Source organism: Pseudophryne corroboree, unplaced genomic scaffold (assembly GCF_028390025.1).
Source record: "Pseudophryne corroboree isolate aPseCor3 unplaced genomic scaffold, aPseCor3.hap2 scaffold_1154, whole genome shotgun sequence".
Lineage (NCBI taxonomy): Eukaryota > Metazoa > Chordata > Amphibia > Anura > Myobatrachidae > Pseudophryne > Pseudophryne corroboree.
Genome location: NW_026967779.1, coordinates 55,081 through 117,500, shown reverse-complemented (window position 1 = coordinate 117,500; position 62,420 = coordinate 55,081). Strand labels below are relative to the sequence as shown.

Here is a 62,420-nt window from a genome sequence, read left to right as displayed (position 1 = left end):
GTGAGTCAAGTGCCGCATCTCCGTCCGCCGGCTATGACATGATCACCCCTGCACCATCCGTTGCCTAGCGACAGGGTACAGCCGGGGACGCCGCAGTCTGACTAATCTCCCATAGAGTGCTTGAAACCCAGAAAGTGTGTATTTACTTTTTATACCACAGTGGGAGTCTCAACACTGGCCTAATACACACTTTCTGGGTTTCAAGCACTCTATGGGAAATGGAGTAGTCAGACCGCGGCGTCCCCGGCTGTACCCCGTCGCTAGGCAACGGACGGCGTGGAGGTGATCATGTCATAGCCGGCGGACGGAGACGCGGCACTTGACTCACCGTGCACTGGTGGCGGGAATTCCTGCTTACTTAAGGTAAGCTTCTCAATATAGTCGCTTCCCTCCTCTGATGTATAAGAACCAGGCGGCACTCAGTGGACTTGGTGAAAAAATAGTGCTTTAGTCTGACAAAAATACAATTAGGGCATAGCTTGCCAACGTTTCAGCGCCCGCGCAGGGCGCTTTTTTCAAGGCTCTATGCCATAGAACAAACATCATAGAGCCTTGAAAAAAGCACCCTGCATGGACCCCACATGCTCCAGTCCGGCGTGGAGTGTTGTCTTGACAACACGCGCACTGGGGGGAGGGACGACATCGGCTGGGAACTCAGGAAGCGGTCCCGGAACTTTCCTGGAGCAGATGCCGCAGGGAGGATGCCTTTTCACTGGCGGGCTTCTCACCTTTATAGGTAGGCACCTTTTTCTTAATTTTGTTCACATCACGCCCATTTACGCAGACCACTCCCCCACACCACTGGTCATGCCCCCACATCATTAGTCACACCCCCAGCAGCAGCGCATAATAGGCCCTTTTGAAATTTCAGCTCCAGGCACATTTGGACCTCAATCTGGCACTGGGCATGCCCCTGTGGCGGAGAACGATCCGACCCCTCTGGAGCTCAGTGTCCAGTCAGCGGAGACAGTGGCTCAAACCCCGCAGGGCGGACACTGCTCCCCCCCTTAGTCCCTCGCTGCAGGCAGGCTGTTGCCAACAGCCTCCTGTAAAAAAATAAACTCTAAAAATAAACTTTACTAGAAAAGTTCTGTAGAGCTCCCCTAGCTGTGACCGGCTCCTCCGGGCACATTTTCTAAACAGAGTCTGGTAGGAGGGGTATAGAGGGAGGAGCCAGCCCACACTCTCAAACTCTTAAAGTGCCAATGGCTCCTGGTGGACCCGTCTATACCCCATGGTACTAATGTGGTCCCCAGCATTCTCTAGGACGTAAGAGAAAAAACATTTGTCTATCTTTTTTATGTTGACCATTTTCATGTCGACCTTTTGTACTGTCTACCTTTTTCATGTCGACCTTTTGACCATGTCGATCTTTTGACCCTGTCGACCTAATGTCTGTGTAACATATGGTGTCTATCTATTGACTGTCTAACTAGACACGGTCTATCTATCAACCGGATACCGTTATGCGCATAGGACAATCCACACACATAAGATGGCAAAGCTAATCATCAGAATTCACACCAAGGCGCCCCCTAGTGCAGTAACACGTGAAAACACCAATTGTGCTAAGTATATAAAAATAAACCCGTTACGAAAATATGAGAAAATAGAGCTTCACTGATATCCAATAGGACTTCATAAGTAGTCCCAATAGCGAGAAGGGGGCCCTAATTTGTACACCATAATTAGGTAATGAGGTGCTACTCTGCTTGAGACTTAGGGGGTCATTCCCAGCTGATCGCTAGCTAAAAATGTTCGCTGCGCTGCGGATGTGGCGCAATGCGCACGCGCAACGTAGTTTCACAACAGCCAAAGTAGTTTCACACAAGGTCTAGCGAAGCTTTTCAGTCGCAGATCTGGCCGCAGAGTGATTGACAGTAAGTGGGCGTTTCTGGGTGTCAACTGACCATTTTCATGGAGTGATTGAAAAAATGCAGGCGTGTCCGGAAAAACGCAGGCGTGGCTGGGCTAACGCAGGGCGTGTTTGTGACGTCAAATCCGGAACTAAACAGTCTGAAGTGATCGCAAGCTAGGAGTAGGTCTGGAGCTACTCAGAAACTGCACAATTTTTTTTTGTAGTCGCTCTGCGATCCTTTCGTTTGCACTTCTGCTAAGCTAAGATACACTCCCAGAGGGCGGCGGCTTAGCATTTGCACGGCTGCTAAAAACAGCTAGCGAGCGAACAACTCGGAATGGCCCCCTTAATACAATGTACAGAGGGAAAAAGTAGCAGGTGCATTATCTCACACTAGCTCACCCTGTAATAACCAGAGGCATTTAGCATATTCCTGGCCAGAGATATGAGCTTATCCACCGCACCTAGGTAGCCTCTCATTGGGTAAGTCCCTAACACTAACTACAGGGGTTCAGGTGCGGTGGGTAAGCTCATAGCCCTGGCCAGGAGTATGCTAAATGCCTCTGGTTATTACAGGGTGAGATAGTGCACCTGCTACTTTTTCCCTAAGTAGTCCCAATACCAGGAATTTCTGCCTTTTTAGTTAAGGCTCCATATCATAAATGGAATTAAATATAAACAAGAACACACAGTGTATTCCTGCTTACAAATATATCACTAAAAACATACAATATTGCACATACACTGAATAAAAGTTATATACCTTATCTGAATTGGACAGCTAACCAGCAGATAACATCCAATGTGTTTCACCATGACGGAGCTATGGTGGTCATTCCGAGTTGTTCGCTCGTTATTTTTTTCTCGCAACGGAGCGATTAGCCGCTAATGCGCATGCGCCAAGTAAATTTGCTATGCAGTTAGGTATTTTACTCACGGCATTACGAGGTTTTTTCTTCGTTCTGGTGATCGGAGTGTGATTGACAGGAAGTCGGTGTTTCTGGGCAGAAACAGGCCGTTTTATGGGTGTGTGCGAAAAAACGCTACCGTTTCTGGGAAAAACGCGGGAGTGGCTGGAGAAACGGAGGAGTGTCTGGACGAATGCTGGGTGTGTTTGTGACGTCAAACCAGGAACGACAAGCACTGAACTGATCGCAGATGCCGAGTAAGTGTGGAGCTACTCAGAAACTGCTAAGAACTGTCTATTCGCAATTTTGAGAATCTTTCGTTCGCAATTTTACTATGCTAAGATTCACTCCCAGTAGGCGGCGGCTTAGCGTGTGCAAAGCTGCTAAAAGCAGCTAGCGAGCGAACAACTCGGAATGAGGGCCTATGTCCTGACTGTCACCCAGACACATTTTGTTAGAATCTGGTAGAAGCGCAGTTCCGCAGCTCCTGCTGAGGATAGTTCTAGCGGCTGTAATCAGTCTCCTGGCCATGGCCACAGGATTGATAAGTGATTTGGAATTGAGAAGAATTTACCATGAGACATACCAGCCCACTGTCACTATTACACCCAAACAGTCCCAATCTGTGACCGAACAGGGGGTTGTGCTTATGGGGTAGTGAGTGGGGTTTTATTGGAAAGTTTGAAGAAATATTGTGTAAACTAGTCAGCAGCAAAATTCATGATAATACAGATACTCAGTAGCTGGTTTTCTCCATGCCAGTAAGAAATATGGCCGCCTGACTGCTGGTCGGCCATTTGTCTATGGACAGGTATAAGAGCCCAGTGCACAGCAGCATCAGTGGCAGTTGACAGTTGAAGCTCTGGTGGCTGATACTATAGTCTTGCCTTGGAAGAGCGAGCTAGTGTGCTTTGCAGCTAGTGTTATACTTCCAGCGATTATCTTGTTGTTCAGAACACAATAAAATCTGTGCTTTTCCTGAACATTTTTTTTATTTTATTTTTTTCTATTTGGTGGATTTATTTAACATCTGGAGATGAGCCGGAGAGAGCTGAGACGGCTCCTGGAGGACCAGCGAACATGGAGCCGTCAAGGAGATCATGGTAAGTGAGATATTTTGGGGCAGTGATTTCAATCTAAGGGGCAGATTTATCAAAGATTGTACCAACCAATCAGCTACTAACTGTCATTTTACAGTCCAGGGGGGGGGGGGGGGGGAGATATACGAAGCCTTAGACTTAAAGTGATATAGTGGATAGAGATAAAGTACCAGCCAATCAACCATGTTACAGGCTGGATTTGAATGATGACTGTTAGAAGCTGATTGTCTGCTACTTTATCTCTCTCCAAGCACTGATAAATATCCCCCCATGCTGTGTTACCCTGTGTACCATGCGGGGGCAGTTGGAGATGTGGCCTCCATGCATCAGTAATAAATTAGGGCAATTTGGCATTTTGCAGCTCATTGTGTAAACAAAATCTACAATATATAGGGATCACAAATTCTGAGCAGTGATTGGTAAATCAGGTTTTTGTACATGTTGAATTTCAGATTAATTAAAGCTGTAGATCGCTAGTGTATGGTAACAATCAGCAGATTTGCAGACCGTTACTAGTAACATGATGAGCCTTTCCAGATTCAGCAGATCTGTATTTGCTGAAAATGATCTGCAATCACTAAACAATATCTGTAATGTATGGGGGCAGATTGGTGGATTGGGGAATCTTTAACCACTTAACTAATTATTTTTCCCTTTAAAATCATTCATAACATTATTTTTCTTACTTTTTTTTTAGTAATATAGTTTCAAAAGTATATTTTGAAATATGATATTATGCTCATCTCCAGACCCGGATATCCTTGTCACCAACTGGGGGACACAGTGGGGGGTGAGATTGGGGAAGGGGGGGGGGGGGGTTTGGGTCACATGTGATCTGACCATGCCAGTTAAGTGATTACATGGGGGGAATCATTGAATCTGTGAATTTTTTTTTTTTAGTTTTGTGATAGCTGAAGTACTGTACACATTGGGGGTCATTCCGAGTTGTTCGCTCGTTATTTTTTTCTCGCAACGGAGCGATTAGTCGCTAATGCGCATGCGCAATGTCCGCACTGCGACTGCGCCAAGTAAATTTGCTATGCAGTTAGGTATTTTACTCACGGTTTTTTCATCGTTCTGGTGATCGTAATGTGATTGACAGGAAGTGGGTGTTTCTGGGCGGAAACTGGCCATTTTATAGGTGTGTGCGAAAAAACGCTACCGTTTCCGGGAAAAACGCGGGAGTGGCTGGAGAAACGGAGGAGTGTCTGGGCGAATGCTGGGTGTGTTTGTGACGTCAAACCAGGAACTAAACGGACTGAACTGATCGCAGATGCCGAGTAAGTCTGGAGCTACTCAGAAACTGCTAAGAAGTGTCTAATCGCATTTTTGAGAATCGTTCGTTCGCAATTTTGATATGCTAAGATTCACTCCCAGTAGGCGGTGGCTTAGCGTGTGCAATGCTGCTAAAAGCAGCTTGCGAGCGAACAACTCGGAATGAGGGCCATTATCTCTATGCCCTGCCTCACACTCTCTTATTCTCATATATATATATATATATATATACACACAAACCATCCGACACTTATAGGTACTGCTCATAATAACGCACTGGTGCTGAGGATCTGGGATCACACATAAAACAAGGCTAATGTCGGATCTATTGAGCTGACATCTCTCTTCAGTTGCTGGACCAATAGGGGGAGGTGACGCAGTCTGATGACAATGCAAAGTGTTCTGAGTGTCAAAATGAACTGGCAATGGGGTGTGAGGGATTAAATAGATCATGGACGGGTGTGAGTGGTGCAGGATTAAACCCTATGGAGGCCCCTAGGCAGCTGAAATCTCGGAGCTCCCCTCGCAAATTATCTCAATACATTTTTCATTTTACCAACCAATTTTATCAAGCAACAGTCTATGATCTGGAAACTGTAATGTGAATCTGAGGTCTATGGTTTATGTACTATACAGAGTATGGGAGATATGTGGGTCAGGTTGGAGGGATTACATGCATGAGCTGGATGGAAAGTTTTGGGGTGGAAAGAGGAGTGTGAGCAGATAGTGGGAAGTGTACGGGGTCCAGGGCTGGGTGAGATGTCACCAGCAGCCATGAGAAGGTACAGGGTGAGATAGACATGCCCAGATGAATTGTGGGTGTGAGGTGATTCTGCTTATGTAGGCCTGAGAGTGCGCTGGCGCAGGGAACAAAGCAGGTCATGGTGCAGACTAGCGAGGAGGGATGCAGTGATGGGGAACTAATGCAGAGGGAGAAATAGGAGCTGACAGCTGAGCTCTGGGTCCAGCAGCTGAACAGAGATGGACACAGCCAGCTTGGCCCAAAGTAACATGGTGTCTCAGAGGTCACAAAATCACCAAGTCATTGTATGATGTAAGGGGTTTCTCATACTCAGCCCTCAGGACCGCTGACAGGTCACGTGCTGCAGACCCCCTAGCTGGGGCACAGGTGGGCTCATCACTCGCTGCATCTGTCACATTACAAAAGTTGCAGCGCATTCATTGCTGACTGACACAGTCTTGGTAGACCATAGGAGGTCTGGAAAACATGACCTGTTACGGGTGCTGAGGATCAAGTATAAGAAACACAGACCTGAACCATTAAAGCTCAGTCCTCATCATGTTTTCATTTAAAGACTAGTTCAGTTTTTTAGATGTTTTTTTTTTAAAGTGTTTTTCCTTTTCCACTACCCACTTATATAGTTCCTTACAGGCTATTATTATTATCATTATTATTATTTTTTATTTATAAGCCGCCACAAGTGTTTTGCAGCGCTGTACTAAGGACAGTACAGGGAGACAAAATGTAACATTACAGTAAATAAATAACAAACATAGAGTACAGGCAACAAAGAGCACCACAATTCTCATACATAATACAGCTCAGATGTAAGTAGTGAGTGAGTGATCAGCGCACTACTAGGAGCTGGTGGCCATAGATAGAGATGAGCCTTTACCAGCAGGAGAAAAAGCCAGTAAAGATGGTTGCTGAGTAGGAGAGGGTTTTGACAACAAGAGGAAAGAGGGCCCTGCTCTGAGGAGCTTACAATCTAGTAGGAAGGGGCGACAGACAGATGACATGAGGTGCAAGCAAGCAGGAGGTAGACCAGACTCTCCCACAGCCCTGACACCCTTATTCCCATCTCTTTATTACCCTCCCACCTATTCTACCCCAAATAATGCACCCTCACATCTAGCCCAATCTCCACTCTGAGCTGCACTCATTCCTCTGGTGCCATTCATTTATTTTCCCTCCAACCACTCATAGATGTTATAGGAGCTCCTTGGGATACTTATGGTGGTTCTGTCTGAGAATCACAGGGTTCTGGTCAGCGACTGACTGTCTGAATGTTACAGTCACTGGTATTACCATACCCTACTCCGCAGCAGACACACACAGCAGTACTCACTCATGCAGCTAAATGCAGCTAATTGTACTGTTACTGCTCATTAGAATCATCCAGCGCTGCCTCCCTTCTCTGCTCTACTCATCCTTATTTGGAAAATCTACACCTGGAATACATTTCTAGCGTCCTGCCTGAGCACCCCAACCAGTTTGCATATATTTGGGCACCTCGGGTTTGTCAAAACGAAGCCTCCTCCACTATATCCCCTGCTGGGTGTAGTATGGTATGCCGGTGCTCGGGCTCCCGGCGACCAGCATAACGGCGCCGGGAGCCCGACCGCCGGCATACCGACAGCGTGGCGAGCGCAAAGGAGCCCCTTGCGGACTCGCTGCGGGCACGGTGGCGCGCTACGCGTGCCACACTATTTTATTCTCCCTCCAGGGGGGTCGTGGACCCCCACGAGGGAGAATAGTTGTCGGTATGCTGGGTGTCAGGATTCCGGCGCCGGTATACTGTGCACCAGGATCCCGACAATCGGCATACAGAAGTCCACCCCCCTTGCTTAGGTCTGATATTTGATCACTTTCTTAATGATTTGTCATGCCAGCTTCCTTCTCCCTTCCCACCTGTACCACTACCAACACTCTCTTCTAACTACAATAAATGAAACGACTCTTATTCTGACAGCCTCTTACAGTGTAACACTACCAATGATATACCAAAATAATATTATATTTGTATTATTATTGATGTAACTCAAATTATTGATCAACAATTGATTGGTCCATGTTATCTATAGGTAATTATTATGGCTACAATATAAAGGTATATCTTTTCAGATGAGTCATCGCAGACCGTGTTTGAGGAGAGGCTGCGGTCTGAGCGACGCAGAGGTGTAAGAAGAACTCGTCAGAACACCCGGGAACATCCATCAAGCGGAGAAACATCTCCTCGGCTACAGAGACCTCGGAGGGAGCACAGACATCGAAGCCGCTCTCCTCTTCCTACTCCTCCGGTAGCAACAACGGACAGACCAAGCCCAGATCCTCGCCCTGGTCCAAGCTCCCAGCAACCAGCTGAGAATGAGCAGAATCTTCCAGCCATGGTGATTGAGATCGACGGGCAGAATCTCTCCGCCATGATGATCGAGATTGACGAGCAGAATCTCCTGGCCATGATGATCGAGATTGACGAGCAGAATCTCCTGCCCATGATGATCGAGATTGACGAGCAGAATCTCCTGGCCATGATGATCGAGATTGACCAGCAGAATCTCCTGCCCATGATGATCGAGATTGACGAGCAGAATCTCCTGGCCATGATGATCGAGATTGACCAGCAGAATCTCCTGGCCATGGTGGAAGAGATCTACGGATTCCAAATGACCACCGTTGCAGAGGATGAAGCAGCACAATCGTGTGCTATCTGTCTGATGGAGTACGAAGAAGGGGAGCGAGTGATCGTCCTGTCCTGCAGCCACAGGTATCATCCAAGCTGCATCTTACGGTGGTTTGCAACAAATCTCAGCTGTCCTCTGTGCCGCAGAGAGTGCATCCTGAGGCCGGCCGTGTGCCTGATCCGCTGAGTACGGCGAGAAGAGGAACATCTAAATCCCCATCTTCTCTCCATTCCGTACCATCTCCTCCACTGTCCAGTTCCATCAGCCGACTACTATATCTCCTGTACTCCTACCACCCTCCTGTGGCCTAGGCTGGACATATCCACAGACTCCATCACCACACTGGGCCTGATTTAGGTCTCGACGCTGTAGCGGAACATGCAGTCAAGTACTGATGTTCGGTACCTTGCACATGTGCCGGACCCATGCATGTGCAGTACAGGTCTATGGCGTTGGTCATACTACGGTATTAGATTATCAGTGATTGACGGTCTGATGCTGCGTGAGGACGGGGAACGGGCGGTAACAGCCTCAGTTTCCCTAAATGGATTTGTGTCGCCGCCGTTGTTGGGGAGGGATGCGGTTAAGAGCTCCGTCTGAGGTTGGAGATATCCTGGCCCCTTCATAGTAGATAAGGTGGCTGACTTCCGTGACTCCTTGGGTCACTCGGCCTGCTTCCATGTAAGCAGTGCGATAGCTCCTCCATCCACATATGAATCAGGCCCACTGTGTCCCTATCAGCCAGTGGCCATCTTATGTGTGGCACTGGGGGAATCCTATGCATAGCCCACAGCCATCCTGCTTTGGACAGGATAGTCCCACTTTTCGGGAACTGTCTGGCTGTCCCACCCATGGGGCACACTGTTCCAGGGTGGGGAGTTAGGGGGAGCACTCTCACCCCTGCTCTGTATAGCATAGATGCCATGCGCCCAGAATCCACCAGGGCCTGATTCAGAGATGGATGCAGATCATACAGTAGCTGCGTCTATGAAGGCAGCTGCTGAATGAAAATATATAATGGCCAAGGAGGCGTCTTGTACAATCAGACATCAGCTGATGTCTTCTCTGATCCGCTGCTGTTCTAAGCATTGTACCATCTGCATGAGCATCGGTCATCCGAGTAACCCTCAGGCCTCTTTACACCAAAAAGATGGGTCCGACATCAGTGGCAGAACTTGAGAGTGGTGGGCCCATGTGCAAAAATATGCTCTGGGCCCCCCTCCTCCGCCCTACGGGAGATGCAGTGGGTGACAGCGGGGAGAGGCTGTGGGTGACGGATAGAGGTAGAGGGAGACATTGGAAATCAAAGGGTGATGGGGAAGGCAGAGGGTGATGGGGAGAAGCATAGGGTGACAAAGGAATGCAGAGGGAGACAAGGAGAGGTAGATGGTGATGGAGAGGCGGTGGGATGGTTATAGCAAAAGGCAGAGGGTGACAGAGAGAAATTGACATGGAGAGGGTGACAGGGAGGTAGTGGGTGAGAAGGAGACAGTTGGTAACAGGGAGATAGTAAGAGACAGGGAGAGGGTGACAGGGTGATAGTGACAGGGTGATAGTGAGTGGCAGGGAGAGGGTGACAGGGTGATGGTGAGTGGCAGGGAGAGGGTGACAGGGTGATGGTGAGTGGCAGGGAGAGGGTGACAGGGTGATAGTGAGTGGCAGGGAGAGGGTGACAGGGTGATGGTGAGTGGCAGGGAGAGGGTGACAGGGTGATGGTGAGTGGCAGGGAGAGATTGACAGGGTGATGGTGAGTGGCAGGGAGAGGGTGACAGGGTGATAGGGAGTGTCAGGGAGAGGGTGACAGGGTGATAGGGAGTGTCAGGGAGAGGGAGACAGGGTGATAGGGAGTGTCAGGGAAAGGGTGACAGGGTGATAGTGACAGGGAAAGGGTGGCATGTAGATAATTGGTGAAAGGGAGAGAGTGGCATGGAGATAATTGGTGACAGGGAGAGAGTGACAGTGACAGGGTGATAGTGAGTGGCAGGGAGAAGGTAGTATTAAGATAGTGGGTGACAGTGACAGGGTGACAGGGCGATAGTATCAGGGAGAGGGTGACAGTGACAGTGAGAAAGTGGCATGGAGATACTGGGTGACGGAGAGGGTGACAGTAACAGGGAGAGTATGACAGGATGAATGTGGGTGACAGGGTGATACTGAGTGGTAGGGAGAGGGTGGCATGGAGATAGTGGGTGCTTGGGGAGGCAATAGAGAAAAGCAATGAAGTGGCTGCAGGCAACGTCATTCAAAAGTTTACTTACAGTACTTCTGTGTCCAGGTCCTACAACACTTCTGTGTCCAGGTCCAGGTCAGATCAGCGCTGCTTGGCTGTGAGATGGGCTGGGCTGTCTCTACATGCAGTGGCAGGGCTGGCCTCCATCCACTCATCTTGGCCACGATGCAGGGGCAGATCTAGACTTTACTTTTAGGGGGCGGTAATTATTTCTCCTGACTCCTCCCCTTTTTCATGCCAACTCCTCCCCTTTACAATGTCTCTTACGGTGACCTGGGCCAAGTGCCCAGCATCACTCCTTATATGCGGCTCAGGCCTATGGGTCTGCCTACTTGTGGGCACTCAATCTAAATAGGGCCTAGTACGCCTTAACTGGCCACAGGCCTAAGGCCTGAGTTTTAGCCATGCGCCTAGTGCCTGCCTACCATGGGGCTGGTTGGGTGAACTGGGCCTAATGCCCAGAGTCACCTTATACACCTACAGGGGCCACACTTAACTGATAGGGCCTAGTGCCCTCTGACCACAGGCCTAAGCGTGAACTGAGCCACAGGCCTAGTGCGCGATATCTGCGCCCTGAACCAAAGGGCCCGCCTAGTGCGCCACAGGCCTAGTGTCTGATTTGACCCCAGGGGCCTAATGCCTGAAATCTGATGGTCTAGTGGTGAAGGGGTTGACTTGCGCGCCTCAGTGTTGGCCTACCTACCCTGTTGGAGAGGCGATGCCCGATCCTCAACTTCTGTCTTTGGCTGCCGCCCCTTCTCCATGGTCAGCTGGCGCTGGAGGTCTTCTTTCTTGATGGCAGCGCATTCAGGCCACTTCCACAGCCTCAGGAACTGCCAACTCCTCCCCTTTACAGTGTCTTTTCTGGTGACCTGGGCCAAGTGCCCAGCGTCACTCCTTATATGCGGTTCAGCCCTATGGGCCTGCCTACTTGTGGGCACGCAAACTAATAGGGCCTAGTACCCCTTAACTGGCCAAAGGTCTAAAGCCTGACTTTAGCCATGGGCCTAGTATCTGCCTACCATGGGGCAGTTTGGATGACCTAGGCCTAATGCCCAGAGTTACCATATACACCTATGGGGGCCACACTTAACTGATAGGGCCTAGTGCCCTCTGACATGCCCACAGGCCTAAGCCTGAACTGGTCAACAGGCCTAGTGCTCGACCTCTGCACCCTGGGCCAAAGGGCCCGCATAGTGCGTCACAGGACTAGTGTCTGATTTGACCCCAAGGGCCTAATGCCCAAAATCTGGTGGTATAGTGGGGAAGGGGGTGACTTGCGTGTCTCACTGAGGGCCTACCTACACTGTCTTTGGCCGCCGCCCCTTCTCTGCGTTCAGGCGGCGCTGATGAACTTCTTTCTTGATAGCAGCATATTCAGGCCTCTTCCGCGGCCTCAGGAACTGCTCCCGCAGCATCCTCTTCACTCTCCGGCCGCTGCGATCCCTTCTTCTTTCTTCCATGGCATCCGTCTTCTTTGGTCCCAGCAGGGGCAGCCCAGCATCTCCAGAAATGCTGGGCACCCCCCCAAAGTGTTGCGCCTTCCAAAGGTCCTGTCAATCCTACAGGGGGTTTCATAAAACAAACTGCTATCAGACATCGGTGCTTATAACACTGTTGTCATCTTGATAAAGACGCTGCACAGCGTAGAAATGTGTAGAAACAGTGTTTTATATTGGTCTGACAACCAAAATCCATATTTCTGAACCCACTGCGTATTGATACCCGGGTTACATCTTCCAGTGGATTGTATATAAAATCATTATGGTACAGTTGTCTTGTCCAATTTTATGTATTTATCATTTCTAATAAATACTTTTGGATTAGAATACGGTTCTTTCTGGTTCCATATATATGTTATTTGAGACATCAGTCTCTATCATTATCCAGCCATTGGGACTACAGAAGTCCAAAGAAACCTTTATGTGCGTTGCATCTATTTGTTACAAGTAAGCGTACATGTAAAAATCTGCTCAAGTTTGCATCTATCACCACTTTGGGTGTCGACGTAAAGGAATGAGAGATTTATAATTGGATTGGGACCTTCCACACACTCTTCCCTTCCTTGTATCACTGACTGGTGGAGCTGTGTTTATTTGCAGTATTACACTAATGTGTGATTTTCTTGTTTCTATGTGATTACCATCGGACATTACATCGTTTGACTCTATTGTGAAATCACCACATTGAGGATCAACAAAAGTTTGGGACATTTTAAGTGCAAGTGAGATTGTACCCTTTTTCTTTTCCATATGTTGTTATAGGTTGGTGAGCTATTTTGTACTATCTCATGCTGCTTCATTGTGCAGCGCCATAGGAGGAATTGTTTATTGTATTCTTCAGCTCCTGCCCGGCCTCTGATGTCAGACAGGGGCAGGGCCTATGACGCAACCTGAGCTGATTGGCTACAGCAGAGTATACTAGGGTGCCTGCTGTGGTTTCTCCTCCCTTTTTGCTCACCTCTGTGGCTTCAGCTTCGGGGGTGGCTTTAACTTTTTCAGAATTTAATGAAGAGCTGAGAGAAGATGAAGCTGTTTTCTCGACGGAGGCATCGGTGGCTGGTCCGCCTGAGACTACAGGTGAGGCACAGCCAGATTAAGGGAGGGCCCAGGGGATACGTTACCCCGGGCCCCATAGCCTCTCAGGGGCCCCTGTGTTGGACCAATTTGTTTTTCAGAGATGGAGACAACCTTGTCTCCATCTCTGCAGCGGTCGGGGCCGCCCCCATGCACAATCAGAGCGCCTGCCTGGCTGCTCCTCACAGAGAGCTCTGATCGGCAGAGCTCTCTGCATTGGATACATTGCACCCACACAGCTGAGGCCGGGAGCTACTGAGCATGTGCAGTAGCAGCTCAGCTCATATGGACTCCGGCAGTGACTCTCCTCTTACTTATTTGGTTAATTTTGTATTTTGCGTGTGTATGCGTGTGTGTGTATTTGTAGGTATGCGGTGTGTATGTATGTATGTATGTATGTATGTATGTATGGTGTGTGTGTGTGTGTGTGTGTGTAGGTATATGCTGTGTGTATATGTGTGTGTGCGTGCTATGTGTGTTTGTAGGTATGCTGTCTATGTATTTATGTATGTATGTATGTATGTATGTATGGTTGTGTGTGTGTATGTATGTATGTATGCATAATATATGTGTGTGTATGTATGCTGTATGAGTATGTATGCTGTGTGTATGTATGCTGTGTATGTGTAGGTATACTGTGTGTATGTATATATATATATATATATATATATGTATGTATGTATGTATGTATGTATGTATGCTGTGTGTGTTTGGATGCATACTGTGTGTGTGTGTGTGTGTGTGTGTGTGTGTGTGTGTATGCTATATGTGAGTGTATTCATGATATGTGTGTTTGTAGGTATGCTGTGCATGTATGTATGTTGTGTATATGCAAGTATGGTGTGTGTGTGTGTGTGTGTGTGTGTGTGTGTGTGTGTGTGTGTGTGTGCTGTGTGAATGCATGTATGTATGGTGTGTGTTTGTATATATGTATATGAACACATGCATATTATATATATATTGGGCCTATATCAGTTAGGATTGCAAAGTCTGCTAAGATGCAGAATTTGCAATCCTTGTGATCGCATGCTGACAGCTGCCCATCGCAGGGCAAGACCACCCGGCATGCTGACTGCCACCGCCACCCCCCTCCCCCCTTGAGCAAGCAGAATTTGCGATTGCACAGCAATTTCTGCTTGATTGCAAATAATGGGTAGCCTCCTGCCGGCGCAGGCCGCCAACACTTTTGTGATTGCAGCGGCTGTGTGTGACATCATGCAGCCATCCCGACCACGCCACTGCCGCACTCCATTCACGCCGCCGTGCACCCGCAATGCTCCGTTTCCAGCTAGGAATTGTAACGTTGCTGCCCAATGAACGTCCACCCTCCATGCCCACGAATGCCTCTGCCTGATTGACATGCAGAGGTGTTCTCATTTTCTGCTGGAGCGCGCAGGAAATGTGGGTGCATGCGCAGGAGAGGCCCTGCGGATTTGCCCACTTCCTTTTAGTAATTCTTGCAGTTGGATCGCAAATAGTCGACCATAGTCCTTAGGGCGCCCCCTTGACTTGAGTTCCCCAGACCCCCGTAGCCTTTATCTGGCTCTGAGATGAGGCACCGGGGGAATCAGACGATGACGATAGATCTTCCTCCTCTTCGCTGTCACCTTCTGCTACTAGCGCGGTCAGGGTATAGAAGCGTTCTGCTAAGTATGCTAGACAAGAGGCTGTTAGGCGCGGCTAAGCTCCGGCGGGTTTAGATAGTTTGCGCAGGGCTTAGCAGCGTTTAGGCGCATGCAGGACTTGTTGCGCTGTTTGTTGGTCTTGTACGTCTCCCCCTGTCCTCCCTACTCGGGGATTAGCTACTCGCCACTGTTGGCAGTGGGAGTCTAGAGGGATTTAACAATTTTTTACCTGGACTGACGGACTTAATTCGGCTTAATTATACTTGATTTGGCTAATTGGATTTTAATTATATGTCCCTCAGCAGGTTTTAAGTTTTACCTCTAGCCGAGTTTACTTGTGTGACCCCCCCCCCCATTTATTTGTTTTACCTCCTATCCTATTGTATCTATATGTTGCTTCGATTGGCCTGAAGCTCGTTTACATGGAATTTCCATGCTATTTTTTTTTTTCTTTTTGGCAGATCCTCATTTCATTATGTTTCCAACAGAACTGTTTCTATTTTACGTGTCAGTTTGATCATTTTCTCTGGTTCTTTCCATCCCTTATAGGTTTGCTGGGCGATAGGCGCAAGGATGGCATAGCTGCCCGCTCATGTCTTCTGCTCGGCTAGGTTTATGGCTTTAAGTTTACGCCTTTAAAGCTCATTTAAATAAATAGATAACAGTTTCTGCCAAATTCATGTCTCCGTGTCGTTAATTTATATAAGGTTTATGTTGGTTATCACTGATGCATACACAGGGCAATCCTCAGCCGTTAGGAGGGTAATTAGAACCCTTACTGCCCCCAATGCTGTAGCTGTGTGTATGTTATCAGGGGTAAGAGGGGATGTGTCTGAGGACTGGAAGCCAGTAGGCAGCTTACTTATACCCCTTTTCCACTAGCTCCTTAAAACATGGGTAAATGCGCGGGGGCACGCATTTACCCGTGTTTTTCCGTAATGGAAAAGGGTCCCCCTGCAAATTCCTGGATCAAGTGATCCGGGAATCCTACCCGGGTAGCTAGCCGGGCTGAACACGTGTTCAACCCGGCTAGCTGTCTAGTGTGAACGGGAGCCGTGTCGAGGCGACACGGCTCCCATTCACAGTGTATGGGAGGGCAGCGCTGGGAGATCATGTGATCTCCCAGCTCCGCCCCTGCCGTGTCACTAGCAGCGTCACCAACCCGGCAATATGCGGGGAGCACTGTCTGAAAGGGGGCTGCAGCACGGGTCGCAGCCATGTCAGGTGACGCGGCTGCGACCCGTGCTACTAGTGGAAAAGGGGTATTATATAGCATGCCAGAGCTGCACAGCAATGTCCATAGGGGTTATACATGTAACATGGTTACAGACTAGCACATCTCATTACTAATATACTAGATAATAGAAGGGGAGGAGAGAGCTCTACTACAGCAGCAACAGCTGACTTTCTGCAGGAGGAGAGGACACAAAGGGGGAGAAATCCTGAAGATGCCAGTGGCAAGAGCTGATCAGGGGAAGCAGAGGAGGGGTCATTGGCAGAGACAAGTGGGTGGGAGTGTAAGGTGAGCTGAGAAGGGATCTGTAGGGAGAAGAGTGGGTAAGGGCTTTGTAGGTGAGTATGAGGAGCTGCATTTTATCTGTGGGGTATAGGGAGCCCATGTAGTACCTGCCACAGGTGAGCAGCAGAGGCAGAACGACAAAGGGGAAAATGAGGTGGGCAGCACAGGTAAGGGTAGACTGAGTAGGCGAGATGGTTATTGGGATTACCAGAGAGGAATAGATTACAGTAATCCAGGTGAGAGAGGAGGGGAGGGTGAATGAGGGGTTATATTAGCTTCAGCTCCAGGTGAAAGAGGAGGGGATGGTGAATGAGGGGTTATATTAGCTTCAGCTCCAGGTGAGAGAGGGGGGGATGGTGAATGAGGGGTTATATTAGCTTCAGCTCCAGGTGAGAGAGGAGGGGATGCTGAATGAGGGGTTATATTAGCTTCAGCTCCAGGTGAGAGAGGAGGGGATGGTGAATGAGGGGTTATATTAGCTGCAGCTCCAGGTGAGAGAGAGGAGGGGATGGTGAATGAGGGGTTATATTAGCTTCAGCTCCAGGTGAGAGAGGGGGGGATGGTGAATGAGGGGTTATATTAGCTTCAGCTGATACTGGAGATAATATGGAGGTGGAAGCAGCAGGATTGGGTGAGGGACTAAATGTGAGGAGATAAGAGGGAATACAGATTATAGATTGCACCAATGGGCACCCTAAATGGCAGCATGAATGTATTCTAATAGCATGACTAATGGTACAATGGGACTGGTGCCAGTTACTCACTGTGCCTTCCGCTCTCTGCTCAGCTGCTGCTGATCCAGCCTCTTCCTTATCTCCCTGCTAAGCTCCTCCTCCTGCCGCTCCAATGTCTTAGCAGCACGTCCAGCCAGGAGCCTCTGCCCGTTCCACTCAGTGTTCCGCTGCTTCTCCTTTTCCTTCTTCCTCTGAAAAAGCAACATGTGATCATGAGAAAATAATACTTAGGAATATTTTATTGCCCGCCGCTAACCTCTGACATGGGGCCACAGAGTAGTCCATGGTGCATACCACATAATGCACAGCCGTCAGGCGATGCATGCATCAGTAGTGGGTGATGGAGAGGGATCCAGAGCGTCAGCTACTGGAGACAAGCTCTGGAATGCTTCACACGCTGGAACATGGTAAATCTGACAGTATAGCAGCCTCTGTAGAAACCTATTGGGGGTCCTTCATACTTGCCTACCTGACCCTCTCCATGAGGGAGAAAATGCTCTGTTCCTGGACTTTCCTGGTAATGTATGCTTGCCATCACCTGTGGTGAGCTAGTTAATTGATAAGAAAGGTGTTTCACCACAGGTGATGGCAATCATACATTACCAGGAAAGTCCAGGAACAGAGCATTTTCTCCCTCATGGAGAGGGTCAGGTAGGCAAGTATGGGGTCCTTTGAGGTTAGAAATGGAGTGGCTGTGGCAGATATTGGTGAAATCTGCTGCGTTCTATCCATGTTATATTCAAGGGATCCTTAATATTTGTGGGTAACATCAGAAAATGGGTGTTTTTGTGGGGGACATCCCACAAATAGTGTTTAATACATATGCCCCATAGTGGTATCAAACATGAGAGATCATCAGGGCCGGACTGGGACTAAAAATAGGCCCTGGCATTTTTGAAGCACACAGGCCCACCTCTGTCACTCCTCCCCTTACTATTCCTGACTCCTCCCACTTATTAGTCTATGCTCTTACAAATATAATTAATATTCTAACAACATACAAGCGTACATCATTCTCTATTAAAATACACACAACCAGTGGTTGAAGTGGAAATTTTGAAGTGGGGGTATGGAAATGTGAAGTTTGTAAATAAGTGTGCGCTCCGAAAAAGGAGGCGTGGCCACTCAAAAAGGGGCGTGGCCTTCAGTGTAGTTTACCACACCATACACCCCTTACGCATTATGCACCACAATAGTAGGACCCTTTATACTACAGGTTGAGTATCCCTTATCCAAAATGCTTGGGACCAGAGGTATTTTGGATATCGGATTTTTCCGTATTTTGGAATAATTAGATACCATAATGAGATGTCATGGTGATGGGACCTAAATCTAAGCACAGAATGCATTTATGTTACATATACACCTTATACACACAGCTTGAAGGTAATTTTAGCCAATATTTTTTATAACATTGTGCATTAAACAAAGTGTGTCTACATTCACACAATTCATTTATGTTTCATATACACCTTATATACACTGCCTGAAGGTCAATTAATACAATATTATTAATAACTTTGTGTATTAAATAAAGTTTGTGTACATTAAGCTATCAAAAAACAAAGGTTTCACTATCTCACTCTCACTCAAAAAAGTCCGTATTTCGGAATATTCCGTATTTCGGAATATTTGGATATGGGATACTCAACCTGTATCTAGTACTGGTGCCTCTTTCACATTATACCACACAGTATGAAGCAAAATTCACATTATAGCACCCGGTATGAGCCGAAATTTACATTATATGCCCGCAATAGTGCAGTGCCAGATCCACAATTGCCAACACAGTGCCAGGTATACAAATGCCCCCACAGTGCCAGGTATACAAATGCCCCACAGTGCCAGGTATACAAATGCCCCCACAGTGCCAGATCCACAAATGCCCCCACAGTGCCAGATCCACAAATGCCCCACAGTGCCAGGTATACAAATGCCCCCACAGTGCCAGATCCACAAATGCCCCCACAGTGCCAGGTATACAAATTTACCCACAGTGCCAGGTATACAAATGCCCCCACAGTGCCAGATCCACAATTGCCCCCACAGTGTCAGATCCACAATTGCCCCCACAGTGTCAGATCCACAAAAGCCCCCACAGTGCCAGGTATACAAATGCCCCACAGTGCCAGGTATACAAATGCCCCCACAGTGCAAGATCTACAAATGCCCCCACAGTGCCAGATCCACAAATGCCCCTCAGTGCCAGGCATACAAATGCCCCCACAGTGCCAGATCCACAAATGCCCCCACAGTGCCAGATCCACAATTGCCCCCACAGTGTCAGATCTACAATTTCCCCCACAGTGTCAGGTAATACCTGAAACTGTGGGGGCAATTGTGGATCTGACACTGTGGGGGCAATTGTATACCTGATAGGTATACAAATGCCCCCACAGTGCCAGGTAAACAATTGCCCCCACAGTGCCAGGTATACAAATGCCCCACAGTGCCAGCCAATTGCCCCCACAGTGCCAGGTATACAATTGCCCCCACAGCAGCCAGTGCTGCAGCTGCTTACCGCTGCTGCACTGCTGCTGCTGCTTCTCCTCCGGGCTCCGGCATTGAGGGACGGGTGAGTCAGGAGAGGTAGCGCCCGCCAGCGCGGCTGTGTCTGGCACGGCGGCGGCATATAGCGGACTTCGTGAGCCAATCAGAGCTCGAGGACCGGCGGCTTCTGATTGGCTGCCGGTCCGCGAGCTCTGATTGGCTCACGAACCGGCGGCTGGTTTGAAGTCCGCTATACGCCGCCGCGCCAGACACAGCCGCGCTGGCGGGCGCTCTCCTCTCCTGACAGCTGAGACGCTGCCGCCGGACTGAGCGGCAGCGTGTATCAGTGAGCGCTGGACCGGCCCACGTGGCCATCAGCCCTTCTGGCATTTGCCAGAAGTGCCAGATGGCCAGTCCGGCCCTGGAGATCATTATAGTACAGAAATAAATTTGGGCCCATTAGCGCTAGTAACACCGTCGCGTCACATGCACAGTGTGACTTAAAATAAGATTTTACTCACCGGTAAATCTATTTCTCGTAGTCCGTAGTGGATGCTGGGACTCCGTAAGGACCATGGGGAATAGCGGCTCCGCAGGAGACTGGGCACAACTAAAGAAAGCTTTAGGACTACCTGGTGTGCACTGGCTCCTCCCTCTATGACCCTCCTCCAGACCTCAGTTAGGATACTGTGCCCGGAAGAGCTGACACAATAAGGAAGGATTTTGAATCCCGGGTAAGACTCATACCAGCCACACCAATCACACCGTATAACTCGTGATACTATACCCAGTTAACAGTATGAAATATAACTGAGCCTCTCAACAGATGGCTCAACAATAACCCTTTAGTTAAACAATAACTATATACAAGTATTGCAGACAATCCGCACTTGGGATTGGCGCCCAGCATCCACTACGGACTACGAGAAATAGATTTACCGGTGAGTAAAATCTTATTTTCTCTGACGTCCTAAGTGGATGCTGGGACTCCGTAAGGACCATGGGGATTATACCAAAGCTCCCAAACGGGCGGGAGAGTGCGGATGACTCTGCAACACTGAATGAGCAAACACAAGGCCCTCCTAAGCCAGGGTATCAAACTTGTAAAATTTAGCAAATGTGTTTGACCCCGACCAAGTAGCTGCTCGGCAAAGTTGTAAAGCCGAGACCCCTCGGGCAGCCGCCCAAGAACAGCCCACCTTCCTCGTGGAATGGGCTTTTACTGATCTAGGATGCGGCAGTCCAGCCGCAGAATGTGCAAGCTGAATCGTACTACAGATCCAGCGAGCAATAGTCTGCTTTGAAGCAGGAGCACCCAGCTTATTGGGTGCATACAGGATAAATAGCGAGTCACTTTTCCTGACACTAGCTGTCCTGGAAACATAAATTTTCAGGGCCCTGACTACGTCCAACAACTTGGAATCCTCCAAGTCTTTAGTAGCCGCAGGCACTACAATAGGTTGGTTCAAATGAAAAGCTGATACCACCCTAGGGAGAAACTGGGGACGAGTCCTCAATTCTGCCCTATCCATATGGAAAATCAGATAAGGGCTTTTACATGACAAAGCCGCCAATTCTGACACACGCTTGGCCGAAGCCAAGACCAACAGCATGACCACTTTCCACGTGAGATATTTCAATTCCACGGTTTTAAGTGGCTCAAACCAATGTGACTTTAGGAAATCCAACACCACGTTGAGATCTCAAGGTGCCACTGGAGGCACAAAAGGGGGCTGAATATGCAGCACTCCCTTAACAAATGTCTGAACTTCAGGAAGTGAAGCCAGTTCTTTCTGAAAGAAAATCGACAGAGCCGAAATCTGGACCTTAATGGAACCCAATTTTAGGCCCATAGTCACCCCTGACTGTAGGAAGTGCAGAAAACGGCCCAGCTGAAATTCCTCCGTTGGGGCCTTCCTGGCCTCACACCACGCAACATATTTCCGCCATATGCGGTGATAATGGTTTGCGGTCACTTCTTTCCTAGCTTTAATCAGCGTAGGGATGACTTCCTCCGGAATGCCCTTTTCCTTCAGGATCCGGCGTTCAACCGCCATGCCGTCAAACGCAGCCGCGGTAAGTCTTGGAACAGACAGGGCCCCTGCTGGAGCAGGTCCTGTCTGAGCGGCAGAGGCCATGCGTCCTCTGAGATCAGTTCTTGAAGTTCCGGGTACCAAGCTCTTCTTGGCCAATCCGGAACAATGAGTATAGTTCTTACTCCTCTTTTCCTTATTATCCTCAGTACCTTGGGTATGAGAGGAAGAGGAGGGAACACATAAACCGACTGGTACACCCACGGTGTCACTAGAGCGTCCACAGCTATTGCCTGAGGGTCTCTCGACCTGGCGCAATATCTTTCTAGCTTTTTGTTTAGGCGGGACGCCATCATGTCCACCTGTGGCCGTTCCCAACGGTTTACAATCAGCTGGAAGACTTCTGGATGAAGTCCCCACTCTCCCAGGTGGAGGTCGTGCCTGCTGAGGAAGTCTGCTTCCCAGTTGTCCACTCCCGGAATGAACACTGCTGACAGTGCTAACACGTGATTTTCCGCCCATCAGAGAATCCTTGTGGCTTCTGCCATCGCCATCCTGCTTCTTGTGCCGCCCTGTCGGTTTACATGGGCGACTGCCGTGATGTTGTCTGACTGGATCAGTACCGGATGGTTTTGAAGCAGGGGTCTTGCCTGACTTAGGGCATTGTAAATGGCCCTCAGTTCCAGAATATTTATGTGTAGGGCAGTCTCCTGGCTTGACCATAGTCCCTGGAAGTTTCTTCACTGTGTGACTGCCCCCCAGCCTCGGCCCCCCAGTCCTGTATGCCAAATCTGCGGCCCTCTTGAAGATGAGCACTCTGCAGCCACCACAGCAGAGACACCCTGGTCCTTGGAGACAGGGTTATCAGCTGATGCATCTGAAGATGCGATCCGGACCACTTGTCCAACAGGTCCCACTGAAAGGTCCTTGCATGGAACCTGCCGAATGGAATTGCTTCGTAGGAAGCTACCATTTTTCCCAGGACTCGCGTGCGGTGATGCACCGACACCTGTTTTGGTTTCAGGAGGCCTCTGACTAGAGATGACAGCTCCTTAACTTTCTCCTCCGGGAGAAACACTTTTTTCTGTTCTGTGTCCAGAACCATCCCCAGGAACAGTAGACGTGTCGTAGGGACCAGCTGTGACTTTAGAATATTTAGAATCCAACCGTGCTGTTGTAGCACCTCCCGAGATAGTGCTACCCCGACCAACAACTGCTCCCTGGAGATCGTCCAAGTACGGGATAATTAAAACTCCCTTTTTTCGAAGGAGTATCATCATTTCGGCCATTACCTTGGTAAATACCCTCGGTGCCGTGGACAGACCAAACGGCAACATCTGGAATTGGTAATGACAATCCTGTACCACAAATCTGAGGTACTCCTGGTGAGGATGGTAAATGGGGACATGCAGGTAAGCATCCTTGATGTCCAGTGATACCATGTAATCCCCCTCGTCCAGGCTTGAAATAACCGCCCTGAGCGATTCCATCTTGAACTTGAATTTTTTTATATAAGTGTTCAAGGATTTCAAATTTAAAATGGGTCTCACCAAACCGTCCGGTTTCGGTACCACAAACATTGTGGAATAGTAACCCCGTCCTTGTTGAAGGAGGGGCACCTTGACTATCACCTGCTGGGAATACAGCTTGTGAATTGCCTCTAGCACTGCCTCCCTGTCTGAGGGAGTTGTTGGCAAGGCAGATTTGAGGAAACGGCGAGGGGGAGACGTCTCGAATTCCAGCTTGTACCCCTGAGATACCACTTGAAGAATCCAGGGATCCACCCGTGAGCGAGCCCACTGATTGCTGAAGTTCTTGAGATGGGCCCCCACCATACCTGGCTCCGCCTGTGGAGCCCCAGCGTCATGCGGTGGACTTAGAGGAAGCGGGGGAGGACATTTGTTCCTGGGAACTGGCTGTATGCTGCAGCTTTTTCCCTCTACCTCTGCCTCTGGGCAGAAAGGACGCGCCTTTAACCCGCTTGCCTTTTTGGGGTCGAAAGGACTGTACCTGATAATACGGTGCTTTCTTTGGCTGTGAGGGAACATGGGGTAAAAATGTTGGTATAGTGCGATGGATCGATACCATATGTGTGCAGCGGGGAGCCTTAGATAAAGTATTACCTCAGGAGTTACCTTGTATACAGACAGAACGAGACTTGAGATGTATATCTTGTTTATATAGTACTGAAATAGCAGGATCAATACAACAGGTTTCAGTATCATCAGCTTATCTCCTTCTCCCTCAGAGACTCTTCTAGAATAACCACATGTGAGGTAAAAACAAACAAGTACATAACATATGCAACAGACAAACACTACATCTCTGAAAGTATACAGCGCCATCTGCTGCCCCTGTACGGTAACTACATGCATATAAACAAAACCATAGTCTGTTGTCCATATTTCAACACCCCTTCTCAACAGACTGGGTTTCTTCAGTTAGACCCATCTTTGACGTAAGTCTCCAATGTCTCTCTCTGGTAAGAGGCTTAGTCATGATATCAGCTGTCATATCTTCTGTTGGGCAATAGTTCAACTCTATAAGACCTTGTTCCTGTAGATCCCTCAGGAAGTGATGCTTGACATCAATGTGCTTGGTTCTTGGGTTCACTCTTTCTGTTTGCGCTAATGCAAGGCATCCTTGATTATCCTCATATATCTTGATAGGTTCTTCTTGAGGCATTCCTAGGTCTGATAGTAGTTGCATTAACCATACCACTTCTTGACTGGCGTGAGCTGCTGCAATATATTCAGCTTCTGTAGAAGATAGTGCTACGGTAGACTGCTTCTTGCTTGTCCAGCTGATTAATCCTTCTCCAATAGAGAATAGATATCCACTTGTGGATTTTCTGTCACTTGTGTCTCCAGCCCAATCTGCGTCAACGTATCCTGTTAACTTGTGACTTGTGTTTGCTGAGAGCTTAAGCTTCTTGTTAATCGTTCCCTTTAAGTAACGAATTACCCTCTTAACTGCGTTCCAATCCATCTTTGTTGGTTTTGAGACTTTTCTGCTTAAAATCCCGACTGCTGTGGAGATATCTGGTCTGGTGACGGTTGCAATGTATAGCAATTTTCCTATAGCTTTTCTGTATAGATGGTTATCCTCTAACAGGTTGCTCTGATCATTTGGTTCCTTTTCATAACTTGTCTCCATAGGAGTGCTTGCTGTCTTTGCATCTTGTATACCAAATTCCTCAATGGTTTCTTGAATTTTGTATTTCTGACTTAGTGTGAATGTTCCATCACCTTCTCTTGAGATTTGCATTCCCAAGTAATGCGTTATGTGGCCGAGGTCTTTTGTTTCAAACTGACGGTTTAGTTCTTGTAACAATTCAACTTCGTCCCCTTCTTGTTCGAAACAAACTAGCAAATCGTCCACGTAAATTAATACATAGAACCATCTTTCCTCTATCAACTTTGTATAGAGACATGGGTCTGCTTTGCTTCTGATGAATCCCTTTTCTGTCAGAACTCCATTTATCTTTGTATTCCATGCTCTTGCTGCTTGTTTAAGACCATATATACTCTTGTTCAGTTTACATACGTGATCTGGGTTCTGAGAATCCACGAAGCCTGGTGGTTGTTCCATGTATATATCTTCCTTTAGTTCACCATGTAGGAAAGCCGTCTTTACATCGAAATGTTTCACTTTCATACCCTTTATGGCTGCTGTTAGGAGTAAGGTTCTAATGGTTGTGTGCTTCACAACTGGAGCAAACGTTTCATCATAATCTTCTCCAAATTTCTGTGAATATCCTTTAGCAACAAGTCTTGCCTTGTATCTTTCTATTTTTCCTTCAGAATCATACTTGACCTTAAAAGTCCATTTACATCCTATGGCCTTTTTGTCTAATGGTAGTCTGGTCAATGTCCATGTCTGATTGTCTTCCATTGATTCCATTTCTTCTTTTGCGGCTCCTAGCCATTTCTGTGCTTCTCTTTCAGAAAAATTAGCAATTTCTTCCCATGTTGCAGGTTCTTGTATGTTAATGGCTTTTGCTTTGTAAGATAAACGTGTAGGTGCTTTTCCCTTATTTTCTCTTGAAGAGCGTCTCACACCCTCGGATGCACTCTCATGAGTGTCGCTGGTATTTGTCTTGTGTTGTACTTCAACTTCTTGAATGATCTCTACTTCATCTGTTTCTTTGGATTCGGTGCTTTCTTCTTCTTCAGTAGAGTCTACTGGAATTATGACATCATCTCGTGTTTCTTCTATGAATGTCACACTGTTGCTTATAACTACTTTTCCAGTTCTTGGATTTAAGATTCTGTAGCCTTTTGAATGTTCACTATAGCCGACTAGAACTCCCTCTTCTGCTCGGTTCTGCAACTTGCTTCGTTTTTCAGCAGGAATGTAAACGAAGGCTCTGCATCCAAAAACTCTAATGTGCTTTAAGCTGGGTTTCTTACCGTGCCACAGCTCATATGGTGTCTTCATTACTGCTTTGGAAAGTAGTCTGTTTTGAAGATAGGTGGCTGTTGCTGCTGCTTCACCCCAATATTTATCAGGTAGTCCTGAATCTGTAAGCATGCACCTTATCATTTCTGTTAGTGATCTGTTTTTCCTCTCAGATACGCCATTTTGCTCTGGTGTATATGGTACTGTCTTCTGATGCTCAATACCGAGTCCTCTTAAGTACCGTTCTATTTTCTGTCCTGTGAACTCGCCTCCATTGTCGCTGCGTAGAGTTAGCATATTCCTCTTGAACCTGTTTCTGGTCATGTTCACATAGTCTTGCAGCTTTTCAAAGACTTCATCTTTACTTTTTATTAGATAAGTGACTGTGAACCTGGAGTAGTCATCAATGAATGTCAGTATATACCTTTTGTCTCCTACGGTTCGCGTTTTCATAGGTCCGCATACATCACTATGTACCAGGTCTAGTGGTCTGGAAGCTCTGTTTTCACTTTTCTTAGGAATTGTTATCCTTGTCGCTTTCGCTTTTATGCAGCATTGACACTTCATCATTTCTGAACAGTCTGACACTTTGAGATCCCTGGCTAGGTCTCTCTTCTGCATTTCCTTTATGCAATCTGGGTGTCTGTGTCCTAATCTTCTATGCCACTTGTGAATACAGTCAGCGTGTTTCTGTGTACTCAGCTTTGCCTGCTGTGCTGCAATATCCAGACAGTATAAATGTTCTTTTATTCTGGCTGTAGCTAGTGTTTCTCTTCCGTTTTGGATAAAACACTTATTATTCTGAAACTTTACAGTAAGTCCTTTTTCTACTAGATTCTTTACTGATAGCAGTGCTCCCTCAAGCTTGGGAACATATAGCACATCTGTTACGGGTATTTCTGTATAGCTGCCATTACCCTTGGAGCATAGGAATTGACCATTCCCTTTCCCTTCTGCAATGATATTTGTTCCATCTGCTAGGTAGATTGTTTCTTTATGGTTCAAATCAAGTTCAGTAAAGAAGTCCTTGTTATTTGTCATGTGACTAGTCGCTCCTGAGTCTACATACCACTTTTCTGATAATTGGTTTACTGTCGCTTTAAATGTTCCATTCCAATTGTGTGCTCCTGTATCTGTAAGTGTGGCTTTGGCTCTTTGTTTGTGTAATCTTTCTGGTGGTTTGTGCTGCTCTGTCTTCCATATGGTGCAATCTTTTTTCAGGTGACCCACTTTCTTGCATCTGAAACATGCTCTTGTTTCCCTGGTGTGTGGCTTAGTGTCCACCATTTTAAGTGCTTTCTCTGTGTCACTTTCAGTATTGCACTCTGTAAGCTCCTTTCTGCGTTGATACTCCTCTATGAGCCTGTTCTTCACAAAGTCTGGTGTGATTTCTGCTTCAGGTCTCATTTCTAGTGCGTTTATTAGTGCACTGTATGTATCTGGTAAACTGCAAAGGAGGATGGCTACTATGTGGTTGCTTTTGATTTCTTCTCCCATTGACCTGAGCTGTATGGTTATCTCTAGTAGTGCACTGATGTGTTCTTGCATTGTCTTGCCTTTATTAAATCTCATTTGATATAATTTTCTTAATAGGAATAGTTTGCTGTTCAAACTTGCTCCTTCATGCACTCTCTGCAAAGCACACCACATGCCTTTAGCTGTACTCTCTTGTCTTATGTGTATAAGCTGTTCATCTTCCACTAGTAAACTTATAGTGGCTCTTGCCTGTCTGTCCTTCTTAATCCACTGCTGATCCTCTCCTTCAGGTCTGTCTGCATTTATAACATCCCATAAATCATCTCTGGTTAATAGCATTTCTACTTTAAACTTCCATGTTTGATAGTTCTCATTAGAAAGCTTGCTTGCAGCTAGTCTGAGATCTGTGTAATTTGCCATAACCCTTCCTTGTATAGATCTCTCTATTCTTCTGTGGTATTAAACTTGTTTTACTCACAGTTTTCTTTCCAAGGTTCTCCTGGGTTGTTTCTTGTGCGTTACACAGTCTGCTGTCTGCGCCTGCTGGGACTTGCAGTGCGACTCGTGATCTGGATGCTGCTTAGGATGCACTCCTGAAAACTTTATCTTGTACAGACTCCAGTCTGGGCCCATAACCTGTTGGTATAGTGCGATGGATCGATACCATATGTGTGCAGCGGGGAGCCTTAGATAAAGTATTACCTCAGGAGTTACCTTGTATACAGACAGAACGAGACTTGAGATGTATATCTTGTTTATATAGTACTGAAATAGCAGGATCAATACAACAGGTTTCAGTATCATCAGCTTATCTCCTTCTCCCTCAGAGACTCTTCTAGAATAACCACATGTGAGGTAAAAACAAACAAGTACATAACATATGCAACAGACAAACACTACATCTCTGAAAGTATACAGCGCCATCTGCTGCCCCTGTACGGTAACTACATGCATATAAACAAAACCATAGTCTGTTGTCCATATTTCAACAAAAAATGCTGACTTCCCAGCTGTCGCTGTGGAAACGAGGTCCGAGAGAACATCCCCAAACAACTCCTCACCCTTATAAGGCAAAACTTCCATGTGCCTTTTAGAATCTGCATCACCTGTCCACTGCCGAGTCCATAACCCTCTCCTGGAAGAAATGGACATTGCACTTATTTTAGATGCCAGCCGGCAAATATCCCTCTGTGCATCTCTCATGTATAAGACTGCGTCTTTTATATGCTCTATGGTTAGCAATATAGTGTCCCTGTCTAAGGTATCAATATTTTCTGACAGGGAATCTGACCACGCAGCTGCAGCACTGCACATCCATGCTGAAGCAATAGCTGGTCTCAGTATAATGCCTGAGTGTGTATAAATAGACTTCAGGATAGCCTCCTGCTTCCTATCAGCAGGCTCCTTTAGGGCGGCCGTGTCCGGAGACGGTAGAGCCACCTTCTTTGACAGACGTGTGAGCGCTTTATCCACCCTAGGGGATGTTTCCCAACGTGACCTATCCTCTGGCGGGAAAGGGTATGCCAAAAGTAATCTTTTAGAAATTACCAGTTTCTTATCGGGGGAAGCCCACGCTTCTTCACACACTTCATTCAATTCCTCAGATGGGGGAAAAACCACTGGTAGTTTTTTCTCCCCAAACATAATACCCTTTTTTGTGGTTCCTGGGGTAAAATCAGAAATGTGCAACACATTTTTCATTGCCGCAATCATGTAACGTGTGGCCCTATTGGAATGTACACTAGTCTCATCGTCGTCGACACTGGATTCAGTATCCGTGTCGACATCTGTGTCTGCCATCTGAGGTAGCGGGCGTTTTAGAGCCCCTGATGGCTTTTGAGACAGCTGGGCAGGCACGAGCTGAGAAGCCGACTGTCCCACATCTGCTATGTCGTCAAACCTTTTATGTAAGGAGTTGACACTTCCACGTAATTCCTTCCACAAGTCCATCCATTCAGGTGTCGGCCCCGCAGGGGGTGACATCACATTTATCGGCACCTGCTCCGCCTCCACATAAGCCTCCTCATCAAACATGTCGACTCAGCCGTACCGACACACCGCACACACACAGGGAATGCTCTGACTGAGGACAGGTCCCCACAAAGCCCTTTGAGGAGACAGAGAGAGAGTATGCCAGCACACACCAACAGCTCTATATAACACAGGGATTAACACTGTAACTGAGTGATTTTTCCCAATAGCTGCTTGTATACACAATATTGCGCCTAAATTTAGTGCCCCCCCTCTCTTTTTTACCCTATGTAGTCTGGAAACTGCAGGGGAGAGCCTGGGAGCGATCCTTCCAGCGGAGCTGTGAGGGAAAAATGGCGCCAGTGTGCTGAGGGAGATAGCCCCGCCCCTTTTTCGGCAGACTTCTCCCGCTTTTTTCTATGTATATCTGGCAGGGGTATTTTACACATATATAGTCTCTATGACTATATCATGTGTTATTTGCCAGCCAAGGCACTCAATATTGCAGCCCAGGGCGCCCCCCCCCCCCCCCCCCCCCCCAGCGCCCTGCACCCATCAGTGACCGGAGTGTGAGGTGTGCATGGGAAGCAATGGCGCACAGCTGCAGTGCTGTGCGCTACCTTGATGAAGACCGAAGTCTTCTGCCGCCGATTTCCAGGACCGTCTTCTTGCTTCTGGCTCTGTAAGGGGAAAGGCGGCGCGGCTTCGGGAACGGACGATCGAGGTCGATGTGTTCGATCCCTCTGGAGCTAATGGTGTCCAGTAGCCTAGAAGCCCAAGCTAGCTGCAAGCAGGTAGGTTCGTTTCTTCTCCCCTTAGTCCCTAGTAGCAGTGAGTCTGTTGCCAGCAGATCTCACTGAAAATAAAAAACCTAAAATAAACTTTCTTTTTTTAAGAGCTCAGGAGAGCCCCTAGTGTGCATCCAGCTCAGCCGGGCACAAAATTCTAACTGAGGTCTGGAGGAGGGTCATAGAGGGAGGAGCCAGTGCACACCAGGTAGTCCTAAAGCTTTCTTTAGTTGTGCCCAGTCTCCTGTGGAGCCGCTATTCCCCATGGTCCTTACGGAGTCCCAGCATCCACTTAGGACGTCAGAGAAATTAATGCAAAGCTGGATGATAATTGCTCAACAACAGAAAAATCGGCTTTGTGTACAGCTCCGAATCAGGCCTTAGTACATATGTAACTATAGAGTAAAAAGGGGGACGGCCCCAGAACTGTCCCAGTGCTGTCACACTGATCCCCTGACCTTATACCCGCCCTAGTACTGTCTCACTGATCCACTGACCCATCCTGCCGCAGTACTGTTTCACTGATCCCCGGTCCCTTCCTGCCCCGGTACTGTCACACTGATCCCCTGACCCTACCTGCCCGGTATTGTCACACTGATCCCCTGCCCCTTCCTGCCCCAGTACTGTCACACTGATCCCCTGACCCTACCTGCCCCGGTACTGTCACACTGATCACCTGACCCTACCTGCCCCAGTACTGTCACACTGATCCCCTGACCTTATACCCGCCCTAGTACTGTCTCACTGATCCACTGACCCATCCTGCCGCAGTACTGTTTCACTGATCCCCGGTCCCTACCTGCCCGGTATTGTCACACTGATCCCCTGACCCTTCCTGCCCCGGTACTGTCACACTGATCACCTGACCCTACCTGCCCCAGTACTGTCACAATGATCCCCTGACCCTACCTGCCCCAGTACTGTCACACTGATCCCCTGACCCTACCTGCCCGGTATTGTCACACTGATCCCCTGACCCTACCTGCCCCAATACTGTCACACTGATCCCCTGATCCTTCCTGCCCCAGTACTGTCACACTGATCACCTGACCCTACCTGCCCCAGTACTGTCACACTGATCCCCTGACCTTATACCCGCCCCAGTACTGTCACACTGATCCCCGGTCCCTTCCTGCCCCAATACTGTCACACTGATCCCCGGACCCTTCCTGCCCCGGGACTGTCCCAATGATCCCCATTCACTATTGAAACTAAAACAGACACACTGTCCAGGGCACAGTAAAATGCTCCCACATGACAAAAGAAAGCCCCCAAAAATAAATAAAATGATAATATGGTCTTTGTAAGGTTTCCTCTGACATCTAAAAATACCTACTGGCAAGTCCATTGGCTTCTGACTAAAGAGTAGACTAATCTTACACACTAGATGATTTGTGGTACAATCACGGTGCCAGCAAACAAATACTCGGCATGACCATCATGTAGTGTGTACAAATCCTCGTTTCATGAATTGCGTGGTCGCATCTTTCCATCTGAGGTGCTGCACACCAGATGGCATGATGAGACGTACATTGCAGTGAGGTTAATTTCCCATCATTCCCTGCAGTAAAATGTGAGGAGCGGAAATTGCATGCCCAGCTTCAGCCTCCTAAAGCCTCTGAATTGATTAAAATGTGTATATAAACCACATAACTATAAATGTATACAGACTAATATAAAGTCTATATACATATTTTAATCAATTTAGAGGCTTTGGGAGGCTGGAGTTGGGCTTACAATTGCCGCTCCTTACACTGCAGACTTAATAATGTGAAAAGGAGACTATGGGGGTCATTCCGAGATGATCGCTCGCTAGCTACTTTTTGCAGCCGTGCAAACGCCTGTGCAGCCGAGCAGTACAAAAAACAGTTTGTGCAGTTTCTGAGTAGGTATGAACTTACTCAGCCGCTGCAATCACTTCAGCCTGTCCGGTCCCGGAATTGACGTCAGACACCCGCCCTGAAAACGCTTCGACACGCCTGCGTTTTTCCAAACACTCCCAGAAAACGGTCAGTGACACCCACTAACGCCCTCTTCCTGTCAATCTCCTTGCAATCGGCTGTGCGAATGGATTCTTTGTTAAATCCATCGCTCAGCAACGATCCGCTTTGTACCCGTACGCTGCGCCTGCGCATTGTGGTGCATAGGCATGCACAGTAGTGACCTGATCGCAGTGCAGCGAAAAATCCTAGCGTGCGATCAGGTCGGAATGACCCCTATTTGCATTGGTAAGTAACATGATGAATGAGCATGTGCAGGAGGAAAAACAGAAGGCTTTGTTTACTAAGTTCCGAAAACTAAGCCTTGTAGCACTTTGCAGGAACAGACGTTATCACAACCGCTGTTCCTGTGACGTTTTATGCTGAGTAGCCTGAGAAAAAAGTGTTAAACATTTTTTTTAGTGTAGATATTGCCTGATAGATAATGATGGAGGCAATATCGACTTTCTTGCTGAATAGAACCCAATGAATCAGTCAGGCATGAGATTGGCAGGACGTCAGAGTGTGTACCCAGCATTAGTTTGTGCATCTGAAATGGAAATTAGATTGTAAGCTCTCATGAAGCAGGGACTGATGTGAGCTCGTAAACGTTCTCTGTCAAGCACTGCACATACTTGCCGACTTTTGGGCTGCTCTCTTCGGGAGAGAGCAGCCAGGTCGGCTCAGCAAGGGGGCGGGACAAAGGCGTTATGGGGCGTGGTGGAGGCAGGACAGGGCGTGGCTGTGTGATTGCGCCATGTAAGCCATACCCCCCGCTGTGTAATGCCGCTATTACCGGCATTATACAGTATGGGGCGTGGCTATGATGACGCGTTTCAACAAGAATCGCGTCATCGCCTGCCCGGACCGACCACTTTACTCGCTAAGTGGGCGGCCGGACAGAGGGGACCCCTGAAATCAGGAGACTTGCCTGCTCTTCCGGGGGCCGGGAGGGTCACCCAATTTTTGGGAGCCTCCCGGCCATTGCGGGTGAGTAGGCAAGTATGGCACTGCATAATATGTTATATGTCAGTATTACCCATTATTGTTACTGTCACAATGATCCCATACCCCTACCTGCCCCAGTGCTGTCACACTGATCCCCTGCCCCTCTCTGCCCCAGTGCTGTCACACTGATCCCCTGCCCCTACCTGCCTCAGTACTGTCACACTGATTCCCTGACCCTACCTGCTTCGGTGCTGTCACACTGAGCCCCTGCTCCTACCTGCCCCAGTACTGTCAGACTGACCCCCTGCCCCAGTACTGTCACACTGATCCCCTTCCTCTACCTGACCCAGTGCTGTCACACTGATCCCCTGCCCCTACCTGAACCAGTACTGTCATACTGATGCCTTGCCCCTAATTGTCCAGTACTGTCATACTGATGCCCTGCCCCTAATTGCCCCAGTACTGTCACACTGATCCCCTGACCATACCTGCCCCAGTATTGGCATACACATCCCCTAACCTGGTACTGTCACACTGATCCACTGCCCCTACCTACTTTGATACTGTCATACTGATCCCCTCACCCTACCTGCCCCAGTACTGTCACACTGATCCCCTGCCCCTCTCTGTCCCAGTGCTGTCACACTGATCCCCTGCCCCTACCTGCCTCAGTACTGTCACACTGATCCCCTGCCCCTACCTGTCCCAGTGCTGTCACACTGATCCCCTGCCCCTACCTGCCTCAGTACTGTCACACTGATCCCCTGCCCCTACCTGCTTCGGTGCTGTCACACTGACCCCCTGCTCCAACCTGCCCCAGTACTGTCAGACTGACCCCCTGCCCCACTACTGTCACACTGATCCCCTTCCTCTACCTGACCCAGTGCTGTCACACTGATGCCTTGCCCCTAATTGCCCCAGTACTGTCATACTGATGCCCTGCCCCTAATTGCCCCAGTACTGTCACACTGATCCCCTGACCATACCTGCCCCAGTATTGGCACACACATTCCCTAACCTGGTACTGTCACACTGATCCACTGCCCCTACCTACTTTGATACTGTCACACTGATCCCCTCACCCTACCTGCCCCAGTACTGTCACACTGATCCCCTGCCCCTAACTGCCCCAGTACTGTCACACTGATCCTCTGCCCTGATACTGTCACACTGATCCCCTGCCCCTACCTGCCTCAGTACTGTCACACTGATCCTCTGACCCTACCTGCCCCAGTACTGTCACACTGATCCCCTGCCCCTACCTGCCCATGTGCTGTCACACTGATCCCCTGCCCCTACCTGCTCCAGTACCGCCACACTGATCCCTTGACCCTATACCTGCCCCATTATTGGCACACTGATCCCCTGATCCTATATACCCCAGCAGCTGCTTGTGCCTCCCCAGCCACTGACCTCACCGCATGCCACTGCACCCAGCATCTCTCCGGAAAAGTCCACTGGAAATGGTTACTGGTGTTTTAATCAGCAGTCCAGATGTTAATAGGCAGGAGCTGTGGGGTCCGTTTTTTGTCCCTTATAAACCGACGGGTTTCCACCCGTAATGCTGCAAGGTGAAGTAAGGGATACTTTCCTGATCCATATCCTTATTAGAGATGTGCACTTGAAATTTTTCGGGTTTTGTGTTTTGGTTTTGTGTTTGGTTCCGCGGCCGTGTTTTGGGTTCGACCGCGTTTTGGCAAAACCTCACCGAATTTTTTTTGTCGGATTCGGGTGTGTTTTGGATTCGGGTGTTTTTTTCAAAAAACACTAAAAAACAGCTTAAATCATAGAATTTGGGGGTCATTTTGATCCCAAAGTATTATTAACCTCAAAAACCATAATTTCCACTCATTTTCAGTCTATTCTGAATACCTCACACCTCACAATATTATTTTTAGTCCTAAAATTTGCACCGAGGTCGCTGGATGACTAAGCTAAGCGACCCTAGTGGCCGACACAAACACCTGGCCCATCTAGGAGTGGCACTGCAGTGTCACGCAGGATGGCCCTTCCAAAAAACACTCCCCAAACAGCACATGACGCAAAGAAAAAAAGAGGCGCAATGAGGTAGCTGTGTGAGTAAGATAAGCGACCCTAGTGGCCGACACAAACACCTGGCCCATCTAGGAGTGGCACTGCAGTGTCACGCAGGATGGCCCTTCCAAAAACCACTCCCCAAACAGCACATGACGCAAAGAAAAAAAGAGGCGCAATGAGGTAGCTGTGTGAGTAAGATAAGCGACCCTAGTGGCCGACACAAACACCTGGCCCATCTAGGAGCGGCACTGCAGTGTCACGCAGGATGGCCCTTCCAAAAAACACTCCCCAAACAGCACATGACGCAAAGAAAAAAAGAGGCGCAATGAGGTAGCTGTGTGAGTAAGCTAAGCGACCCTAGTGGCCGACACAAACACCTGGCCCATCTAGGAGTAGCACTGCAGTGTCACGCAGGATGGCCCATCCAAAAAACACTCCCCAAACAGCACATGACGCAAAGAAAAAAAGAGGCACAATGAGGTAGCTGTGTGAGTAAGCTAAGCAACCCTAGTGGCCGACACAAACACCTGGCCCATCTAGGAGTGGCACTGCAGTGTCACGCAGGATGGCCCTTCCAAAAAACACTCCCCAAACAGCACATGACGCAAAGAAAAAAAGAGGCGCAATGAGGTAGCTGTGTGAGTAAGATAAGCGACCCTAGTGGCCGACACAAACACCTGGCCCATCTAGGAGTGGCACTGCAGTGTCACGCAGGATGGCCCTTCCAAAAAACACTCCCCAAACAGCACATGACGCAAAGAAAAAAAGAGGCGCAATGAGGTAGCTGTGTGAGTAAGATAAGCGACCCTAGTGGCCGACACAAACACCTGGCCCATCTAGGAGTGGCACTGCAGTGTCACGCAGGATGGCCCTTCCAAACAATACTCCCCAAACAGCACATGACGCAAAGAAAAATTAAAGAAAAAAGAGGTGCAAGATGGAATTGTCCTTGGGCCCTCCCACCCACCCTTATGTTGTATAAACAGGACATGCACACTTTAACCAACCCATCATTTCAGTGACAGGGTCTGCCACACGACTGTGACTGAAATGACGGGTTGGTTTGGACCCCCACCAAAAAAGAAGCAATTAATCTCTCCTTGCACAAACTGGCTCTACAGAGGCAAGATGTCCACCTCATCATCATCCTCCGATATATCACCGTGTACATCCCCCTCCTCACAGATTACGTGCTGGAATTTGCCCATATTTAATGCACACACAATATTGCTGGCGTTGTCCGATGCCACAAATCCACAGGAGAGTCCAATTGGGGTAAGCCATTCCGCGATGATCTTCCTCAGTTGCCGTAAGAGGTTTTCAGCTGTGTGCGTATTCTGGAAACCGGTGATACAAAGAGTAGCCTGCCTAGGAAAGAGTTGGCGTTTGCGAGATGCTGCTACTGGTGCCGCCGCTGCTGTTCTTGCGGCGGGAGTCCATACATCTACCCAGTGGGCTGTCACAGTCATATGGTCCTGACCCTGCCATGCTCCACTTGTCCACATGTCCGTGGTTAAGTGGACATTGGGTACAACTGCATTTTTTAGGACACTGGTGAGTCTTTTTCTGACGTCCGTGTACATTCTCGGTATCGCCTGCCTAGAGAAGTGGAACCTAGATGGTATTTGGTAACGGGGGCACACTACCTCAAGAAATTGTCTAGTTCCCTGTGAACTAACGGCGGATACCGGACGCACGTCTAACACCAACATAGTTGTCAAGGCCTCAGTTATCCGCTTTGCAACAGGATGACTGCTGTGATATTTCATCTTCCTCGCAAAGGACTGTTGGACAGTCAATTGCTTGGTGGAAGTAGCAAAAGTGGGCTTACGACTTCCCCTCTGGGATGACCATCGACTCCCAGCAGCAACAACAGCAGCGCCAGCAGCAGTAGGCGTTACACGCAAGGATGCATCGGAGGAATCCCAGGCAGGAGAGGACTCGTCAGAATTGCCAGTGACATGGCCTGCAGGACTATTGGCATTCCTGGGGAAGGAGGAAATTGACACTGAGGGAGTTGGTGGGGTGGTTTGCGTGAGCTTAGTTACAAGAGGAAGGGATTTACTGGTCAGTGGACTGCTTCCGCTGTCGCCCAAAGTTTTTGAACTTGTCACTGACTTATTATGAATGCGCTGCAGGTGACGTATAAGGGAGGATGTTCCGAGGTGGTTAACGTCCTTACCCCTACTTATTACAGCTTGACAAAGGCAACACACGGCTTGACAAATGTTGTCCGCATTTCTGTTGAAATACTTCCACACCGAAGAGCTGATTTTTTTGGTATTTTCACCAGGCATGTCAACGGCCATATTCCTCCCACGGACAACAGGTGTCTCCCCGGGTGCCTGACTTAAACAAACCACCTCACCATCAGAATCCTCCTGGTCAATTTCCTCCACAGCACCAGCAACACCCATATCCTCCTCATCCTGGTGTACTTCAACACTGACATCTTCAATCTGACTATCAGGAACTGGACTGCGGGTGCTCCTTCCAGCACTTGCAGGGGGCGTGCAAATGGTGGAAGGCGCATGCTCTTCACGTCCAGTGTTGGGAAGGTCAGGCATCGCAACCGACACAATTGGACTCTCCTTGTGGATTTGGGATTTCGAAGAACGCACAGTTCTTTGCTGTGCTTTTGCCAGCTTGAGTCTTTTCATTTTTCTAGTGAGAGGCTGAGTGCTTCCATCCTCATGTGAAGCTGAACCACTAGCCATGAACATAGGCCAGGGCCTCAGCCGTTCCTTGCCACTCCGTGTGGTAAATGGCATATTGGCAAGTTTACGCTTCTCCTCCGACAATTTTATTTTAGATTTTTGTGTCCTTTTTTTACTGATATTTGGTGTTTTGGATTTTACATGCTCTGTACTATGACATTGGGCATCGGCCTTGGCAGACGACGTTGCTGGCATTTCATCGTCTCGGCCATGACTAGTGGCAGCAGCTTCAGCACGAGGTGGAAGTCGATCTTGATCTTTCCCTAATTTTGGAACCTCAACATTTTTGTTCTCCATATTTTAATAGGCACAACTAAAAGGCACCTCAGGTAAACAATGGAGATGGATGGATACTAGTATACTTATGGATGGACGAGCGACTGCCGACACAGAGGTAGCTACAGCCGTGGACTACCGTACTGTGTCTGCTGCTAATATAGACTGGATGATAATGAGATAAAATTAAAATATATATATATATATATCACACTAGTACTGCAGCCGGACAGGTATATATTATGTAATGACGGACCTGCTGGACACTGTCTGTCAGCACTGCAGACTCCTAAAGTAAGCTACTAGTATCAAGAAGATAGAAAAAAAAAATAAACCACGGGTAGGTGGTATACAATTATGGATGGACGAGCGACTGCCGACACAGAGGTAGCTACAGCCGTGGACTACCGTACTGTGTCTGCTGCTAATATAGACTGGATGATAATGAGATAAAATTAAAATATATATATATATATCACACTAGTACTGCAGCCGGACAGGTATATATTATGTAATGACGGACCTGCTGGACACTGTCTGTCAGCACTGCAGACTCCTAAAGTAAGCTACTAGTATCAAGAAGATAGAAAAAAAAATAAACCACGGGTAGGTGGTATACAATTATGGATGGACGAGCGACTGCCGACACAGAGGTAGCTACAGCCGTGGACTACCGTACTGTGTCTGCTGCTAATATAGACTGGATGATAATGAGATAAAATTAAAATATATATATATATATCACACTAGTACTGCAGCCGGACAGGTATATATTATGTAATGACGGACCTGCTGGACACTGTCTGTCAGACTCAGCACTGCAGACTCCTAAAGTAAGCTACTAGTATCAAGAAGATAGAAAAAAAAAATAAACCACGGGTAGGTGGTATACAATTATGGATGGACGAGCGACTGCCGACACAGAGGTAGCTACAGCCGTGGACTACCGTACTGTGTCTGCTGCTAATATAGACTGGATGATAATGAGATAAAATTAAAATATATATATATATCACACTAGTACTGCAGCCGGACAGGTATATATTATGTAATGACGGACCTGCTGGACACTGTCTGTCAGCACTGCAGACTCCTAAAGTAAGCTACTAGTATCAAGAAGATAGAAAAAAAAAATAAACCACGGGTAGGTGGTATACAATTATGGATGGACGAGCGACTGCCGACACAGAGGTAGCTACAGCCGTGGACTACCGTACTGTGTCTGCTGCTAATATAGACTGGATGATAATGAGATAAAATTAAAATATATATATATATCACACTAGTACTGCAGCCGGACAGGTATATATTATGTAATGACGGACCTGCTGGACACTGTCTGCAGAATGCGTTTATAAAAACACCACACGACGAGTGTTTAACTTTTTCAGGCAGACAATCACAATATACTGGTGGTCAGCAGACAATCACAATACTGGTGGTCAGTTGTCACTGGTCAGTCACACTGGCAGTGGCACTCTGGCAGCAAAAGTGTGCACTGTACTTAAAATATGTACTCCTGCTATAACTGCTCCCCAGTCTCCCCCACAATTAAGCTGTGTGAGCAGTGAGCACTCAGCAGTCAGATAATGATATACAGTATATGATGCAGCACACTGGGCTGAGCACAGATATGGTATGTGTGACTGTGTCACACTGTGTATCGTTTTTTTTCAGGCAGAGAACGGATTCATTAAACTGGTGGCACTGGTCACTGCCACTGGTCACACTATCAGCAGCAAGTAGTACTCCTCCTATATTATGCTCCCCAAAATTTGTGTCTCTCTCTCTAGTACTATTAGTCACTCTAAACGGAGAGGACGCCAGCCACGTCCTCTCCCTATCAATCTCAATGCACGTGTGAAAAATGGCGGCGACGCACGGCTCCTTATATAGAATCCGAGTCTCGCGATAGAATCCGAGCCTCGCGAGAATCCGACAGCGGGATGATGACGTTCGGGCGCGCTCGGGTTAACCGAGCAAGGCGGGAGGATCCGAGCCTGCTCGGCCCGTGTAAAAAAAGCTGAAGTTCGGCGGGTTCGGATTCACAGAAACCGAACCCGCTCATCTCTAATCCTTATACCGTTCTTTAGCCAATAGGTGTCACGCTCGGCGTAAGTTGGGGTTCCGACAACCGAGTTTTGGCTGAAGGGACAGCTACCTGTGAGGAGAGTAAACAAGGTGGCTGAATGTAATTCCTCCTCATGGGGTGGAAGCCAAACTAAGTGCTAACGTTGGCCGGAGGGCGTAAAGAAAAGGAGGACTTCGTAGGAAGATAACTGTAGTTTTAATGAATAATCAGGATGTACACGAATATTGGAGAAATTGAAGAAACTGGAAGAATTAGAGTCTATGGTTAAATGACTTGAAGAGTGAAGCTGAAGAACTTCGGTGAAGAAGAACTGAAGACTGTGTTATGATTAAAAGACGAGGCTGAAGTACTTGGACTTTGAAGAAATGAAGACTGGTTTGTGATTGAAAGATGAGGCTGAAGTACTTGGACTTTGAAGAAATGAAGACTGGTTTGTGATTGAAAGACGAGGCTGAAGAACTTGGACTTTGAAGAAATTAAGACGTCTGCGGGAACCGCCGTTAGTACCTGGAGCTCCTCTACGACCAGGGACCCCGTGAGCGCTTCCACGAGTGGCAACAGACTTAGACAGCAGGACTGCAGCAGCGTTTAGGTAACCGATGGATGAGAGCAACCAGGACCAGGGAACCAGAAGTACCCTGGGAGCACAGAGCTGGAGAACCTTTCACAAGGAGGTAACTTGAAGCACTGGCACTCTCCCTCTGAGCCAGCCCCCTTTTGTAAGGGGAGAACACGCAGGATAGGCTGGACACAGATTGGGAACTTCATTGGTAATACTCTGGTCTCCAACATGGCTGCCACCAGCACAGGATACATACTTAGCTGTTAGCACACAGCTTTAGCCAGCTTCTGTCTCTGACACACTATACTCTGTCACCACCAGAGGACCTTACCGCAGCGATCCCCGCCGCAGCGCCCGGCTCTCCAGACCCTCGGCCCCCGGCCCTTGGTAGCCGCACATCCATCCAGGAGGACCCGCCGCCAGCAGCTCCCTGCCGCCGCAGCCGCACCAACCAGCGGGACGGTAACACGCGGGAGCACCCACCGGAGATAAGGCTCCAGAGCCTGACAATAGGAACTTAGATCCATAATTGGATTTAGCTGGTGATCCAAATTCAAAATTCCCCAGGTTGTCATGGAGATATCAACCTCCAATCCAGACAGAAGCCCGTCCACACTCCGTTGCGTCACTACCAGGGGTGCGGTCTTTACACTCAGGGCGGCTTCCGACAGCCGCCTCCCTCCGTGTTTGGCAATCACTATCGTCATATCCAGTAGATGGACATATTATATCGGTGGCTTCCGCCAACCCTTCTTTCTCTGACGTCCTAGTGGATGCTGGGTACTCCGTAAGGACCATGGGGTATAGACGGGCTCCGCAGGAGACTGGGCACTCTTAAAGAAAGATTAGGTACTATATCTGGTGTGCACTGGCTCCTCCCTCTATGCCCCTCCTCCAGACCTCAGTTAGTATCTGTGCCCGGCCAGAGCTGGATGCACCCTACAGTGGCGCACCCAGGGGGGGTTTCCGAGTACCCAGAAACCCCCCTCCACTAAAAAAAAAAAAAAAATTTTTTTTTTTTTTTTTTAGCTGCATGAGTATTATTAATGACTGTCTAGCGTCCTCTGCAGCCTGCTGTCTTCCTGGTGGCACTTGCAAGTGCAATAAAAGTTTACTTTATTTTAATTATAGTACATATATATCCATGTGCCTACATATATACACATGTATATACATACATACATACATACATACATATTAACACACACACACACACACACACACACACACACACACACACACACACATATGATATCTATATATACATGTGTATATATATGTGTACTGTATGTGTGTGTATATATATATATATATATATATGTGTAAACAACAAGAAAAAATAGCGCCACTTGTGGTAGGTTGGCCCTCACTGCAAATGTAGAATGTATGTCCAAATTTTACACTCCCTTGGTACAAAGGGTGTCAGCTGGCCCCCAAAAATAAAAACAGCAGTGGTAAATTGCTGTAAAAAATGTTGTAAAAAGCCAGGAAATTGGGTGCGAGCGACCAATGGTGTCTATATTAAAGGAACATAAAAAGGATTGTATATAAAAAACACGTATTTATTTTTGCACGATAAAAAAGAGGGGGAGGGTAATACACTGTGGTTTTATAAAAAATTCATAAAACACAATAATTAATATAAAATGGAGTAAAAAGTAGAAGGAATAAAAGAAGGTACAAGGTGCATATCAATTGGTAGTATATGTATAAAAATGCTTATCTTAGGTACAGGAGGTAGGTCTGAGAAAGATCATGGAGTGCCCAACGCGTTTCGTCCTTCAGGACTTCATCAAGGGTATATATATATATATGTATGCATGTTTAATATGCTATGTATATGTGTATATGGGTTCACTACGATCTCCCGGCGGCCGGCCTCCCGGCGACCAGCATACCGGCGCCGGGAGGCCGGCCGCCGGCTTACCAACAGTGTGGCGAGAGCAAATGAGCCCCTTGCGGGCTCGCTGCGCTCGCCACGCTACGCGCGCCACACTATTCTATTCTCCCTCCAGGGGGGTCGTGGACCCCCACGAGGGAGAATAAGTGTCGGTATGCCGGCGGTCAGGCTCCCGGCGCCGGTATGCTGGTCACCGGGAGCCCGACCGCCGGCATACTGAAGACCACCCGTGTATATGTATGTGTGTGTGTATGTATATATATATATATATATATATATGTGTGTGTGTAGATATATGTGTATATATATATATATATATATATACACACAGACACACTAGTTTTACGGACCCAGCATATACTGGGTCACCTCAGTCCCCACCCCCGTGATTGGCTCCGCCCAGTTCTGGAAACCCCCCCATGCAAATCCTGCGTTTGCCACTGCCCTAGGAGCTCTCCTGAGCTTCCTAGAAAAGAAAGTATTTGTTAGGTTTTTTATTTTCAGTGAGATCTGCTGGCAACAGACTCACTGCTTCGTGGGACTGAGGGGAGAGAAGCGAACCTACCTGCTTGCAGCTAGCTTGGGCTTCTAAGGCTACTGGACACCATTAGCTCCAGAGGGATCGAACACAGGCCCAGCCTTGGTCGTCCGGTCCCGGAGCCGCGCCGCCGTCCCCCTTGCAGAGCCAGAAGACGGAAGAAACAGAAGAAAACCGGCGGCTGAAGACTTCGGTCTTCAATAAGGTAGCGCACAGCACTGCAGCTGTGCGCCATTGCTCCCTAGCACACCACACGCTCCGGGCACTGGTGGGTGCAGGGCGCTGGGGGGGGGGGGGGGGCGCCCTGGGCTGCAATATGTATACCTTTTTGGCAAAATGCACATAATACAGTGTGTAACACTCAGTGCCGTTTCTAGCGGCGGGCGAGCCGTGCAACCGCACGGGGCGCCCGCCGCGGCACTTCGTGACTACTCCTCTCCTCCCTCTCTCTTCCACCCGAGCGCTCCTGCTCGGGGGGCGGGGCTTCGCGGAATGACGCGTTTGCGTCGTTACGTCACGACGCAAACGCGTCATTCCGCGAAGCCCCGCCCCCCGAGCAGGAGCGCTCGGGTGGAAGAGAGAGGGAGGAGAGGACTGGAGAAGATAACCATCGACGGAGGAGGCGGCCGGCGCGCGGGACCCGAAGAGCGGCAAGTTGTAAGTATTCTCTTTCTCTCTCTCTCTCTCCCCACTTGACACCTGCCGCACTGTGTAAAATGGGAATACCTGCCGCACTGTGTAAAATGGGGGCACCTGCCGCACTGTGTAAAATGGGGGCACCAGCCGCACTGTGTAAAATGGGGGCACCTGCCGCACTGTGTAAAATGGGGGCACCTGCCGCACTGTGTAAAATGGGGGCACCTGCCGCACTGTATAAAATGGGGATACCTGCCGCACTGTGTAAAATGGGGGCACCTGCTGCACTGTATAATATGGGGGCACCTGCCGCACTGTGTAAAATGGGGATACCTGCCGCACTGTGTAAAATGGGGGCACCTGCCGCACTGTATAAAATGGGGGCACCTGCCGCACTGTGTAAAATGGGGGCACCTGCCGCACTGTGTAAAATGGGGGCACCTGCCGCACTGTGTAAAATGGGGGCACCTTCCGCACTGTGTAAAATGGGGGCACCTTCCGCACTGTGTAAAATGGGGGCACCTGCCGCACTGTATAAAATGGGGATACCTGCCGCACTGTGTAAAATGGGGGCACCTGCCGCACTGTATAATATGGGGGCACCTGCCGCACTGTGTAAAATGGGGATACCTGCCGCACTGTGTAAAATGGGGGCACCTGCCGCACTGTATAAAATGGGGGCACCTGCCGCACTGTGTAAAATGGGGGCACCTGCCGCACTGTGTAAAATGGGGGCACCTGCCGCACTGTGTAAAATGGGGACACCTGCCGCACTGTATAAAATGGGGACACCTGCCTGCCGCACTTTGTAAATGGGGACACCTGCCTTCCGCGCTGTGTAATATGGGGACACTTGCCTGGTGTAATGTGTAAAAAGGGGACTTTTTTATTTTTATTTTTTCCCCCTGTGGTGGGTGTGATATCAGATGAGGCCACGCCCACTGACATGAGACCACGCCCATTTTAATCAGGCCACACAGCCTTGTCGGGAGCGCGCGCGCCTTCGGCGCGCGCATGCTTTTTTTCTGGCTATATGGGGGGCACGCAATTTTTTTTTATACCAATGGGGGGGGGGGGGGCGCATTTTGAAATCTCGCACTGGGAGCCAAATTGTCTAGAAACGGCCCTGGTAACACTATATGTGCCTAATCCCCTGCCATAAATTTTATTAAAAAAGCTGGAGAAGCCAGCCGTGGAGGGGGCGGGGCTATCTTCCTCAGCACACCGGCGCCATTTTCTCTTCACAGCTCCGCTGGAAGGACGCTCCCCAGGCTCTTCCCTGCAGTATATACTACAAGAAGGGTAAAAAAGAGAGGGGGGGCACATAAATTTAGGCGCAAATTGTGTATAATAGCAGCTATTGGGAAAAATCACTCAGTATAGTGTGCATCCCTGTGATATATAGCGCTGTGGTGCGTGCTGGCATACTCTCTCTCTGTCTCCCCTAAGGACTTAGTGGGGTCCTGTCCTCAGTCAGAGCATTCCCTGTGTGTGTGCGGTGTGTCGGTACGGCTGTGTCGACATGTTTGATGAGGAGGCTTATGTGGAGGCGGAGCAGGTGCCGATAAGTGTGATGTCACCCCCTGCGGGGCCGACACCAGAGTGGGTGGATATGTGGAAGGTATTACACGACAGTGTCAACTCCTTGCATAAAAGGTTTGATGACATAACAGCTGTGGGACAGCCGGCTTCTCAGCCAGTGCCTGCCCAGGCGTCTCAAAGGCCATCAGGGGCTCAAAAACGCCCGCTACCTCAGATGGCAGACACAGATGTCGACACAGAGTCTGACTCCAGTGTCGACGAGGACGAGACTAATGTACATTCCACAAGGGCCATCCGTTGCATGATTACGGCAATGAAAAATGTGTTGCACATTTCTGACATTAACCCAGGTACCACTAAAAAGGGTATTATGTTTGGGGAGAAAAAGCAGCCAGTGGTTTTTCCCCCATCAGATGAGTTGAATAAAGTGTGTGAAGAAGCGTGGGCTTCCCCCGATAAGAAACTAGTGATTTCTAAAAAGTTTCTGATGGCGTACCCTTTCCCGCCAGAGGACAGGTTACGTTGGGAGGATAAGGCGCTCACACGCTTGTCAAAAAAGGTGGCACTGCTGTCTCAGGATACGGCCGCCTTAAAGGAGCCTGCGGATAGAAAGCAGGAAGCTATCCTGAAGTCTGTATATACACACTCAGGTACTATACTGAGACCTGCAATTGCTTCAGCTTGGATGTGTAGTGCTGCCGCAGCTTGGTCCGATACCCTGTCAGATAATATTGATACCCTCGACAGGGATACGATTTTGCTAACCATAGAGCATATTAAAGACGTTGTCTTATATATGAGAGATGCACAGAGGGATATTTGCCGGCTGGCATCTAGAATTAATGCAATGTCCATTTCTGCCAGGAGAGTATTAAGGACTCGGCAGTGGACAGATGATGCTGATTCTAAAAGGCACATGGAGGTTTTGCCTTATAAGGGTGAGGAATTGTTTGGGGATGGTCTCTCGGACCTCGTATCCACAGCAACAGCTGGGAAGTCGACATTTTTACTAGAGATGAGCGGGTTCGGTTTCTCTGAATCCGAACCCGCCAGAACTTCATGTTTTTTTTCACGGGTCCGAGCGACTCGGATCTTCCCGCCTTGCTCGGTTAACCCGAGCGCGCCCGAACGTCATCATGACGCTGTCGGATTCTCGCGAGGCTCGGATTCTATCGCGAGACTCGGATTCTATATAAGGAGCCGCGCGTCGCCGCCATTTTCACACGTGCATTGAGATTGATAGGGAGAGGACGTGGCTGGCGTCCTCTCCGTTTAGACACTTGATTTACTAATTTTGGGGAGCATTAGGAGTACTCAGTAGTGTACAGTGCAGAGTTTTGCTGATAGTGACCAGTGACTGACCACCACTTTTATTTATAATCCGTTCTCTGCCTGAAAAAAGCGATACACAGCACACAGTGACTCAGTCACATACCATATCTGTGTGCACTGCTCAGGCTCAGGCCAGTGTGCTGCATCATCTATTATCTATATATAATATTATATATCTGTCTGACTGCTCAGCTCACACAGCTTATAATTGTGGGGGAGACTGGGGAGCACTACTGCAGTGCCAGTTATAGGTTATAGCAGGAGCCAGGAGTACATAATATATTATATAGTGAGTGACCACCAGACACACAGTGCAGTTTATTTAATATATCCGTTCTCTGCCTGAAAAAAGCGATACACACAGTGACTCAGTCAGTCACATACCATATCTGTGTGCACTGCTCAGGCTCAGGCCAGTGTGCTGCATCATCTATATATATTATATATCTGTCTGACTGCTCAGCTCACACAGCTTATAATTGTGGGGGAGACTGGGGAGCACTACTGCAGTGCCAGTTATAGGTTATAGCAGGAGCCAGGAGTACATAATATTATATTAAAATTAAACAGTGCACACTTTTGCTGCAGGAGTGCCACTGCCAGTGTGACTAGTGACCAGTGACCTGACCACCAGTATATATAATATTAGTAGTATACTATCTCTTTATCAACCAGTCTATATTAGCAGCAGACACAGTACAGTGCGGTAGTTCACGGCTGTGGCTACCTCTGTGTCGGCACTCGGCAGCCCGTCCATAATTGTATATACCACCTAACCGTGGTTTTTTTTTCTTTCTTTATACATACATACTAGTTACGAGTATACTATCTCTTTATCAACCAGTCTATATATTAGCAGCAGACACAGTACAGTGCGGTAGTTCACGGCTGTGGCTACCTCTGTGTCGGCACTCGGCAGCCCGTCCATAATTGTATATACCACCTAACCGTGGTTTTTTTTTCTTTCTTTATACATACATACTAGTTACGAGTATACTATCTCTTTATCAACCAGTCTATATATTAGCAGCAGACACAGTACAGTGCGGTAGTTCACGGCTGTGGCTACCTCTGTGTCGGCACTCGGCAGCCCGTCCATAATTGTATATACCACCTAACCGTGGTTTTTTTTTCTTTCTTTATACATACATACTAGTTACGAGTATACTATCTCTTTATCAACCAGTCTATATATTAGCAGCAGACACAGTACAGTGCGGTAGTTCACGGCTGTGGCTACCTCTGTGTCGGCACTCGGCAGCCCGTCCATAATTGTATACTAGTATCCAATCCATCCATCTCCATTGTTTACCTGAGGTGCCTTTTAGTTGTGCCTATTAAAATATGGAGAACAAAAATGTTGAGGTTCCAAAATTAGGGAAAGATCAAGATCCACTTCCACCTCGTGCTGAAGCTGCTGCCACTAGTCATGGCTGAGACGATGAAATGCCAGCAACGTCGTCTGCCAAGGCCGATGCCCAATGGCATAGTACAGAGCATGTCAAAACCAAAACACCAAATATCAGTAAAAAAAGGACTCCAAAACCTAAAATAAAATTGTCGGAGGAGAAGCGTAAACTTGCCAATATGCCATTTACCACACGGAGTGGCAAGGAACGGCTGAGGCCCTGGCCTATGTTCATGGCTAGTGGTTCAGCTTCACATGAGGATGGAAGCACTCAGCCTCTCGCTAGAAAACTGAAAAGACTCAAGCTGGCAAAAGCACCGCAAAGAACTGTGCGTTCTTTGAAATCCCAAATCCACAAGGAGAGTCAATTGTGTCGGTTGCGATGCCTGACCTTCCCAACACTGGACGTGAAGAGCATGCGCCTTCCACCATTTGCACGCCCCCTGCAAGTGCTGGAAGGAGCACCCGCAGTCCAGTTCCTGATAGTCAGATTGAAGATGTCAGTGTTGAAGTACACCAGGATGAGGAGGATATGGGTGTTGCTGGCGCTGGGGAGGAAATTGACCAGGAGGATTCTGATGGTGAGGTGGTTTGTTTAAGTCAGGCACCCGGGGAGACACCTGTTGTCCGTGGGAGGAATATGGCCGTTGACATGCCAGGTGAAAATACCAAAAAAATCAGCTCTTCGGTGTGGAGGTATTTCACCAGAAATGCGGACAACAGGTGTCAAGCCGTGTGTTCCCTTTGTCAAGCTGTAATAAGTAGGGGTAAGGACGTTAACCACCTCGGAACATCCTCCCTTATACGTCACCTGCAGCGCATTCATAATAAGTCAGTGACAAGTTCAAAAACTTTGGGTGACAGCGGAAGCAGTCCACTGACCAGTAAATCCCTTCCTCTTGTAACCAAGCTCACGCAAACCACCCCACCAACTCCCTCAGTGTCAATTTCCTCCTTCCCCAGGAATGCCAATAGTCCTGCAGGCCATGTCACTGGCAAGTCTGACGAGTCCTCTCCTGCCTGGGATTCCTCCGATGCATCCTTGCGTGTAACGCCTACTGCTGCTGGCGCTGCTGTTGTTGCCGCTGGGAGTCGATGGTCATCCCAGAGGGGAAGTCGTAAGCCCACTTGTACTACTTCCAGTAAGCAATTGACTGTTCAACAGTCCTTTGCGAGGAAGATGAAATATCACAGCAGTCATCCTACTGCAAAGCGGATAACTGAGTCCTTGACAACTATGTTGGTGTTAGACGTGCGTCCGGTATCCGCCGTTAGTTCACAGGGAACTAGACAATTTATTGAGGCAGTGTGCCCCCGTTACCAAATACCATCTAGGTTCCACTTCTGTAGGCAGGCGATACCGAGAATGTACACGGACGTCAGAAAAAGACTCACCAGTGTCCTAAAAAATGCAGTTGTACCCAATGTCCACTTAACCACGGACATGTGGACAAGTGGAGCAGGGCAGGGTCAGGACTATATGACTGTGACAGCCCACTGGGTAGATGTATGGACTCCCGCCGCAAGAACAGCAGCGGCGGCACCAGTAGCAGCATCTCGCAAACGCCAACTCTTTCCTAGGCAGGCTACGCTTTGTATCACCGCTTTCCAGAATACGCACACAGCTGAAAACCTCTTACGGCAACTGAGGAAGATCATCGCGGAATGGCTTACCCCAATTGGACTCTCCTGTGGATTTGTGGCATCGGACAACGCCAGCAATATTGTGTGTGCATTAAATATGGGCAAATTCCAGCACGTCCCATGTTTTGCACATACCTTGAATTTGGTGGTGCAGAATTTTTTAAAAAACGACAGGGGCGTGCAAGAGATGCTGTCGGTGGCCAGAAAAATTGCGGGACACTTTCGGCGTACAGGCACCACGTACAGAAGACTGGAGCACCACCAAAAACTACTGAACCTGCCCTGCCATCATCTGAAGCAAGAAGTGGTAACGAGGTGGAATTCAACCCTCTATATGCTTCAGAGGTTGGAGGAGCAGCAAAAGGCCATTCAAGCCTATACAATTGAGCACGATATAGGAGATGGAATGCACCTGTCTCAAGCGCAGTGGAGAATGATTTCAACGTTGTGCAAGGTTCTGATGCCCTTTGAACTTGCCACACGTGAAGTCAGTTCAGACACTGCCAGCCTGAGTCAGGTCATTCCCCTCATCAGGCTTTTGCAGAAGAAGCTGGAGGCATTGAAGAAGGAGCTAAAAGGGAGCGATTCCGCTAGGCATGTGGGACTTGTGGATGCAGCCCTTAATTCGCTTAACAAGGATTCACGGGTGGTCAATCTGTTGAAATCAGAGCACTACATTTTGGCCACCGTGCTCGATCCTAGATTTAAAGCCTACCTTGGATCTCTCTTTCCGGCAGACACAGGTCTGCTGGGGTTGAAAGACCTGCTGGTGACAAAATTGTCAAGTCAAGCGGAACGCGACCTGTCAACATCTCCTCCTTCACATTCTCCCGCAACTGGGGGTGCGAGGAAAAGGCTCAGAATTCCGAGCCCACCCGCTGGCGGTGATGCAGGGCAGTCTGGAGCGACTGCTGATGCTGACATCTGGTCCGGACTGAAGGACCTGACAACGATTACGGACATGTCGTCTACTGTCACTGCATATGATTCTCTCAACATTGATAGAATGGTGGAGGATTATATGAGTGACCGCATCCAAGTAGGCACGTCACACAGTCCGTACTTATACTGGCAGGAAAAAGAGGCAATTTGGAGGCCCTTGCACAAACTGGCTTTATTCTACCTAAGTTGCCCTCCCACAAGTGTGTACTCCGAAAGAGTGTTTAGTGCCGCCGCTCACCTTGTCAGCAATCGGCGTACGAGGTTACATCCAGAAAATGTGGAGAAGATGATGTTCATTAAAATGAATTATAATCAATTCCTCCGCGGAGACATTGACCAGCAGCAATTGCCTCCACAAAGTACACAGGGAGCTGAGATGGTGGATTCCAGTGGGGACGAATTGATAATCTGTGAGGAGGGGGATGTACACGGTGATATATCGGAGGGTGAAGATGAGGTGGACATCTTGCCTCTGTAGAGCCAGTTTGTGCAAGGAGAGATTAATTGCTTCTTTTTTGGGGGGGGTCCAAACCAACCCGTCATATCAGTCACAGTCGTGTGGCAGACCCTGTCACTGAAATGATGGGTTGGTTAAAGTGTGCATGTCCTGTTTTGTTTATACAACATAAGGGTGGGTGGGAGGGCCCAAGGACAATTCCATCTTGCACCTCTTTTTTCTTTTCTTTTTCTTTGCATCATGTGCTGATTGGGGAGGGTTTTTTTGGAAGGGACATCCTGCGTGACACTGCAGTGCCACTCCTAGATGGGCCCGGTGTTTGTGTCGGCCACTAGGGTCGCTAATCTTACTCACACAGTCAGCTACCTCATTGCGCCTCTTTTTTTCTTTGCGTCATGTGCTGTTTGGGGAGGGTTTTTTGGAAGGGCCATCCTGCGTGACACTGCAGTGCCACTCCTAGATGGGCCCGGTGTTTGTGTCGGCCACTAGGGTCGCTAATCTTACTCACACAGCTACCTCATTGCGCCTCTTTTTTTCTTTGCGTCATGTGCTGTTTGGGGAGGGTTTTTTGGAAGGGACATCCTGCGTGACACTGCAGTGCCACTCCTAGATGGGCCCGGTGTTTGTGTCGGCCACTAGGGTCGCTTATCTTACTCACACAGCGACCTCGGTGCAAATTTTAGGACTAAAAATAATATTGTGAGGTGTGAGGTATTCAGAATAGACTGAAAATGAGTGTAAATTATGGTTTTTGAGGTTAATAATACTTTGGGATCAAAATGACCCCCAAATTCTATGATTTAAGCTGTTTTTTAGTGTTTTTTGAAAAAAACACCCGAATCCAAAACACACCCGAATCCGACAAAAAAAATTCGGTGAGGTTTTGCCAAAACGCGTTCGAACCCAAAACACGGCCGCGGAACCGAACCCAAAACCAAAACACAAAACCCGAAAAATTTCAGGCGCTCATCTCTAATTTTTACCTCAGGTTTCCTCACAGCCTAAGAAAGCACCGTATTATCAGGTACACTCTTTTCGACCCCAGAAAGGCAAGCGGGTCAGAGGCGCTTCCTTTCTGCCCAGAGGCAAGGGAAGAGGGTAAAAGCTGCACCAGACAGCCAGTTCCCAGGAACAAAAATACTCCCCCGCTTCCTCTAAGTCCACCGCATGACGCTGGGGCTCTACAGGCGGAGCCAGGTGCGGTGGGGGCGCGTCTCCGGAACTTCAGCGACCAGTGGGTTCGCTCACAGGTGGATCCCTGGGTTCTGCAAGTAGTATCACAGGGATACAAGCTGGAGTTCGAGGAGACTCCCCCTCGCCGATACCTCAAATCAGCCTTGCCTGCTGCACTCAGAGAAAGGGAGGTAGTACTGGCGGCTATTCACAAGCTGTATCTTCAGCAGGTAATAATCAAGGTACCCCTCCTTCAACAGGGACAGGGTTACTAATCCACAATGTTTGTGGTACCGAAACCAGACGGTTCGGTGAGACCCATTCTAAATTTGAAATCCTTGAACATTTATATAAGAAAGTTAAAGTTCAAGATGGAATCGCTCAGGGCGGTTATTGCAAGCCTGGAAGAGGGGGATTTTATGGTGTCATTGGACATCAAGGATGCTTACCTGCATGTCCCCATTTATCCACCCCACCAGGAGTACCTCAGGTTTGTGGTACAGGACTGTCATTACCAATTCCAGACGCTGCCGTTTGGTCTGTCCACGGCACCGCTGGTATTTACCAAGGTAATGGCCGAAATGATGATGCTCCTCCGAAAGAAAGGAGTCATAATTATCCCGTACTTGGACGATCTCCGTATAAAGGCGAGGTCCAAAGAGCAGTTGCTAGTCAGCGTAGCACTATCTCAGGAAGTGCTGCATCAGCACGGCTGGATTCTGAATATCCCAAAGTCACAGCTGATTCCTGCGAAGCGTCTGCTGTTCTTGGGCATGATTCTGGACACGGAACAGAAGAAGGTGTTTCTCCCGGAGGAGAAGGCCCAGGAATTATCATCTCTGGTCAGGGACCTCCTGAAACCAAAGCAGGTGTCGGTATGGACTCTAAATATTACAAAGATAGGTAAGGACTAGATCTGTATTCCTCCCCGTGTATCAGTCTGGGACTTTGTGGGAGGTGGGCACCCCCGCGGCCGGTCATGCCTTGCTATGATATATGTAACATAATGCCAATTCTGCTATGCTTATGAGTATAATGGAAGTGTTATGCTTTGGTTATGTTGAACTAGGACACCGTTGCTCTGTGATTATATGTTTTACGAGAAATAATATCTATTGGATGTATTATATGCTGTATACATGTACTGCTGTTCCTACACATACTGTGTGTGGGTAATTTTATGTGTGTTGTTTGTGTGAAGTGTTAAAGCAAAATTGAAAAACTTCAATAAAAAGCATTGAATTTAAAAAAAAGCAGGTACTACAGGTACCAGCGGGCCCGTTTTTCTCCCGCATGCTGGTACTTGTGGTTCTCCAAGTACCAGCTTGCGGGGAAGGCTTGCTGGGACTTGTAGTACTACTGGAAAAAACAATATTCTTACAATTTTCTCAAGGCTATCAGCCCCCCATCCGCAGCCCTTGGATGGGGGGGACAGCCTCGGGCTTCACCCCTGGCCCTTGGGTGGCTGGGGGGGGGGCCCTTGATTGAAGGGGTCCCCACTCCCCCAGGGTACCCCGGCCAGGGGTGACTAGTTGGATATTTTATGCCACGGCCACAGGGCGCTGTATAAAAGTGACCCCCGGCTGTGCCATTATCTGTCCAGCTAGTGGAGCCCGATGCTGGCGTAAAAAATACGGGGGACCCCTACTCTTTTTGTCCCCCGTATTCTTTGCACCAGCACCAGGCGCAGAGCCCGGTGCTGGTTTTAAAAATTCGGGGGATCCCCTGTCATTTCCCCTCCACCGGATTTTTAGTACCAGGACCGGCTCGAAGAGCCTCAGGCTGGTTATGCTTAGGAGGGGGGACCCCACGCCATTTTTTTTCGGGTTTTTACCATTCCATTTAAAAAAAAATAAGAATTTACTTACCGATAATTCTATTTCTCGTAGTCCGTAGTGGATGCTGGGGACTCCGTAAGGACCATGGGGAATAGCGGCTCCGCAGGAGACAGGGCACAAAAGTAAAAGCTTTAGGATCAGGTGGTGTGCACTGGCTCCTCCCCCTATGACCCTCCTCCAAGCCTCAGTTAGGATACTGTGCCCGGACGAGCGTACACAATAAGGAAGGATTTTGAATCCCGGGTAAGACTCATACCAGCCACACCAATCACACTGTACAACCTGTGATCTGAACCCAGTTAACAGCATGATAACAGCGGAGCCTCTGAAAAGATGGCTCACAACAATAATAACCCGATTTTTGTAACAATAACTATGTACAAGTATTGCAGACAATCCGCACTTGGGATGGGCGCCCAGCATCCACTACGGACTACGAGAAATAGAATTATCGGTAAGTAAATTCTTATTTTCTCTGACGTCCTAAGTGGATGCTGGGGACTCCGTAAGGACCATGGGGATTATACCAAAGCTCCCAAACGGGCGGGAGAGTGCGGATGACTCTGCAGCACCGAATGAGAGAACTCCAGGTCCTCCTCAGCCAGGGTATCAAATTTGTAGAATTTTGCAAACGTGTTTGCCCCTGACCAAGTAGCAGCTCGGCAAAGTTGTAAAGCCGAGACCCCTCGGGCAGCCGCCCAAGATGAGCCCACCTTCCTTGTGGAATGGGCATTTACATATTTTGGCTGTGGCAGGCCTGCCACAGAATGTGCAAGCTGAATTGTACTACACATCCAACTAGCAATCGTCTGCTTAGAAGCAAGAGCACCCAGTTTGTTGGGTGCATACAGGATAACAGCAAGTCAGTTTTCCTGACTCCAGCCGTCCTGGAAACCTATATTTTCAGGGCCCTGACAACATCTAGCAACTTGGAGTCCTCCAAGTCCCTAGTAGCCGCAGGTACCACAATAAGCTGGTTCAGTTGAAACGCTGACACCACCTTAGGGAGAAACTGGGGACGAGTCCGCAGCTCTGCCCTGTCCGAATGGACAATCAGATATGGGCTTTTGTGAGACAAAGCCGCCAATTCTGACACTCGCCTGGCCGAGGCCAGGGCCAACAGCATGGTCACTTTCCATGTGAGATATTTCAAATCCACAGATTTGAGCGGTTTAAACCAATGTGATTTGAGGAATCCCAGAACTACGTTGAGATCCCACAGTGCCACTGGAGGCACAAAAGGGGGTTGTATATGCAGTACTCCCTTGACAAACTTCTGGACTTCAGGAACTGAAGCCAATTCTTTCTGGAAGAAAATCGACAGGGCCGAAATTTGAACCTTAATGGACCCCAATTTGAGGCCCATAGACACTCCTGTTTGTAGGAAATGCAGGAATCGACCGAGTTGAAATTCCTCCGTGGGCGCCTTCTTGGCCTCACACCATGCAACATATTTTCGCCAAATGCGGTGATAATGTTGTGCGGTCACCTCCTTCCTGGCTCTGACCAGGGTAGGGATGACCTCTTCCGGAATGCCTTTTTCCCTTAGGATCCGGCGTTCAACCGCCATGCCGTCAAACGCAGCCGCGGTAAGTCTTGGAACAGACATGATCCTTGCTGAAGCAAGTCCCTTCTTAGTATCTCTTGAAGTTCCGGGTACCACGTCCTTCTTGGCCAATCCGGAGCCACGAGTATAGTTCTTACTCCTCTCCGTCTTATAATTCTCAGTACCTTGGGTATGAGAGGCAGAGGAGGGAACACATACACCGACTGGTACACCCACGGTGTTACCAGAGCGTCCCAGCTATTGCCTGAGGTTCTCTTGACCTGGCGCAATACCTGTCCAGTTTTTTTGTTCAGACGGGACGCCATCATGTCCACCTTTGGTCTTTCCCAACGGTTCACAATCATGTGGAAAACTTCCAGATGAAGTCCCCACTCTCCCGGGTGGAGGTCGTGCCTGCTGAGGAAGTCTGCTTCCCAGTTGTCCACTCCCGGAATGAACACCGCTGACAGTGTTATCACATGATTTTTCGCCCCGCGAAGAATCCTTGCTGCCATTTCCCTCCTGCTTCTTGTGCCGCCCTGTCTGTTTACGTGGGCGACTGCCGTGATGTTGTCCGACTGGATCAGCACCGGTTGACTTTGAAGCAGAGGTCTTCCTAGGCTCAGAGCATTGTAAATTGCCCTTAGCTCCAGTATATTTATGTGGAGAGAAGTCTCCAGACTTGACCACACTCCTTGGAAATTTCTTCCCTGTGTGACTGCTCCCCAGCCTCTCAGGCTGGCATCCGTGGTCACCAGGACCCAGTCCTGAATGCCGAATCTGCTGCCCTCTAGTAGATGAGCACTCTGCAGCCACCACAGAAGAGACACCCTTGTCCTTGGAGACAGGATTATCCGCTGATGCATCTGAAGATGCGATCCGGACCATTCGTCCAGCAGATCCCACTGAAAAATTCTTGTGTGAAATCTGCCGAATGGAATCGCTTCGTAAGAAGCCACCATTTTTCCCAGGACTCTTGTGCATTGATGCACTGACACTTGGCCTGGTTTTAGGAGGTTTCTGACTAGCTCGGATAACTCCCTGGCTTTCTCCTCCGGGAGAAACACCTTTTTCTGGACTGTGTCCAGAATCATCCCTAGGAACAGCAGACGTGTCGTCGGAATCAGCTGCGATTTTGGAATATTTAGAATCCACCCGTGCTGTCGTAGAACTACTTGAGATAGTGCTACTCCGACCTCCAACTGTTCTCTGGACCTTGCCCTTCTCAGGAGATCGTCCAAGTAAGGGATAATTAAGACGCCTTTTCTTTGAATCATCATTTCGGCCATTACCTTGGTAAAGACCCGGGGTGCCGTGGACAATCCAAACGGCAGCGTCTGAAACTGATAGTGACAGTTCTGTACCACGAACCTGAGGTACCCTTGGTGAGAAGGGCAAATTGGGACATGGAGGTAAGCATCCTTGATGTCCAGGGACACCATATAGTCCCCTTTTTCCTGGTTCGCTATCACTGCTCTGAGTGACTCCATCTTGATTTGAACCTTTGTATGTAAGTGTTCAAAGATTTCAGATTTAGAATAGGTCTCACCGAGCCGTCTGGCTTCAGTACCACAAATAGTGTGGAATAATACCCCTTTCCTTGTTGTAGGAGGGGTACTTTGATTATCACCTGCTGGGAATACAGCTTGTGAATTGTTTTTAATACTGCCTCCCTGTCGGAGGGAGACGTTGGTAAAGCAGACTTCAGGAACCTGCGAGGGGGTGACGTCTCGAATTTCCAATCTGTACCCCTGGGATACTACTTGTAGGATCCAGGGGTCCACTTGCGAGTGAGCCCACTGCGTGCTGAAACTCTTGAGACGACCCCCCACCGCACCTGAGTCCGCTTGTACGGCCCCAGCGTCATGCTGAGGACTTGGCAAAAGCGGTGGAGGGCTTCTGTTCCTGGGAAGGGGCTGCCTGCTGCAGTCTTCTTCCCTTTCCTCTACCCCTGGGCAGATATGACTGGCCTTTGCCCGCTTGCCCTTATGGGGACGAAAGGACTGAGGCTGAAAAGACGGTGTCTTTTTCTGCTGAGATGTGACTTGGGGTAAAAAAGGTGGATTTTCCAGCTGTTGCCGTGGCCACCAGGTCCGATGGACCGACCCCAAATAACTCCTCCCCTTTATACGGCAATACTTCCATGTGCCGTTTGGAATCTGCATCACCTGACCACTGTCGTGTCCATAAACATCTTCTGGCAGACATGGACATCGCACTTACTCTTGATGCCAGAGTGCAAATATCCCTCTGTGCATCTCGCATATATAGAAATGCATCCTTTAAATGCTCTATAGTCAATAAAATACTGTCCCTGTCAAGGGTATCAATATTTTCAGTCAGGGAATCCGACCAAGCCACCCCAGCGCTGCACATCCAGGCTGAGGCGATCGCTGGTCGCAGTATAACACCAGTATGTGTGTATATACTTTTTAGGATATTTTCCAGCCTCCTATCAGCTGGCTCCTTGAGGGCGGCTATATCTGGAGACGGTAACGCCACTTGTTTTGATAAGCGTGTGAGCGCCTTATCCACCCTAGGGGGTGTTTCCCAACGCGCCCTAACTTCTGGCGGGAAAGGGTATAACGCCAATAATTTTCTATCGGGGGAAACCCACGCATCATCACACACTTCATTTAATTTATCTGATTCAGGAAAAACTACAGGTAGTTTTTTCACACCCCACATAATACCCTTTTTTGTGGTACTTGTAGTATCAGAAATATGTAACACCTCCTTCATTGCCCTTAACATGTAACGTGTGGCCCTAATGGAAAATACGTTTGTTTCTTCACCGTCGACACTGGAGTCAGTGTCCGTGTCTGTGTCTGTGTCGACCGACTGAGGTAATGAGCGTTTTAAAGCCCCTGACGGTGTTTGAGACGCCTGGACAGGTACTAATTGGTTTGCCGGCCGTCTCATGTCGTCAACCGACCTTGCAGCGTGTTGACATTATCACGTAATTCCCTAAATAAGCCATCCATTCCGGTGTCGACTCCCTAGAGAGTGACATCACCATTACAGGCAATTGCTCCGCCTCCTCACCAACATCGTCCTCATACATGTCGACACACATGTACCGACACACAGCACACACACAGGGAATGCTCTGATAGAGGACAGGACCCCACTAGCCCTTTGGGGAGACAGAGGGAGAGTTTGCCAGCACACACCAAAACGCTATAATTATACAGGGACAACCTTATAAAAGTGTTTTCCCTTATAGCATCTTAATATATAATAATATCGCCACATAAAATGCCCCCCCTCTCTGTTTTAACCCTGTTTCTGTAGTGCAGTGCAGGGGAGAGCCTGGGAGCCTTCCTAGCAGCGGAGCTGTGTAGGAAAATGGCGCTGTGTGCTGAGGAGAATAGGCCCCGCCCCCTTTTCGGCGGGCTTCTTCTCCCGTTTTTCTGACAACCTGGCAGGGGTTAAATACATCCATATAGCCCCAGAGGCTATATGTGATGTATTTTTAGCCAGCATAGGTACTTTCATTGCTGCCCAGGGCGCCCCCCCCAGCGCCCTGCACCCTCAGTGACCGTTGGTGTGAAGTGTGCTGAGAGCAATGGCGCACAGCTGCAGTGCTGTGCGCTACCTCATGAAGACTGAGAAGTCTTCAGCCGCCGGTTTCTGGACCTCTTCTCTCTTCGGCATCTGCAAGGGGGTCGGCGGCGCGGCTCCGGTGACCCATCCAGGCTGTACCTGTGATCGTCCCTCTGGAGCTAGTGTCCAGTAGCCTAAGAAGCCAATCCATCCTGCACGCAGGTGAGTTCACTTCTTCTCCCCTAAGTCCCTCGTTGCAGTGAGCCTGTTGCCAGCAGGACTCACTGAAAATAAAAAACCTAACAAAACTTTTACTCTAAGCAGCTCTTTAGGAGAGCCACCTAGATTGCACCCTTCTCGGCCGGGCACAAAAACCTAACTGAGGCTTGGAGGAGGGTCATAGGGGGAGGAGCCAGTGCACACCACCTGATCCTAAAGCTTTTACTTTTGTGCCCTGTCTCCTGCGGAGCCGCTATTCCCCATGGTCCTTACGGAGTCCCCAGCATCCACTTAGGACGTCAGAGAAAAATATATATATTTCTCTGACGTCCTAGTGGATGCTGGGAACTCCGTAAGGACCATGGGGAATAGCGGGCTCTGCAGGAGACTGGGCACTCTAAAAGAAAGATTAGGTACTATCTGGTGTGCACTGGCTCCTCCCTCTATGCCCCTCCTCCAGACCTCAGTTAGAATTCTGTGCCCGGCCGAGCTGGTTGCACACTAGGGGCTCTCCTGAGCTTCTAGAAAAGAAAGTATATTTAATTTGGAAGGCGGAAGGTATTAACCGACAGTGTCAACTCCTTACATAAAAGGCTGGATGACGTAACAACCGTGGGACAGCCGGCTTCTCAGCCCGCGCCTGCCCAGGTGTCTCAAAGGCCATCAGGGGCTCAAAAAAAAACAAAAAACGCCCGATACCTCAGATGGCAGACACAGAGGTTGACACGGAGTCTGACTCCAGTGTCGACGAGGATGAGACATATACACGATCCACTAGGGGCATCCGTTGCATGATTACGGCAATGAAAAATGTGTTACACATTTCTGACATTAACCCAAGTACCACTAAAAAGGGTTTTATGGGTGGGGAGAAAAAGCAGCCAGTTTCCCCCCCCCCCCATCAGATGAGTGAATGAAGTGTGTGAAGAAGCGTGGGCTTCCCCCGATAAGAAACTGGTAATTTCTAAAAAGTTACTGATGGCGTACCCTTTCCCGCCAGATATAGGTCACGTTGGGAGATATCCCCTAGGGTGGATAAGGCGCTCACACGCTTGTCAAAAAAGGTGGCACTGCCGTCTCAGGATACGGCCACCTTGAAGGAGCCTGCTGATAGAAAGCAGGAGGCTATCCTGAAGTCTGTATATACACACTCAGGTACTATACTGAGACCTGCAATTGCCTCAGCATGGAGGTGTAGTGCTGCTGCAGCGTGGTCTGATAGCCTGTCAGATAATATGATACCCTCGACAGGGATACTATTTTGCTAACCATAGAGCATATTAAAGACGTCGTCTTATATATGAGGGATGCACAGAGGTATATTTGCCGGCTGGCATCCAAAATTAATATAATGTCCAATTCTGCCAGGAAAGTATTATGAACTCGGCAGTGGACAGGTGATGCTGATTCTAAAAGGCACATCTGCCTTATAAGGGTGAGGAATTGTTTGGGGATGGTCACTCGGACCTCGTATCCACAGCAACAGCTGGGAAATTGACATTTTTACCTCAGGTTCCCTCACAGCCTATGAAAGCACCGTATTATCAGGTACAGTCCTTTCGGCCTCAGAAAAGCAAGCGGATCAAAGGCGCTTCCTTTCTGCCCAGAGGCAAGGGAAGAGGGAAAAAGCTGCACCAGACAGCCAGTTCCCAGGATCAAGAATCTTCCCCCGCTTCCTCTAAGTCCACCGCATGACGCTGGGGCTCCACAGGCGTAGCCAGGTGTGGTGGGGGCCCGTCTCCGGAACTTCAGCGACCAGTGGGTTCGCTCACGGGTGGATCCCTGGGTTCTACAGGTATCACAGGGGTACAAGCTGGAATTCGAGACGTCTCCCCCTCGCCGTTTTCTCAAATCAGCTTTGCCAGCTACTCCCCCAAACAGGGAGGTAGTGCTGGCGGCGATTCACAAGCTGTACTTCCAGCAGGTGATAATCAAGGTACCCCTCCTTCAACAAGGTCGGGGTTACTATTCCACAATGTTTGTGGTACCGAAACCGGACGGTTCGGTGAGACCCATTTTAAAATTGAAATCCTTGAACACTTATATAAGAAGGTTCAAGTTAAAAATGAAATCGCTCAGGGCGGTTATTGCAAGTCTGGACGAAGGGGATTACATGGTATCACTGGACATCAAGGATGCTTACCTGCATGTCCCCATTTACCCTCCTCACCAGGAGTACCTCAGATTTGTGGTACAGGACTGTCATTACCAATTCCAGACGTTGCCGTTTGGTCTGTCCACGGCACCTAGGGTATTTACCAAGGTAATGGCCGAAAGGATGATACTCCTTCGAAAAAAGGGAGTTATAATTATCCCGTACTTGGACGATCTCCTTATAAAGGCGAGGTCCAGGGAGCAGTTGTTGGTCGGAGTAGCTCTATCTTGGGAAGTGCTACAACAGCACGGCTGGATTCTGATTATTCCAAAGTCGCAGCTGGTTCCTACGACGCGTCTACTGTTCCTGGGTATGGTTCTGGATACAGAACAGAAAAAGGTGTTTCTCCCGGAGGAGAAGCCAAGGAGTTGTCATCTCTAGTCAGAGACCTCCTAAAACCAAAACAGTGTCGGTGCATCACTGCACACGAGTCCTGGGAAAGATGGTAGCTTCTTACGAAGCAATTCCATTTGGCAGGTTCCATGCAAGGATCTTTCAGTGGGATCTGTTGGACAAGTGGTCC

The 62,420-nt window shown here is 48.6% G+C and overlaps 1 protein-coding gene across 1 annotated transcript; it reads left to right on the top strand.

The window, feature by feature from the left end:
• Nucleotides 1–3,601: 3,601 nt before the first annotated feature.
• On the top strand, nucleotides 3,602–15,674 carry LOC134990258 (E3 ubiquitin-protein ligase RNF43-like). The gene is made up of 2 exons (XM_063950668.1): nucleotides 3,602–3,869; nucleotides 8,008–15,674. Exons 1-2 carry the CDS (start codon nucleotides 3,803–3,805, stop codon nucleotides 8,751–8,753), a joined length of 813 nt encoding a protein of 270 aa, XP_063806738.1. The 5' UTR covers nucleotides 3,602–3,802; the 3' UTR covers nucleotides 8,754–15,674.
• Nucleotides 15,675–62,420: the final 46,746 nt, after the last annotated feature.

Excerpts from the sequence above, each read along its gene's own strand:
- LOC134990258 (XM_063950668.1), top strand. The coding sequence starts at position 3,803 with ATGAGCCGGAGAGAGCTGAGACGGCTCCTGGAGGACCAGCGAACATGG. Across the intron at positions 3,870-8,007 it reads GAGCCGTCAAGGAGATCATG|ATGAGTCATCGCAGACCGTG; the intron begins GTAAGTGAGATA and ends ATATCTTTTCAG.